Source organism: Quercus suber, unplaced genomic scaffold (genome assembly GCF_002906115.3).
Source record: "Quercus suber isolate HL8 unplaced genomic scaffold, Cork oak 2.0 scaffold_18, whole genome shotgun sequence".
NCBI lineage: Eukaryota > Viridiplantae > Streptophyta > Magnoliopsida > Fagales > Fagaceae > Quercus > Quercus suber.
In genome coordinates this window covers 1,315,203-1,387,291 of record NW_027069483.1, presented here as the reverse complement: position 1 = coordinate 1,387,291, position 72,089 = coordinate 1,315,203, and the positions used below count along the sequence as shown (strand labels likewise).

At 34.2% G+C, this 72,089-nt stretch overlaps 4 protein-coding genes and 1 long non-coding RNA gene across 10 annotated transcripts in view; 2 read left to right on the top strand and 3 right to left on the bottom strand.

Annotated features, from left to right (window-relative positions):
• The window catches only part of LOC112017308 (CEN-like protein 2), a 1,647-nt gene extending 1,218 nt beyond the window's left edge, over positions 1–429 (top strand). The window contains exon 4 of the mRNA XM_024049778.2: positions 51–429. Coding sequence (XP_023905546.1) covers positions 51–268 — 218 coding nt within the window. The 3' untranslated portion in view covers positions 269–429. The remainder of the gene's footprint in view (positions 1–50) is intronic.
• Positions 430–29,885: 29,456 nt separating this feature from the next.
• LOC112001791 (uncharacterized) lies at positions 29,886–37,692 on the bottom strand. 4 transcript variants are annotated; one of them, XR_010623917.1, is made up of 3 exons: positions 36,881–37,691; positions 31,889–31,987; positions 31,332–31,736 (listed from the first exon to the last, which is right to left on the bottom strand). XR_010623917.1 is itself a non-coding variant. In XM_065760717.1 (2 exons), exons 1-2 carry the CDS (start codon positions 37,591–37,593, stop codon positions 30,037–30,039), a joined length of 780 nt encoding a protein of 259 aa, XP_065616789.1. In that variant the 5' UTR covers positions 37,594–37,692; the 3' UTR covers positions 29,886–30,036. The 4 variants fall into 4 exon arrangements, 3 of the variants coding, with proteins under 3 accessions (XP_065616789.1, XP_065616800.1, XP_023889740.1); XM_065760717.1 differs by lacking the exons at positions 31,332–31,736; positions 31,889–31,987 and adding an exon at positions 29,886–30,103 and having other exon boundaries at positions 36,881–37,692; XM_065760728.1 differs by lacking the exon at positions 31,889–31,987 and having other exon boundaries at positions 36,881–37,692.
• Positions 37,693–42,128: 4,436 nt separating this feature from the next.
• On the top strand, positions 42,129–48,358 carry LOC112001793 (CAAX prenyl protease 2). Its single transcript, XM_024033975.2, has 8 exons — positions 42,129–42,661; positions 42,857–42,916; positions 43,081–43,293; positions 43,851–43,962; positions 44,420–44,491; positions 44,591–44,653; positions 45,703–45,780; positions 48,015–48,358. The coding sequence occupies exons 1-8, from the start codon at positions 42,458–42,460 to the stop codon at positions 48,146–48,148; spliced, it is 936 nt and encodes a 311-aa protein (XP_023889743.1). The 5' UTR covers positions 42,129–42,457; the 3' UTR covers positions 48,149–48,358.
• A 6,203-nt stretch (positions 48,359–54,561) lies between these two features.
• LOC112001777 (protein LITTLE ZIPPER 4) lies at positions 54,562–56,580 on the bottom strand. 3 transcript variants are annotated; one of them, XM_024033959.2, is made up of 2 exons: positions 56,261–56,580; positions 54,562–55,111 (listed from the first exon to the last, which is right to left on the bottom strand). In XM_024033959.2, the coding sequence occupies exon 2, from the start codon at positions 55,064–55,066 to the stop codon at positions 54,833–54,835; it is 234 nt and encodes a 77-aa protein (XP_023889727.1). In that variant the 5' UTR covers positions 55,067–55,111; positions 56,261–56,580; the 3' UTR covers positions 54,562–54,832. The 3 variants fall into 3 exon arrangements, with proteins under 3 accessions (XP_023889727.1, XP_065616772.1, XP_023889726.1); XM_065760700.1 differs by having other exon boundaries at positions 56,305–56,579; XM_024033958.2 differs by lacking the exon at positions 56,261–56,580 and adding an exon at positions 55,366–56,210.
• Positions 56,581–65,019: 8,439 nt separating this feature from the next.
• Positions 65,020–71,008, bottom strand: LOC136062074 (uncharacterized). Its single transcript, XR_010623907.1, has 2 exons — positions 70,786–71,008; positions 65,020–65,392 (listed from the first exon to the last, which is right to left on the bottom strand). It is a non-coding gene; the product is annotated as an uncharacterized LOC136062074 (long non-coding RNA).
• Between the last annotated feature and the right edge of the window lie 1,081 nt (positions 71,009–72,089).

Below are 72,089 nucleotides of genomic sequence, written 5' to 3'. Positions count from 1 at the left end.
TTTTTTCCTTTTTCTTTTTTTTTTTTCTTTTTTTTTCTTGTATATTACAGGAAGGGAGGTTGTGAGCTATGAGATTCCAAGGCCTAATATTGGGATCCACAGGTTTGTGTTTGTTCTGTTCAAACAGAAACGCAGACAGTCAGTAACCCCACCTTCTTCAAGGGATCACTTCAACACTCGAAGTTTTGCAGCTGAAAACGATCTTGGCTTACCAGTTGCTGCTGTTTATTTCAATGCACAGAGAGAAACAGCCGCAAGAAGACGCTAAGTTAAGCCCCCCCAGCAAAAAATAAAAAATAAAAATGTTAGTGCAAATGTATTAGAATAAAGTGCTCTACTAAGGCTTTTTAAGAGTTACATCTCTACTCTCTATTATGCACATGTAATTATATAAAATTAAAATAAACTTGCACAAAATCAATCACTCCCTCTTTTTGTGCTCGCTTTCATTATTTGCTTTCCATTAAAAGCTAATGAATTTGTTACTCTTTAGCTGGTCTAAACTTAGTGCATAACAACCTTACCATATGCTAATGCCTGCGAAAAATCAAGAGGAGGGGCGTTCTTATTTTCAATAAGAGAATCATACTTAGGAGACGTGGCACACAACCCAATGTTCAATTATCTCTCCAACTTTTTTCACTTGGTCCAGTTTAGGGTTTTGGCTTCACTGTCTTATAGTTCAAGTTCAAAGAAAAGCATGGGATTGGTATCACATCAGTCTATCATTTCCCATCTTCCTTTCTTACCAATTATATGTCAGGTGCAATATCAAAGCCCTCTGAGTATGAGTAGGAAGTGGGGTTCATCTTAATACTACGATCCCAACATTTTCATAATAATTTTATAACAAATTATAGGTGGTAAATTGTTATTAATAAGTAAAATGTGATATTAGTGGTAGATCTACATCTAGAATTTGTTGTAAAATTATTATAAAAATATTATGAATGCAATACTACTTCTTTTTTTCCCCTAAATGAATAGTTAATTTTCATCTACAGCACAACAAAAACTTCGCTATAACAGTACTTAGTGGAAGTATTTGACTGGATAATTTTCATTCAGAAACCTAATCCATGACCAGCATTCCATGCCAGTTCCGTGTTATAAAAAATCAGCAAATTGATGGGTATTGATCATGTCTGATACAAACTTGCCACCCAAAATATTGAAGTCCAAAGTGCTCAAAACAAAAAGAGATAAAGGGACGTGTGTGCTTAACGTATCAGTAGACATAATTATATTGGGTGGTGTTTGTCGAAGTCCTCAATGGTTAGCCATTAACATAATTGTTGAAAAATATGAATCCAATCATTTTTTTTAAATCAATTTTTTAATTAAAGATATTTTTTGAATAATTTTAATGGAAGATACAATTAAAGGAGTCGTTTTTTTCTTTTCCTTTCTTTTCGGTTTTAGATATGAATCCAATAAGATTCAAACTAATGTATTATGAGTCATTTCTATGATAATTATTTTTTATCATTATGTTAAAGTATCAATAAATTTTTTTGTAGATAATATTTGACAACAAACGATTTTAACGTTTAAACTAATTATGATCCACTTAAAGGAGCTAATTGAGAGGATGGCAATAGTAGGTGTTCAAAATATTGATTTTTATTTTCTTTGTTCGATTGTTATGTATTTATATTAATAATGGAGCAAGAGAACTAGGAAATACACATGTACACTTTGCATAAGTGTGCCACTGATGAGCACTATCTATAAATGTGAGTTGACCACTGAGTAAAGATTGACCATCACTTTTATATTGATAAAATTAAATTAAATTACTGAAAAATTTAAGCCATATAAATGACATAAATAAATTATAAGGGCATTTGCAAATCTCACATTTATATTTTTATGTATGGTTCATTTCAGTCTTTGTACTTTCAATTTTAGAAATTAAGTTTTAAAATATATCGAGTCATCCCACATCGGTAAGGTGTGATATTGAGAAAGGGTTTATCACTTGTTCCATGACACTAACTACCGCATGCAGTTTTGGTGTTGGCATGTGAGTGTATTCCCTTATCTCATCACCCTTCCCCCATATATGTGTGTGTGTGTTTATGTGTTTCTCAAATAAATTTTTTTTTAGAATATATATATATATATATATTTTGGGTTAAATCTAAATGCAGTTAAGCATAATATATGCACACGATTTAGTCACCACACCTGTATTTTTGAGTTAAAGATATCATACACACACATATATATAGAGAAAGAGACCCACAATATCAAATTTATTAAAGACATATTTAGTACATTGTATTGATAATTATATGGGAATATGAATCAATATAATAATGCTAGGATTTAAAGTTTTGATTTATTATAATGTTGAATACATTTTGTAGTATATTTAGAAATTTTCTCTTATTATGGTTGATAGATTACATAAAAATTATTGTCTATTCAAACACGGACACGGGTACGACATGGTGACACAAGCAATATCAAAATAATTATAACATAAAATGGTTGGTACAACACTCAAAATGAAGTGTCTATGCTTCCTGGTCCATCAATGATTCCTCTTCTTCTTCATCATCATCCTCTCTCCATCCCAATAACTCATCTCTCACTCAACCTTATTGGAAAACCCAACTTATTCCTTTTTTCCGTGGCCAAGACCACCTTGATTTTATTGATGGTTCAAACCCTTGTCCACCAGTCACAGTAACACCCAATAATGAACAAGTTTCCAATCCGGCCTTTGTTTCATGGACTCACCAAGATTAGCTTCTAATGAGTCTCATCATTTCTTCCTTATCAAATGAAGTCCTACCTACCCATAAAAAAATAAAAAAATGAAGTCCTGCTCTTGTTGTTGACATTTCCTTTCGTGATATTTGGATTAGACTAGAGTCGATTATCTTGCTTAAGCCCCCACCACTAGATGCTCAAATTTACCTTGTGTATCTTGCTTAAGCCCCCACCACTAGATACTCAAATTTAAGTACATGTTTCCTAAAAGTTTAATCCAACCATGTTTTAAATAGAGAAATTCATAAGGTTTCAAGATTGTTATGCTTTTGGTATGGTAGAACTACACCAGATTTTATTAAAACAAATATCAATTAACCTAGATTTTAAATAAATAATGAGCTTTTCAGAGACAAATAACATGAGAGAGGGAGAGACAGAGAGAATATATTATGAATTAAAGAGATACGAATAAGAAAACAAACAAAATCAGGGCGCATCTATAATTGGTGGAAGTAAACTTGTGAAAACCATGGACCAATGGGGGCAACAGGACTATTAAGAATGGATCCAAAATACCTTTTCCCTTTTTCTTTTACTAGTTGAATTAGTTCTGCAGGTTTCTTTTCAAGTGCAATATAAAATGAAGAATATATTCTACTGCAATCGGTTGATGCAAATCATCTGCATTCGTTTGCTTTCAGAGTGTTCTAAATTCTTATCATGAAATGAGTCATAGTCGTACTAGTACTTCGGAGGCAATAGCAGACCCCAAAAAGAGATTTTGTTTTGAAGCTAAATCATCATGATATTTATAAACAGGTCAAGATGGACTCAACAATTTAGATTAATAACTTATTGAAAAAACATAGATGGATTGTTCACTTCCTCCCTCATCCTAAGAAGATCTCAAAAATTGTAGGCGAATAAATTTTTTTTAACCCAATTAAAATCTTACGTTGTTTCACTAAAAAAATTTGTTCTGAGTGTCAAATCATCATGGATGATTAATTTCTTATAATGACTTGATACTTCAATGTTTGCAAGTAATTCTCCTGCATGATAAATTGTCAAACTGTAGCCACTAAATCACTTATACAACCACACACCAATCAATTTCTTTATCTCAACATCAAAATCAAAATAGAAAATTAGATTTTTAGCTTTTCTTCACTATACATTGCCATACTCAAGGAAAATTATAGTTTATATTTTCATCTCTTTTTTTTTTGTTACATTTTATACCTAAACCATAATATTAGGGTTTTTATATAGAATTAATTTTGATTTAGTTAGTATTAATTCACTGAGTTATGTCTTAAATTTGTCTTTATTTGGACAAGTTAAGGCTGTTGGGTTATTTCATTATTAAGTGATAAATTAGGTTCTATTATTTTATTCTTTAAATTTTACTTTGTTATTGCCATATTATATTTTATATTGTAGATAATTTTTTTAAAAAATATTTTTTTAATTATAAATGGTTTTTAGCCAATATCATAATGGATATAAAAGCTTAAGAAAAAAAAAGGTGTAGATAATTTTTTTAAAAAATATTTTTTTAATTATAAATGGTTTTTAGCCAATATCATAATGGATATAAAAGCTTAAGAAAAAAAAAGGAAAAAAAAAAAAAAAAGAGGAATAGAAAAATTAATTGAATCTCTAATAGAAAATTTATATTGAATCTCACTATCGTTTTTGCAAAAAGAATTTTTTTTTTTCAAAATTTAAATTGATAAAATCCTACTTAAAACCAACTATATCATAAAGACATTAAGCACATTAGTTCTATTATAAGTTGAAAATGAGATGTTCGCAAAATCTAAGTACAATAACTTAATTAGTAATTGAGCATCTCAAAAAAATAAGAGGCATGAATTTTAAATATGTAAAAAATGGGCACCCTTTACAATTATCGTTTTAGATCTCAATCTATATTGAGCTAGCTTTGATCAAATTTTAAAAGAACTTGACGTTAATTTAAACTCTTATAATTATGCAAAAATTATCTAATTTTTCTAAACATGCAACAATAATATTTTTAAAAAATTTATAATTTAGTGATTCTTTGTTATATAAATCAAAACATTACAAAAGGAATAGTTAAAAGAAAAAAAAAAATCAATGGTTCAATAGACCAGTGTTTTTCTTTTCTTCTCTTTAGTAGGCTTATTGGATTTGATCAAGTTTTCTTCTCTTTAGTAGGCTTATTGGATTTGATCAAGTTTTTGAAGGGTGGGAGAGTAAACTTTTGAAAACCCAAATTAAAAAAAATAAATAAATAAATAAATTGTATAAAAAAATGAAATTAAAATTTTTGAAGGCCAGGCCCCCCTTCCTCCCTAATAATTAGCTGACACGTGGCTCCCTAACAGGTAGAATGGGCTCCCAAAAGAAGCGAATGCTAGAGCTCTGTAAAAAATTAAGGAGCACCCAGAAAAGTGGTCTGGCATCAACAAGAAGAAGAAAAAGTATGTACTGTATGTCTGTATCTGTTGTACTGTGCATACATACAAGAGCACTTTGAGCGTATACGATTAATTTCCATTTATGCACCAGGCACATTATTGTCAGTACTTAGTAGTAGTACAAGAAGCACTCACTAAAACAGAGGTAAAGTGTGAAAGTAAGTACTAAATACTTTTGTTTACCAAAAAAAAAAAAAAAAGTACTAAATACTATCACGTTCTAAACTAGAAAAATATTTAGAACTATATGGTTTTGTGATATGGCAAACTGCAAGTAACGAGTTTATGTAAAAGTGCAACCAAACCCAATTGTAACGCAACTTTGGGCTTAAGGTATTATATATGCAGAATATACATGTAACTTAATGCCGTTGCTCAATGATATTTGTTGAGCTATTTAAGGCCCGTTTGATAATGTTGTTCTAGTAACGTTATTTGTATTTTTTTAAAATATGTATGAGTAAAAAAATGTATGAAAATATATGTAATGTTGTTTAAAAACTGAAAACTGTTGCTTAAAATGTCATACAAAACGGCCCTTAAGTTTGTGTTTGGTAACGTTGTTCTAGTAACGTTATTTGTATTTTTGAAAAAATATGTAAAAATACATATAATGTTGTTTAAAAACTAAAAACTATCGATTAAAATACCATACCAAACAGCCCTTAAGTTTGTGTTCTGAATTAAAAGATTTTTTTTTTTTTTCTGACAAGAAAGGACAGAAAGGAAAGAGCTGGTCTCCCTAAAGTTAGGCCCTCCAAACCCAGCTGCAACGCAACCTTGAGGTATTATGTAGAGCTAGGGTTTTAAGAATAGGAATTTTTTTAATACATTTCAACTTAATCATCTAGTGAAAATTGAAATGTAATTGCAAAAATCTCCTATGATTCTATACCATTTAAATTTCATTGTAATTTCTTTTGACTCTAAAGCCAAAGGCTATCCTAAACTCTTGTATATAAACAACATTATGTTGTAATATCCGCACCTAATTCCATACTCAACTTAAAAAACAAAAATATTTGAGAATAAAAAATGGGAAAAATACAAAAGACTGCCTGAACTTTGGTAAAATCAAACTGACTTTTTGTTCTTTAATTTGAAATAATAACTTGTACTTTGAGAAATTTTATAAATTGATTTTTTTGTTATTATTTTGTTAACAAATTCAAATAAATTTTAATACATATAAACAAGAACTTTCACTAATCAAAGAAAAGAGCCAACATCAATACAGTCAACCATACAAGCATCCAAAATACTTTCATGGGCATGCTTTATTAAAACAGAAATGGCTTTTGAGCCTAACAGTAAGTTTTGCATTGAGATTGTCAACACAAGTTGTTGCATCACCTTCTACGATATCCTGTATCCAGTTCTCTCTGGTAGCAACATGTATGGCCCAGAGGAAGGTTGTCGTCTCGTCTTGCAAAAGAGAGCACATCTCATGAAGCTTAATTGGCCTAGACCTTGAGCACTTCACTAGAACTGTCTCTAGCCACCACTACCAGGGCAATTAGGTTATCATTGACAGTTGCATCCACATTTAGTTTGACCATGCTTATAAGTGGGGGTTGTCATGCTTCAAGTTCAACAGCTCTATTAAAAATCTTAGTATCTTCACTGGGTAAAACCAAGGCATATTCCTTAACCCTATTCTCTATGATGTTAGTGGTGGCAAAAGGGTGGGTTGGGTCATAAATGGTTTGGGTGTGTAATTACCCATTTATCCATTTATGACTCATTTATATATAAATTAGTTATCCATTACCAACCCAACCCATTTAATTAGTAATCCACTCATTTAACCCAATATAACCCAAATATCTCTAAAACTACTTGAATACCCTTGGACATCCAAAATTATCCCAAAATCTCTAAAATGAGCAAAATATCACCAAAATCTCTAAAATGAGCAAAATACCCATGTAATCTCTAAAATAACCAAATATCCCCAATATCTCTAAAATTACCAAATATGCTCAAAAACCACTAAAATGACCAGAATCCCTAAAATGAGCAAAATACTTATGAAACCTCTAAAATGACCAAAATACCCCCGATATCTCTAAAATCACCAAATATGTTAAAAAACCACTAAAATGACCAAAATACCTTCAAAATCTCTAAAATGAGCAAAATACCTCCCAAAAACTCTAAAATGTCCAAAATATCCCCAAAATCTAAAAGATTACCCCCAAAACCTAAAAATGACCAAAATACCCCCTAAACCTAAAAAATTACCAAAGTACCCCCTAAACCTGAAAAATGACCGAAATACCCCCAAAACCTTAAAATTACCAAAAATACCCTTAAAACCTAAAAGATGACCAAAATACATTTGAAACTTAGAAAATGACTAAAATACCACCGAAACTTGAAAAAATTACCAAATTACCCTATAACCTAGAAAGTGACCGAAATACCCCTCAAAACCTATAAAATTACCAAAATACCCCCCAAACTTAAGAAAATGACCGAAATACCCTGAAACCTAAAAAATGACTAAAATACCCCTAAAACCTATAAAATGACCAAAATACCCTCCCAAAACCTAAAAAATTACCAAAATACCCCCGAAACCTAAAAATTACCAAAGTACACCCTAACCGAAAAAATTACCAAAATACCCCCAAAACCTAAAAAATGATTGAAATACCTCCGAAACCTAAAAAATGACTAAAATACCCTCGAAACCTAGAAAATTACCAAAATACCCTAAGACCTAAAAATGATCAAAATAACCTCAAAACCTAAAAGAAAATTACCAAAATACCCCCAAAACCTAAAAAAATAACCGAAATACCCCCAAAACCTAAAAATTACCAAAATACACCCTAAACCTAAAAAATTAACAAAATACCCCCTAAAAGTAAGAAATGATTAAAATACCTCTAAAACCTAAAAAATGACCGAAATACCTCCTAAACCTAAAAAATGATTGAAATATCCCCAAAACCTAAAAAAATTACCAAAATACCCTGAAACCTAAAAAATGATCAAAATAACCAAAAACCTAAAAAAAATGACCAAAATAACCCCAAAACCTTTAAAAAAATGATTGATAAAAACCCCTGAAACCTAAATTATAACCAAAATACACCTGAAACATCTAAAATTACCAAAATAGAGGTTTTGGGTATTTTGGATGTTTCGAGGATATTTTCGACAAATTAAAGGTTCTAAGAGTATTTCAATCATTTTATAGGTTTAAAGGGAATTTCGATAATTTTTTAGGTTTCGAGGTTATTTTGATCATTTTTAAGATTCTAAAGGTATTTCAATCATTTTTTAGGTTACAAGGGCAATTCTGTCATCTTTTAGGTTTTACGGGTATTTCAATAATTTTTAGATTTTTTGGTTATTTCGGTAAATTTCTAGGTTTCAGAAGTATTTTGGTAATTTTTAGGTTTTGTGGTATATCGATAATTTTTTAGGTTTCGAGGGTATTTTAATCATTTTGTGGGTTTTTGGGGTATTTTGGTCATTTTTTAAGTTTTGGGACTATTTGGGTAGTTTTTAGGTTTCATGGGTATTTTGATCATTTTTTGGGTTTTAGGGGTATTTTGGTCATTTTTTTAGTTTTTGGGGGTATTTTGGTCTTTTTTTGGGTTTTGGGGGCATTGGTCAATTTTTGGATTTCAAGGGTATTTTGGTCATTTTTTGGGTTTCGGAGGTATTTTGGTCATTTTTTGAGTTTTGGGGGTATTTTGGTCATTTTTTAGGATTCGAGGGTATTTTGGTCATTTTCTAGAAATTTAGATTTTATGTTTATTTAAATTTTTAATGGGTTTTAGTGTGTATTAGTGGGTTTATCCATTAAGACTCATATAATTAAATAACCTAATAGGTCTTTACCCATTTAACCCAAATATTCAAATGGGTTAGGTTAAGACTTAACTAAATTAGGTGAGTAATGGTTGGGTTCATGGACATGGATAAAAATTGCCACCCCTAGTGATGGCCATAACATCCCCCACCATTATGCACACATTTGTTCCTCAAACTCCAAATTGAGTCCAAAGTGAAGGTCATATGCAAATAGCACATGGAAGCCTCCTCCCTATGTAGATGAGTACCTGAAAAGTGATTAAAAGGATCTTTATTAATGTCTTCATTTGAATTAATTGGGCATAAATCAAATCTCATCCCCACTTGCCAACAAACAAGATGACTCTTGTACCAGGGCATTTAAAGAACAAATGGGCAAAAGACTCTATTGTTACGCCACAAAGAGCACAACTTGGATCATCATTGCCAATTCTTTATAGAAGGTTTTCTTAAGTAGACAATGGGTTGGAGCCAATCTTTCAAAGTAGCATTTTGATTCTTTCATGACCTTTGAGCTTCCATAGTATTTGCCAAGGTGCATTAGTATTAGATGAGACAGTTAGATACTCTTCAGAGATTCTATAAGAATATTTGACAAAGAAGGCACACTTAGGATTCTTTATCCAACATAAATTGTTAAGTTTAAGCCTAGCGAGGATAGGGATTCTAAGAATAGCTTGTATAAATATAGGGTCAAAAAACTCATGTAACAATTTGACAACCCAACAGTGTAGTTCAAGAAGCCTGCTAACCATGGTATCCAATGGTCCAACCAAATGTTAATGGAAGCTCTATCACCTACCAGATAACAAGCTCCTTTAGTGATCAAGGTTTTCTTTTTCTTTATGGCTCTCCAAATTGGGGATGCATTCGTTAAAAGTTCTCTTCTAAGCCAATCTTACCTCACCTTGTATTTACTCTGAAATAGCCTTATATACAAACTATCTCTCTTGGATGCTACCACCGATGCAAGCTTAGCAATGAGAGATTTGTTGATATCCTTTGCCTTTTTGAATCCAAGACCTCTAGCATGTTAGTGATCATGGTGTTTCTACTTTAGAGAAGTTAAAACAAATTGCAAATGGTTGATTTGCACTCAATCCTAGTTTGATTGCACAATAGGGGCAAGGTTGAAGATGACTAAATTTGGGGATGACCGTTGGTTTTGAATATAGGTGCAACGCACCATTTCACTAAAGAAAGAACGCACCGTTTTATGTATTTGGTATTAAGCTTCAGAAGGTAGAACGACGTCGTCTAGAGTTTAACTGAATTTAGATGTATCGGCGCGAAGCTTTTGTCAGTTAGGGAGTTAGTTATCTTTCCTAATTTCACGGAATTGATCTGTATAGTTTGGATTAATTCTGTTATTCAATCTCTCAAGCAGGTTGCATTATATATATGATTTTATTCACAATTTATTCATTAAGTAAGAAAATTCAGTTTCTCTCTCTCTCTCTCTCTCTCTCTCTCTCTGTTACTCTTTTCTTTTCTCTCAAATTTTCTCTTCACACAAACAGATCTTGATCTCAGTTCAATCACATTTGAACACTGAGATTGTATTTTCAATCCTTTAAGAAAATCTTCATGGTATTAGAGTCTGAGATTCCTGTACAAAATTCAACAATGGCAGCCACAAACTTAACAGCTGCATCATCTTCTTCCGCAGGTGCAAGCTCATCAACATTTGCTAATTCTTTAATGAATGTGATGAATTAACCACTTCTTTTTCTTTCAAACATGTCAAACATGATGACAGTCAAGTTGGATAATACCAACTATATCGTGTGGAAACATCAAATTACAATGATTCTAGAAACTTATTCTCTGTATGAATTGCTAGAAGAACCACAAATGGTTCCAGAGAAATTTCTTAAGGATCTTAGTGGAGTTTACACTGCAATTGTGAATCTAGAATATACACTCTGGAGGTCTAAGGAAAAGGCCTTACTAACCTTCATCAGCTCCACTATCTAGCCATCAATTTTGTCTCTCACTATTGGATGTACTACTGCATTGGAAGTTTGGAAGGTTCTAGAGAACAGGTTCTCCTCGATCTCTAGGCCTCATGTGATGAACCTAAAAGGAGAGCTTCAGAATCTTAAGAAGGGTGCAGATTCTGTTGATGCTTATCTGAGGAAAATCAAAGTTGTGAAGGATAAGTTACTAGCAGTTGGAATAATTTTAGATGATGAGGAGTTGCTCCATATAACACTCAAGGGTTTGCCAAAGGACTACAATGCTTTCAAGTCAACAATAAGGACCAGAAGCACACCATTAAGCTTTGATGAGTTGTCAATTATGCTTAATGGTGAAAGGAATCCTTAAATAAAGGGTTAGATGCTAAAGATTCAATCTTTGCAATGGCAGCTACTGCTACTCCAAGGCTAGGTGGTAATTTCAATTGGTCAGGTGGTAATTTCAATCAGAATAATAAAGAGAGAGGCAGAGGAAGTTATAATAATAGAGGTAGAAGAGGAGGAAGAGGTGCAAGTAATCACTCACCTCTTTATAATCAGTTCACTCCCTTCCAATCACATCAGTCAAGTTCAAGCTCATCTGCTCCAAGATCAAACAGGCCTATGTGCCAAATTTGTAACAAGCTTAGTCATACAGCTATAGACTGTTATCATAGGATGGACTATGCCTATTAAGGCAAGCATCCACCAACCAAACTTCTGCCATGGCCACAGCATTCAATGCTTGCCTTGCATAAGAGCAGCCTTGGCTTGCAGACAGTACAGCCACTGATCATGTGACTTCTAAACTCAATCAACTCAGCTTTGCTCAACCATATGGAGGTCAGGATCACCTCACAGTGGGAAATGGACAGAACTTACCAATTACACACATAGGTAATTCTCTCATTCCTTCATCTTCTTCCACTCTTCAATTACATAATGTCCTTAGAGTTCCATCCATTTCCTCCAATCTTGCTTCTGTCCATAAAATCTGTTAAGATAACAATTGTTGGTGTTATTTTGACAAAAACATTATGTCCATTCAGGCATTGGCCACGAGGAAGGTCCTATACCAAGGCAAGAGTGAAGATGAAGTTTATCTCATTTATCCTCATAAAGCTTCACAACTTCACTTGTCTTCCAAAGTTTGTAATCATGTTTCTAAAGTTTGTAACAATGTATCTAGGATTGTTGGTTTTAATAAGACACTGTGGCACATGAGACTTGGTCATCCACATGATCAAGTTCTCAAATATGTGTTTTCTAATGATAGCTTTGTCATGGATAAGCATACAAATCTGGTTCAAACTTGCACTCATTGTTTGTATGGCAAAATGCACAATTTACCTTTTCCTAAATCTCAATTTGTTGCATCATCTCCTTTTGAACTTATGCACTCTGATGTATAGGGTCCTGCTCTTGTCACATCTATCAATGATTTTCGTTATTATGTTATCTTTGTTGATCATTTTACAAGGTTTACTTGGTTATACCCTCTTAAATACAAATCTAAAGTGTTTTCCATGTTTATCTTGTTCAAGGCCTTGGTTGAAACTCAATTCTCTACCAAAATAAAAACCTTCAGATCTAATGGAGGTGGGGAGTATACTTCTACTGCCTTTAGGTCATTTTGGTCCCAACATGGCATTATCCATCAAATCTCTTGTCCATATACACGCCAACAAAATGGCCTTGTTGAAACGAAACACAGGCACCTCATTGAAACGACAATCACCCTTCTGTCTCAAGCTTTTATGTCCACTTCTTTTTGGTCCTATGCTCTTTTTACTGCAACTTTCTTAATCAACTTGCTTCCCACTTTAGTTCTTAATTTTGTTTCTCCCTAGTCTAAGTTGTATTCTGCTTCCCCAGACCTATCCCAACTCAAGGTCTTTGGTTGTGCCTGCTACTCTCATCTTAAACCTTATTCTAGTCATAAGCTTGATCACAGAACCAAGGAGTGTATTTTCTTAGGTTACTCCACTAGTTCTAAAGGGTATTTGTGTCTTCATCCTTCTTCTCACCACATATATACCTCTAAGCATGTTCTGTTTAATGAAGCCAAGTTTCCTTCATCTACTCCCCTGTTTTTTGTCAGTCAGTCTTCTTCACCGGCTTCTAATCTTTCAAATGCTCTCTGGTTATCCAATCTCCTCTATCTTCATGCTTCTAATCAACCTTCACTATTAGGACCATATAATTTTCATACCACTCCCTCACCACATGCTAATATTAGTTCTAATGCAACCGATGTTCTCCTTTCCCAATCTTTTGCTCCTATAGTCACACCACAATCTGAACCTACCTTGCCTAATACTTTCACCTTCACTCCTTCCTCCACTGATCCAAATGTCTCTATACCTATATCATCTACCTCTCCTATTCCATCTACTATCTTACCTTTACCTACTGCTCCCACTATTCTTGTCCAACATCCAACGCAGACAAGATCCAAAAGTGGCATTGTTAAACCCAATCCTAAGCTATGTTATAAGGCTATGTTGGATTACACACACACTGAAGCACCTTCTTAGAAAATTGCTTCCAAGTATCCAGTGTAGTGTGAAGCTATGGATGCAGAATTTCAAGCCTTACAGAGATAACAAACCTGGTCCTTGGTTCCTACTCCTCCTCATGCTAATCTAATTGGTTGTAAATTGGTGTTTAAGATCAAACTTCACAGTGATGGTGTTATTGCTCATTATAAGGCCAAGCTTGTTGCAAAAGGATTTCACCAACAAGCTGGTATTGATTACTCAGAATCCTTCAGTCCAGTTGTCAAGTCAGCAACTGTCAGACTAGTACTTGCCATTGCTATCAGTTGTAATTGGCCATTAAAACAGCTAGATGTGTCAAATGTTTTTCTTCATGGCCATCTCAAGGAGGAAGTCTACATGCAACAACCTCCAGGCTATGTTGATGCAGCTCACCCTAACTATGTTTGCAAGTTGCACAAATCCCTTTATCTCAAACAAGCACCAAGGGCTTGATTTGAGAGGTCACTTTTCACTTGATTCATCTGGGATTTCAAGCTTGCTTTGCTGACAGTTCCTTGTTCATCTTTCAATCCAAGGGTACTATCATCTATCTACTTCTTTATGTAGATGACATTATTCTCACAGGGAACAATTCCAAGCATGTTTCTTCTCTTGTTGCTGCTCTCAATTCTGTGTTCAGGATCTTGGGGATCTCAACTATTTCTTGGTTGTCCAGATTTCTAGAACTCCATTTGGCCTTACTCTTACACAATCTAAGTAAGCTTCAGATGTACTCCATCGTTTTCACATGGAGAATTCTAAACCAACCAAGACTCCTTGCTTCCCTTCTACACGTTTGCTTCCTTATGAAGGTGTTGCTCTTTCTGACCCCACTGAGTATAGAAGCATGGTTAGGGCTCTCCAATATTTGACTTTCACACGCCCAGACCTTGCTTTTAGCGTGCATCAATTGTGTCAATTCATGAGAAATCCTACAACTATTCATCTTGAAGCTACTAAGAGAGTTCTCAAATATCTTCGTGGCACCCTTTATCATGGCATCTCCTTCTCCCCTGTTCCTTTGACTCTCACAGCCTTCTCAAACGCAGATTAGGCTGGAGATCCTTTTGACCGTCATTCTACCACAGGTCTTTTGGTATTTCTTGGTCCTTCTCCCATTTCTTGGTCTTCCAAGAAACAGGCCACTGTTGCTCATTCTTCCACGGAGGCAGAGTATCGTGCCTTGGCCACTACTGCTGCAAAGGTGTTTTGGCTACGTATTCTTTTCAAGGAATTGAGGATTTTTCTCTATCATGTCCCTGTCCTTTGGTGTGACAATGCTTCCGCTATTGCTCTCTCTGCCAACCCTGTGTTCCATTCTCGCACAAAACACGTAGAAGTAGATTACCACTATGTTCGTGAGAAGGTGTTGCGTCATGATTTGTGTGTGCGCATTTTGTTTTTGGCAAGGACAAGCTTGCTAATGTTTTCACCAAACCATTGCCTTCTCCCTCGTTTCTTCTTCAATGACGTAAACTTCTGTTGGATACCTCCCCCAAAAGTTTGAAGAGGGATGTTAGTGATCATGGTGTTTCTACTTCAGAGAAGTTAAAACAAATTGCAAATGGTTGATTAGCACTCAGTCCTAGTTTGATTGCACAATAGGCGCAAGGTTGAAGATGACTGAATTTAGGGATGGCCGTTAGTTTTGAACATAGGTGCAATGCACCATTTCACTAAAGCAAGAACGCACCATGTTATGTATTTGGTATTTAAGTTTCAGAAGGTAGAACGACGTCGTCTAGAGTTAAGTTGAATTCAGATGTATTAGCGCGAAGCTTCTGTCAGTTAGGGAGTTAGTTATCTTTCCTAATTTCACGGAATTGATCCATATAGTTTGGATTAATTCTGTTATTCAATCTCTTAGGTAGGTTGCATTATATATATGATTGTACTCTCAATTTATTCATTAAGTAAGAAAATTCAGTTTCTCTCACTCTCTCTTCCTTCTCTCTCTCTCTCTCTCTCTGTTACTCTTTTCTTTCCTCTCAAATTTTCTCTTCACACAAATAGATCTTGATCTCAATTCAATCACATTTGAACACTGAGATTGTATTTTCAATCCTTTAAGAAAATCTTCACAGCACTCCTATGAATGCACAATTTTTCCTAGGCCTCCTAAGCTAGGTATCTACCATTTGAATTTTTGGGATTCCACCAAAATTTCCTAAATAAGGTATCCTAGTTGTCACAAATTTTAGTAGGAATGTCAAAAGTTGCCAGAGTACAAGTAGGGAGGGCTTGTGCCATAGCTTTAATCATGGTACATCTAGCCGCCTATTATAGGCCCTTGCTTCTTCAACCCTTCAATCTCGTCTCCGATATGTCTGAAGGAATTTAAAGCCCTTCGAAGGTGCTTTGGTAAGGGACAAAGGAGCACCTAAGTAAATGGAGTCTTTTTTTAGGGCTTTCATATTAAGGGCTTGCTTGATAATTCAGCATGACTGATTAGGGGGGGGGGGGTGCCTAGAGAAGAAGATGCTAGATTTATTCCTATTGATGAGCTAACCAGACCAATTACAATACTTGTCAAGGCAATCATTGATAGAAATAGCATCTCTCCTTCAAGTTTTGGAAAACTAAACAATGTCATCAACATACATGACTGACGTAACGTAAGTAATAACAAGACTCTCGATTCGATGTTGGCTTTCACCCCACTAATTTTTAATAAATTTTACTTTTAGATGAATATATTATTAAATTGAATCACTTGTATATTACCTAATGTATTTTCCATCCAATATTGTTAACAAAATGGCAATCAAATGATTAATTTAGACATTTCACTCAAAATTCAATATAGTAACATTTTGGAAATTTCAATTCAATAACAGGACTCTCGATACTAGCTTTCACCCCACTAATTTTTAATAAATTTTGCTTTTAGATGAATATATTATTAAATTGAATCACTTGCATATCACCTAATGTATTTTCCATCCAATATTGTTAACAAAATGGCAATCAAATGATTAATTTAGACATTTCACTCAAAATTCAATATAGTAACCTTTTGGAAATTTCAACTTCAAATTTAAACTTTGTTATGTTCTTTTTTTTTTTTAACCCCCCTCCCCCACACCCACACACACATGTACCTGATGATGCCATTGCTCGGTCCCTGGTAGTATGCACATGTACGTGAGGATGCCATTGCTCAAAAGATGAGAATCTCGAAATATTTATCCTTGTTTGGATAAGAAATTTTCTTCTTTAAGAAAAAAAAGGACAGAAATGAAAGATCCAGGCGGGTCATTCAAAAGCATCAATTGGTTTTTTTTTTATAATCCAAAAGCATCAATTGGTAGACAGACATTAAGAAGATAAGGAGTATCCAACTTATCTGCGGATATATGAATGCACTTTAATTTGGACGTTGCACGATTATTATTTTTTTTCGTTTCTGCTGCCGGCAGGGATTTAATGGTAGTCGTCTGGCAGTACAAGCACTAAAAGAAGGTGTGCACTTTCACATTTTTACTTTACATGCTCATCACTCATGACCTGCTATTAACCCTCCGTGCTTGGATGTGATAGAAAAGCCAGTATCTGCCAATAGCTATTTTGCAAGTCCTTGGGCTTTGATGGTAGGTATAGGGAGCTGATGAGCACAGAAGGGAAATGAGGACATAGGCATGTAATTAAACCATTGAAACAAATTGTTAGTTCCGTACCTCTTTTTTTTTTGTGAGATGACATCCCAGCAGAGATTTGATTCACCACAACAAAACCATTCTTTTTTTGATGAATACAACAAAACCAATCTATGCCGACAATAAAATTTATAAATTATAACCCAAACACAGACACATATACGTGCACTTGCGCAAAACTTATGCAGGCCGGTACATATACATTGCAGAAGAAAACAGAGCATTATTTAAAATTTTGGAAAACTCATAAAAGGATATATATTATTATTATGTTAAGTTGTTGGGCTTTTTTCTATATGAATAATCATCATGTGAGTAAGTTTATAGTCAAAATAACATGATGTAATCAGTAATGCTTTAAAGAAAATAAATGGGGTTGGCAGGAAAGTCACTCGAGATATGATAGATGGACTAAAACCCGTGAGATAGGACAAGATTCTTGACAAAAACCGAATGTCCAACTCAACTTTGGTACTTACTAATTACTGTCCATATATGCAGGGATAAGGGATCGGAGAGTGGTCAACTCATTTTTTTTGGATGAACTCCTCACTTGGTCAGTCAAGGTATTCCCATAGTCACGGGGGGTCAATCTTCTGGTCAGGAACGAAGGAGTTGCAGAATTGGTTCGATGCCATTTGAAGTCTATATATGCGCATATTCGAATCATGTAAAAAATTATATTTATTTTAGTATAGGAATTTACCTTTTTTATTTTATTTATTTTTCAAAACAGTCAAATTATCTTTTTCTTTTTCTTGCTACATTTCAATAAAATAATATTTTCTTATCAATTTTTTATTATTATCTCAATTCAATTCATCCCTTCCTTCCTCTTTTAATAGTCAAACAAAACTAGGAAAATATTATTAAAATATTCATTTTCAAAGCTACAAAGACGGTATAAATTTACACAATTACTACATTACAAATATATTTTTCCACAACAATACATATAGACTAATGTGGGAAGTTTTAAGTGTTGGTTGGGCAAAATGTGGGGCTTATTCTATTTTACAAAGACTAATGTGAATGCTCTAAGGCAATATTAGTGGACAAGTTTTTTTTTTTTTTTTTTTTTAACAAGATAGAATTCTACTCTAACTTAATCTAAGTGTATATGTGTATGAAACTCCCTCTTGGAGACTTGAACCCCGGCTCTTGCCCCCCAATTAATATTGAAAAAAAAATATATATATATATATATATTTTTTTTTTTTTGCATAAACAATCATGACAAGTTTTTTTCAGTTAAATTCTATAAGAGTTATATGCATTTGAAATGAAAATAATCTTTTATATAATTGAAAATTTGACAAAAATTTTTTGCATAAACAATTGTAACAAGTTTTGTCAGTTAAATTCTATAAGAGATAGATACATTTGAAATGAAATTATGCTTTTATATAATTGAGAGTTATTATATTACATGTTTGATCAAGGGATCTTATTTGATATTCAATTAATTTTTTATTCTTCTTTCATTTTTTTCCTTAAGTTTTTCATATCCAAATTGTTATTTTTAGTGAGCATTTAATATTTGAAAAATATTTAGAAATGAAATAAATGCAATATAATTATTTTTATTTTTCTTAGAATTTTTTTTTTTTTTTTTGAGATAAAAGATAGAACTTTATTAATATAGAAGTATACAAACACAATAGAAAACAGTATCGTGACACAAATCCAGGGAAAATTCAATTACAAAGACAAGGAAAGAGAGACCATAAATAGACGTGCTGAAAACAAACTAAAAGAAAACATCATTAGTAGCATAATTATGCAGAAAGCATTAGTAGTATATACATGCAGCTCCCATGAACAGCATGTCTGTGCAGTAGGCATCTTTTGTGCAGCAGCCTGCCTCTGATACTCCTCCAATAGACCAAGTAGCTCCATCATTTAGAGACTTGGGATGTACCTGTAACCTCTTTTTATTTGAACAGGAAGGATCACATTTATTTTATTTTGTGCCATAGTTTAAAAGACACGTTAGGATTATGTTTAAAAAGAGAGTGGGCCGAACAGTAATGTAGAGAAAGCATGATTAGTCTAAGGCCCATTTGTATCATGTCCAAAATTAGTTAAAAGTTAGAAAACTCTTTAAATGAGAGAAGAGAGCCAATTTTAAAACAATTTAAGCACCATGTTGGTCTAACGAGCCCATAGTCCTTCTTTTTTTTTTTTTTTTTTTTACAAGATAGAAATTTTACTCTATTCTAAGCTAAATGTATACGTGTGTGAAAACTTCCTCCTAGATATTTGAATCCCAGCACTTATCCCCCACACCTCACAAACACTTATTCTTATGGAGTGACTATCGCACTAAGGATGTGCGGTGGTACAAGCCCATAGTCTTGAACATTCTGCAAGACACCTTACACCTCCACTTAACCAAAATTATTCACCTACTAATTAAACACCATCGGACAAAGTTTGGCTCCACACCAATTTGAAGCTATCTTCCCTAACATGCTACATGTTGATTTATAAAATGTCCATGTGTATTATTTAAATAAAGGAAAAAGTTTAGTTCCAAACCGATTTAGAGCTATCTTCTTCAAATCCTCAAATTTACTATGTGGCAATTGAAGAGATCAAATATATGTAATTTTAGTTATACAGCTTTTTTAATAAGTCATGTAACTTATTCAAATAATACACATAAATAGTCTTATAATTCACCACATAATGAGTTAGAAAAAGTAGCTTTAAATCATTTTGGAGTTAAACTTTTTCTTTAAACCTTGTTGTACCCTAGACCTGTTTGATCATACTACATTGAGTATTCTCTAATCCCACGTAAGTCTAACCAACTTAAAGCCATGCTCAACCCTTAACACACAATCTTGTACTTACATTTATGTTCAAACTCCCAAATTTGACACGAATCTCATGTGAGTAAGCAAAAAATAAGGATATGGTACCAAATCCTCTTCCTTTTGCTTTCATGCTACTCAACTTTAATTCGCTTGACTACTTTCCTAGCATACCCTTTGGGCCAAATTATTCATTCTCATCGATTTTCTATCTTGTGACATAGGCAAAGGTCACATGACATATAATAAGAGAGTGATAGGATTTACACAGCAAGTAAAAATGGACCCATTCTATTACCTCACTGAGCAATGGTTGTGACAAGCATATGTAGTCTGATTACATGTTACTTTTTTTTTAAAAGTCTATGTCCTTGTTTGTTAGTGAATCTTTCCGATCATCAAAAAAAAGTTAGTGAATCTTTCCATCGTACAATCTTAGACTAGTCTTTTCGCAACAATCTAACCCAAGTTCTTTGTTTGCTTGCTACCCCTAATACCTAATCAAGATCTCACATCTGCCATTTCCAGGTTGCAAGATCACTGGAAAGAAATCATGCACGGTCTGTTTACTAGTGTAGGTCTTATCTTAGTCGAACTAAGTTGATATTATCAATTTGGTGTTTATCTTTGGTGCTCTTTAAGTGCATGTTGTCTTTACACCCTTTCCAACGTACACTAATAATCCGTTTCAATTGAGGGGGAGAGATGAGCAATAGAATAGAGTAGATTAAATTTGATCTAAAATTAGTCTATTTTCAGCCAACTTTACTCTACTCCCCTCTACTCTCTATCTTTCTTCCCTTAATCCAAACAGGCCCTAAAGAACACAATGCCTCATCTTTGTGTGCTACCCAAGAGTCGAAAGCTATCACATTTTTATTTACAAAAACTCAAGTATACACACTATGTAGTATGTACAAAAGTTTTTTTTTCCATGTGTGTATTACTAAGGTGTCCACCAACACCAAAACATGTCACCATGAGTCCATGACATATCCAATATCATGTGCGTGAACAAGGGCAACTACAAAACAGCTACAGCTTAACAAATTCAAATGAGTACTCGGAGAGATTCAACACAAATGTAACTTCTCAATTAAAGGTGTGAATTTTCTCTTTGGTATTGGGATTCCTATTACAAGCAAAAGTGGACATAAAATTTTTTAACCTCATAATGTAGTTCTAGCAACTTGTTGCAACCTATATATGTACTTCAAGAATCCATTTCCTCACTCCTTTACCAAAGCAACAACACTTACAAGGCCATCATATCCCCATTGAAGACATGGTGAAGCTTCTCAACAGGTTTTTATTTTGCAACTACTTATGGTGGCGGTTTAAAAGAGTAGTAATAGGTTTGTCAAAAAAATAATAATGATTTTGACTATTGGACCTATTGCAGCGCTTTTGAATTGCCGTAATAGATTTTTAATGGGAACTACCTATTGCGGCAGTTAAACAGCTGTAATAGGCCTTGTATGAAAAGAAAGTGAACATAAAAATTAAAGCACTGCTATAAACCCATCAAGTGCCGATATAAATTCTTTCTCAAAAAAAAAAGTGCCGATATAAATTATGTCTGTTGTGACGCTTTGAAAACGGCACTATAGGTGTAAGATTTCTAGCAACGTTTACAAAAACCACTGCAATAGGTTACTTATAACGGCGTTTGCAAGAAAAATACGCCAAGATAGTCCCTTTTTTTTAGTGCCATCCAACTAGTTACTATAATTTAGGTTTCAGGTAAACCCAAATTACTATTCCAGATTTTCCCCATAATATTTCTGAGCAAATATACTTCCCCCACTCAATACATAGTGATGCCCACGCAAAGGTACTAGAAAAAAGACGGGCAGAATAGAAAAATGTGAGTCAAATCCAGTTGAGTGTACGAAGAGTTTAAACTATAAAAAAGAGGTGGAAGGGCTCACACTCAACAATAGAAGCAAAAGGCGGTGGTTGCTTCAAATACTCACACAGCTTTCTTTGCACTGGGGCCTAGGGCTGCTTTCTATTTATCAGTCAAAACACCCAGTACATTGTGGTTACGTGGTATTATTGGTTGATAATTGTTGGATTAAAACGTTTTACGTGGTTATTTGTACAGGATCACGTACAAGTAGAAGAAATACTGGTCGTATTTCCCAGTACAATACAACAATGATATAACTTTTGTTGATTGGCCAAAGATCCATTCGGATTTCCCAGTACAATACAGCAATGCTATTAAAAGTATAACTTTCGTTGATTGGCCAAAGAGCCATTGACGAGAAAATGAGCTTGAGTTGATAAGACACATTGTACTCTTACTTAAAAAATAATAAAAATAAAAATCTACAATCAGTACAATCACGTGGAAATATTTGGGCCTGTTTGGCAGCCCTTCTCAAACACCAAACTACATATTTTAAACAACATTATACACTTTTTCACCTACACATATATCAAAAACACTCAAACAACATTACTTAAACTAACCCACCAAACAGGACTGTTGTTGGCTGGGAGGGACCAACGACACAGTTGATAGTAAAGATTTCTGCTGCCCAAACACGTTTGAAGTCTAAATTTCATTAACTTATTAATTTATCTTAAAAATAAATAAATAAAAAAAGGTAGCAAAGGCAACAAAATAAAACAACTCGGATTTCCCAGTATAATACAGCAATGATATTAAGTATAACTTTCGTTGATTATTCACGAGAAAATGAGCTTGAGTTGATAAGACACATTTATAAAAAAAAAATAATCTACAATCAGTACAATCACGTGGAAATATTTGTTATTACTGTTGTTGGTTGGGAGGGACCAACAACACAGTTGATAGTAAAGATTTCTGCTGCCCAAACACGTTTGAAGTCTAAATTTTATTAACTTAATTTACTTTAAAGAAAAAAAAAAAAAGGTAGCAAAGGCAACAAAATAAATCAAGCCAAATTCAAATTTTTCGTTTATAGTATTGTGTAACAGCAACAGGCTAATCCTACTTCCTGCCCAAAAAATGTACCACCCCTGTATTGTAATTGGTCTATCATATACATTATGCTTTCATTTGCCTCTGCGTCCGAGATACCCCAAAACCACCTAAGAAACGTAGCCTAAGAAGCTCACCAAGGGCATCGGCTCTGCAATCACAACAAAATTAGCTTTTCCCGCCAACGAAAACGGCTCGCTTGATTTGGATACCATAGGGACAGCGCTAGAAACATCTTTGGATACAATCGGAACAGCACCGGAAACGTCGGATATGGGCAGGAGACAATTCGCTAGCAGCACATTTCCAGTCGCCGTGAAATAGTTATCCCAGTAATGTGGTGGAGGGATACTATTTACGGCTTCCAAATTAATCTCAAAAAGATCTTCGTCCTCCATGTCTGCTAAACCTACACTGGACATATCATGTTCTACAGGATCTTCAACTACAGAACCCATGATGGCTGGCTTGTGTGGTTTTCATTAGATCTATGAAGTCATATATATATATATATATACGAATATACCTTGAAATTTTTTGGTGGTGGTAAGTTAAACAGCCTCCAACAAATGTGGTTGGTTTCAAAAGAGTATCTGTAGCAGCTCCTCTAAATTCGATCTACCATAATGCTGACACAGACCTATCCGTGTTCTCTTTCATTTTCAAATGTACTTTTTCAACACTAATAGAAACAATATAGTCATAAGGTATTTTGAAGTATACACAATACATAGACTACAGAATTTAAAATTTAAGTCAAACTACTCAATTTCCTAACTTGGTAGTTAAATATGTCTCCAATATCCACGGATGTCGGTGAAAACAGCTTAGAAAACAGTACAATACAACTACCAGTCGAGAACAGAACAGTGAGAAGCCATCTTAAAATAAAGAAAGCTCATAATTTAGTCGTAATTGAGGCTTCTCATTCACATCTACCCAAACCATCAAATAAAGTCAAATGAAGTAGACCTAACTACCTCAACAAAACCTGACTATTTTGTACATTTTCGTATATATATGTATATATATAATCAAGCAACAGCAGCTTAAGTCACAACCAACCATGCCAAAAGCAGGACGACACTCCAATTAGAAAGGTAGATCACAATATTTCTTTCAGTTGCAATTCCAATAACCGACAGCCCTGACCAATAACATCCTGATTCAAGGATTGTTTTCCCCTAAACAAAAGTTTTCAACTCACATCAAAGCTAAATTCTACTAAAATTTGTTCAAGGAGAAAGAAATAAGTCAAGAAGAGAGCCAACACATGAAAGAGTTGCGCTATTTCCACAACAACAACAAAAAGTTCACATTGTACTCAATTACGTACTTGATTTCCAAATGCAGAAGGGTTAATGGGACCTTGTGAAAATGACTCTATTACACAAAAAAACAAACTAGGGAGAAATGTGCTCCTGGGACACAGCCCTGCCTGCTACACCTAAATACTAGGAAAAACTGGACACCACATTATCTATGGTTCGTCAAGAGAATCTCGTCTGCAGTGCTGATGTTTTAATAATTGAACCAATCAAGAGTTTTTTTCTTTTGATAAGTAATAAGTTTTATTAAATGTATGGAAATGCATCAAGCACGCTGAACCAGTCAAGAGCTGCTAGAACATTGAGACTGAAAGGCAAGATTCAAAAATCTGTCCTGAAATCTCAGTGCCCTTGGAAATAACCAAGCACAATCTACGTGAACAAATTAGAAGTCTCCTACATAGAAAAACTCCCAAACAGCTGACTTTCACTAATATACAAAATAGAGAAAAAAGANGACTTGAACCCCGGCTCTTGCCCCCCGACCCCCACGCCCCACAAGCGCTTATATCTGTAGAGTGACCATCGCACCAAGAGTGTGCGGGTTTTTTTAACTATATTTTTAATGTATATTTAAAATATATTATAAATTTTTTGTTTGAAATCCATATATTTTTTAAAATTATGAGATGAAAAATTACTAAGGTCATGTTTGGTACACTATAATAAATCATGTAATCAAATGCTTATTCATGTGGAATAACTATTAATCATTTGGTTAGATTTTTATTTCGGACATTGAATGGTTATTCATCAGGAATAATCATTCCTCATTAAAAGTAATGTAATAACTATTTCTTAATACATATAATAACTTTAGAAATTATTATATTTCCAAAATTACAAATTATCTTTATGTGCATTATAATTATAATAATTTTCAAATCATTGTGTTTCCAAAAAATGTTTAATAATTTGTGGCTTTGTTCCTATTTCAAAAGTAGGATTTTATCAGATTTAATATTGAAAAAAAAATATATATATATATATATATTTTTTTTTTTTTTGCATAAACAATCATGACAAGTTTTTTTCAGTTAAATTCTATAAGAGTTATATGCATTTGAAATGAAAATAATCTTTTATATAATTGAAAATTTGACAAAAATTTTTTGCATAAACAATTGTAACAAGTTTTGTCAGTTAATTCTATAAGAGATAGATACATTTGAAATGAAATTATGCTTTTATATAATTGAGAGTTATTATATTACATGTTTGATCAAGGGATCTTATTTGATATTCAATTAATTTTTTATTCTTCTTTCATTTTTTTCCTTAAGTTTTTCATATCCAAATTGTTATTTTTAGTGAGCATTTAATATTTGAAAAATATTTAGAAATGAAATAAATGCAATATAATTATTTTTATTTTTCTTAGAATTTTTTTTTTTTTTTTTGAGATAAAAGATAGAACTTTATTAATATAGAAGTATACAAACACAATAGAAAACAGTATCGTGACACAAATCCAGGGAAAATTCAATTACAAAGACAAGGAAAGAGAGACCATAAATAGACGTGCTGAAAACAAACTAAAAGAAAACATCATTAGTAGCATAATTATGCAGAAAGCATTAGTAGTATATACATGCAGCTCCCATGAACAGCATGTCTGTGCAGTAGGCATCTTTTGTGCAGCAGCCTGCCTCTGATACTCCTCCAATAGACCAAGTAGCTCCATCATTTAGAGACTTGGGATGTACCTGTAACCTCTTTTTATTTGAACAGGAAGGATCACATTTATTTTATTTTGTGCCATAGTTTAAAAGACACGTTAGGATTATGTTTAAAAAGAGAGTGGGCCGAACAGTAATGTAGAGAAAGCATGATTAGTCTAAGGCCCATTTGTATCATGTCCAAAATTAGTTAAAAGTTAGAAAACTCTTTAAATGAGAGAAGAGAGCCAATTTTAAAACAATTTAAGCACCATGTTGGTCTAACGAGCCCATAGTCCTTCTTTTTTTTTTTTTTTTTTTTACAAGATAGAAATTTTACTCTATTCTAAGCTAAATGTATACGTGTGTGAAAACTTCCTCCTAGATATTTGAATCCCAGCACTTATCCCCCACACCTCACAAACACTTATTCTTATGGAGTGACTATCGCACTAAGGATGTGCGTCACACCATATCTTGAATATCACAGGCACTAAAGAGGGAAGGCTGATCAAACCTCTTCAAAAAAGGAGAGATGCGGAGTTGATAGTTGCTCAAGTCTACGTTGATGATATCATCTTTGGGTCGACTAAGGATGAACTGGCTCATGGCTTCTCAAAACTCATGCAAGCAGAGTGCGTTTTGTCAAAGGGATTAGCCAATATACATAACTAAGTGACATATGTTCTTAAACAAGTTAAAACATATATGTCCTAACAATCTCCCCTTTGGCAATCCGTGACAAAACCACAACAAACAAATGAGCATATGAGAGAAGTCATAAATCACTCAACTCATATTCACTTGTTGAATACAATAAAATCTATCCTAACACAAACTCTTAAAACTTTGCAAGAAGAGAGCTTATGATAAGTAGACTTTGACAACCTGTATTTCTGAAACACTTTAAACAAAACTCATCAAGGTATCTTAGTGTGAAACAGAAATAATAGACTGCATACAAATATAAAGAACATGTGTATAAAGATAGAAAGAAACAACACATGAAGAGAGAGGTGAAAGAAACATACATCAACATATATAAGATAATGAGATAAGAACAATGTATGTAAAAAATGGTCAAAGGACCTCATATACAAGACCAATGTATATCTAAGAGATAAGAATGTGTAGGACATATATGTTTTAACTTATTTAAGAACATATGTCACTTAGTTATGTATATTGGCTAATCCTTTGACAAAACGCACTCTGCTTGTAATTGGGTAGTTCTAGGTGTTTTTAATACTTCAAGAAACAATGTTTCAAGCTCAAGTGTTGAAGTCATCAAGTCTGTCCAAGAAAAAGCAAGTTGAGTGCAGGATTTTAAATCTCGACACCTCTCGATAGCTACCTCGACACCTGCTATCTGTCGAGAATTAAAAAATCAGAATTCCAATCTAATTTTCTTGGGATCCGTGAATATGTTTTTGGGCTTTCTTTTCTTCTAACCCTAACACATATAAAAGGATTATTTTAAGAGCCGTTTTGGAAGACACAAGTTGTATTATCATTGAGCAATCTCTGTTTATGCAAATTGTGCTCAACAGACAAGGTTCTTGCCCTAGTTCATCTTCCATAAAGAAGTTGCTGTGTATTTGCACCATAGGGTTTTGTGACCAAGCATCTTCCTGCTATTCATCCGGGATGAACTGAAGAACTTTGCAGCCAACCTTTCTTCCTCAAGTTGGTGTTCTGAAGTCGCGTACTTGGATCCGCGCATTGGTTAGTCACGTACTTGGGAGCCGTGCATCAAAGGTGGAGACTGTCACTACAGATCAAGTCCAATTGGGTATTGGGGTAAGGGTTCAACTGTAGGTTGGTAAGGTACTTGGGATTCCTTTCTTGTAACCGCTTGATTTGATAATAGTGGAGTTTCGGGAGTGGTGACCTGAAAATCACCCGGTGGGTTTTTTGCCGTTAGGGTTTTCCCCCATTCGTAAACAAATCACCGTGTCATTTATTTTCCGCTGCATAATTAGTATTTGGTGATTTGTTTGTGCTTCCACGTATTTGCATGTTAAATTGATTAATTAATAACTTGGCTAATTAATTAATTAATTAGAGTTAATCACAAGGGGTCATTCAGATTGTGACCAAACAATGTGGATCGAACTAGTGTGTGGGTTCATTAATAGGTTGTGTAAACAAGCGTGTTTTCTAAGGAGAGTGAAATTTGAAAAATAAAAACAGCTCAAGACCTATTTTCAGTTTCCTTCACAATATGGAAATTGGAAATAGTTTTTGTTTTTGCCTAAAATAAGTTAGCAAACAAGTTTTTTGCCTTAGGAAACAGAATTTTTTTTTGAAAACAGAAAATTGAAAGAAAAAAAATGGTTACCAAACATAGCCTTAAATATTAAGGTTTTTAAAAAGTAACAATTAACAAATTTAGATAAGTTAAAGAAAAGTGAATTTGGTGGCTGGTATGATAGCTTCTTATATATTAATTATTCATTGTTATTATTTTATGGTGGTCGTATTTGGGTCCACCACTTACATCATTTTTTTATTTACCAACAACGACTCATTATATTAGCAATTTGTAAAAAGTTTGTAGCTCTAGCATTTTTTCTCATTTTAAAGGCCATAAAAAAATTTATTGATCTAAAATGTAAAACAAAATATACAAGCCCAAAAAAATTAGCATAATAACAAAAATTACCAATAGTAAGTTAAAAATAATTAAGCCTAATTAATCAATTTTACTCAAAAACAATCAACCAACCTTTTAAAAAGTTTAAACAAAAAAAAAAAGTGTTTTTACCTAGTAGAAGACGCATGCAAAAAAAAAAAAAAAAACCCTTTTTAGCTAAGAAGCAGCAGAGCCAACAGTCATAACTACCCCCTAACTTCAAGTCCCGACTCCGTCCCTGAAGGATACTTTCTCAAAAAGTTTAATAGGGTAGTTTTTGTTTTGTAGATTATGACGGCTGAATATTCCTTGAACTTTATACAGAAAGTGAGATAAAGTTTAAGTTTTTTATTTTTTATTTTGGATAGGTTAAAGTTAAGTATTAAAATATCAATAAGTTTTGTTTCGTTAATTAGACATGGGACAAAGTTTGACAACAAAATTTGACAACAAACTTGGTTGTATTATAAGACTACAACTTCACTTAATATCTATTTATTTGGTATGAATTTTGATAAATCCACTATTAGATTACATTTGCTTCTTATATCCTCTAAGCTTACAAAATTTCCAAAATACAAAATTAATAGATATATTATCAAACAAATGTTTAAAATTCAAGTTTTTGTAGTCTAAAATTAGCATAAAAAATAAGTTTACATATCAGATAGTAATAAGTAATCATCTAATTGGTACATATTTGACATGTGTGTTAGAAACATAAAAATATATAATCAACGGTTAGATTTTCAAAATATGTGGTCATATTAACTTTTTAGTAAGAGTTCTCACCTTAAACAACAAGCAAGTTCATTCTCAAAAAAAAAAAAAAAAAAAAAAAAAAAAAAAAAAATACAAGCAAGTTAATAGCCAAACTTTGCCCTCAATCATATTTATTTTCTCATTTTATATGATTTATTGAATGAATACTTGGTGTTTCTAATAAGGACAAAGTTTGGCTACAAATTGATTGTAGCACAAGGTTATAACTTCACTCAATATATTTTTATTGGAAGTGGATTTTGAAAAATCCACCATTAAATTACTTTTTTTTCTTATATTCTCTATGCTTGCTAAATTTCTAGAAGATTAAAATCAATAGCTATGTTATCAATCAGCCATTTAAATTGCAAGTCTTTGTTAGTCTAAAATTATGCATTATAGTAAATACATCTAATTGACACAAAATATGACTATGTGTTAAGAGTATAAAGATCACGCATTTTAATAGTTAGTTTTCAAATTATGTAGCACAATTGTCAATTTTTTATGAGTGAAGTTGGGGGGGGGGGGGGCCATAAACGGAGAGATAATAAGAAGGATTCTCACAAACCCATTGGGGCTAGACTTCCATACCATAGCTAGCTTATAATTAATTTTATCCACAGGCCTTCTTGGCAACCAAGTAGATCACGATATCCTAATATCCATCAATGTTGAGAAATTCACAATACACCAAAAAAGTACCACAGCAGCATTGCAAGTTGCATTGATGAATTCCCAATAGGCATCCTTTGCAATCAAAGAGACAATAATATCCATCATCAGCAATGAATTCCCAATATACTTTTAAGTTTTAACGGAATACAGCCATAGATTTAGAAAAGGATGCTAAACAATTTTCATGTCCCTTAAGTTATACTTCATATTGAAAATAACTTTGTACAGAAACATGCTTTAAATTATGAATAAGCTTGTTAATTAGAAACGAATACATTCCCCAACAATAACTAATAATAAAATATTCAGTTTTGCATTTCCAAATCTGGATAAAGCATGAACAGGTTGGAGGGGTTGGAATAACAAACAACTTACTTCATAAACTTTTGCCATTTTTGTTGACTGCAACAACATCAAAGTCTCAGCTCTTAGGTCTAAAACTTTGAGATTGGCTATGACTCCTCTTGTTGACTACAAGATCCACAAAATACATTTTTATTCAGTAATTGCATGCAATTGATAAGTCTTGAACCCATGACCATACTCTCCTCCCTGTTCTCACAGGGGGAGGAAGCGACCCCATGAACCCAATCCAACACCATGGATTGGTTTTTTCTTTTTTTCCTTTTTTTGGATAATTGACACCATGGATTGGTTTTTAATGGGTTGATAGGTTGAGTTCCATTTGAAACTCAGGTTAGATTGGGTTTAGATTCACAAAATTTCAACTGGATTAATCTGAACTAGTTAACACTGTTAATAATTTAAAATTTATTTTTATTTAAAAATATAAGTTTACTTTATTTTGAATTTTAATACTTAGCCAAAATTTGTTAGTTAATTTATTTTGGTATTTTACCTTATAAACAAAAATATTTTGGAATTTTAAGATTTTTTGTAAAAATAATTCGATAGTTGGGGAGTGAGGATTTGAAACCTATATGTCTCCATTGGAAACACCTAAGTGTCAACTAAGCCACAAAACTCTTCATAGAATTTAAGACTTAGTTTGATGAAGTTGGAATGTAAGGTTCAATTGTGTAAATTGCAATCATTTATAAAATAAAAGACTTAAATAGTTGAATTAAAGCCATTTTTATTAGGTTTGACAAAAGTGCCCAAACCTAGGAACCCAACCCAACCCAACCCAACCCAAGTTGGGTTAGGTTGGTTTTAAGGACTAGCATGGGTGGTCAAGGATTTCTCAACTCAGAGTAGGTGATGCAATGTAGAGAACACGGATAAGGTGTAGAAGAGTAAGAAATTCAAGCAACAAATAAATTTTTTTAGGCTCAAAGAGTTCAAGAAATATTCAATTGTGAAATTTCATAAAGTAGATGAGTAAAGACTGCCTACAATGACTCAAAATAGGCTATTTATATTAGCTTTTAGAACCCTAGAATCATAGCCCTTCATCTTACATATAACTATAAGTATATAACAAATAAGTCTTAGCCATCCAACTACATTAAAAGCTACATGCTAGTCACATTACCTTTTAAAATACTACATAATACTAAATAAAACATGACATCTAGAAATAAAAGACAAAATACTAAAGCACGTCTTTTTTTTCTTGGGCTTAAAATTTTAAATTATTCTACACTAGTTCTCTCCGGGTTGGAGAAGATTCATCCTCAAGTTCAATCCATCCCCACCTCAATCTCTCGGATGTCCAACCAATCCTTTCCGTCCTTGTATTCTCCTTTGCAAAAAAAAAAAGAATCAATTCACTACATATAAATCTTTTCTTGGTCATAATAAATCTTGATGAATGAATTTTTATTCTTGTCCTCTTTTTCCATGGTGGAATATGTGAAGCAAATACTAAATAGGAAATGAGGAGTCCATGCATACATTGGTAAACATCAAATTGCTTCCTCCACAAAGTTTAACCAACATCACTCTTGCACGCCTCTTGTTCATCTTTCCTAATTCTTGTTCAATAAATTCTTCCTGAAAAGTATCAATAATGGTCTCCATTCATTTTTCAAAAGCAAGGTTAACTTATCACCAGGGAAAATTTAAGAGAAACTCATAAACTCTAGTAAAACCATAATGTTGAATGTGTTCAAGCTCTGGGAGATTGAAACTCCATTCAACAAAAGAAAACCTTTCTATTACTAAACAAGCTCATTAAAACATTGAATGATTGCCTTCTATAAAATCAATGGCCCTTTGTACTTGAACAGCAAAAGCCAATGTTGTAAATTATGGATCACATTGTATGCATATGACTTTATTTTCATCAAACCCAATCTTGTATCCGTGACTACTTTTACATAGACACCATATTCTGTAACTTGCTGTCAACAGACTTAGTTCAATAGCTTCACTTGAAATACTTTCCAACAACCATGAAGTATCTAAAAATGGTTTTATAGACGCATACAATACAAAACAGTTTTTTGGGCTCCATTTCTTCTCCTGCACCTTGGTAGACCTAATACAATTACTGCCTACTTCTTAGAAGACAATAAGTTGTGGCTAAGGCACTTCCATGGACTAGTTGTTCAGGTCTTGGGTGCTGCTTATATTTTTGTTCAAGCCTGGACGAGTGCTAAACTTAATTTTCTAGCAATCCCAATGTTCATTGCTGGGACTATCAAGGATGGAGAGAAGACTAGGGCTCTCAGGTCTACAAGCATGGAGCATTTTTGAGACTATGATTCCTCATCCCAACCCTGGCCCCAAATATATCAGATTCATGGTTTCTTCCTGTTCACATCTAATCACACAACCATTGATTCAACCCCCCCCCCCCCCTTTTTCCCCCAAATACTTGTATATTCCTACACTATTAGAAAATAATCACCGAGCCTAGGTCATCATCTTTTCTCGTTCTTTGGACAAGCATGTAAAGGTGTCATTAGACATAATAAGAACAGTAAAATTACAATTTTCGGCCAAGAAAGTTGAAGGAATTACCAAAAAAATAAATAAAAAATAGAATCTTATATTTGAACTCATCACAACAAAACCAAATAGCAGAATGGCATTCAATTAATGAAGGACTGTGACCACATATTTCATTTAATAATATCAAGTAAAAACTAAATCCAAATTTTCTTTTATTCTCCTATACTTTCTCAGCAACATAAGTTTCAAATTTCAGCAGCAAACAAGAATTTCTCTAATGAATTAACTGAAATAAAATATGGCATTACTCTATCCAAGTTAACAATAAGCTAAACACAAACCTCTTACTGCCCCACGGACCAAGGATTGAGGTTTAGGAGGGATATTTTGTGGAGTTTACATCTGGTATGGCTAAAGATGCAGGTGCAGAAAAAGGCAGTTTAGACCCCAGAAGAGGTGGGGATGGGGAAGGCAGTGATGGAGGAGGGGGATAGGGGTATGTGAAACTCCCAAACAGAGGAGGGAAGCATGGGGGAGGAGGAAAAAGGAAGGGCAACAAAAAAGGAAAAAAGATGGTGATGGATGAGTCTGGGGGGGGTTGGGGTGTGAAGGTGTGGTGGAGGAGGGTGGATAGGAGGAGGGATGGGTAGGGAGGGGGGGTGGGGCTGAGTTATCATAGGTGGGAGGGGGGGGGGGGGGTCCTTAGCCTATGCTATGCAAGACATTATCCCTACCAATGATATGCAGGTAAGTTCTCTCTGCTCTCTCTATTCCACCGTTGTTAACCCAGTAATCTAATTGATACGACCATGTGAATTGGGAGGCCTTGTTTTATCTATTGGGGATGATGGGTTTTGGATTGAAATGGAAGGGGTGGATTAAGGCTTGTGTCACTTCTGCCCGATTTTCAGTCCTAGTAAACGGTTCCCCTTAAGGTTTTTTTGGAACCTCTCGTAGGTTGAGACAAGGTGACCCATTATCCCCACTTTTGTTTCTCTTGATTATGGAGATTATGGAGGTCTTAAGCAAACTTCTGAGGAAGACAGAGGAGAGCAATCTTATTCGGGGTTTTCACGTGGGAGCAGTGAATTTTGTCGATGTGCGTATCTCCCATTTGTTATTTGTTGAGGACACTATTTTATTTTGTGATGCTTCTAGGGAACAGATGATGTCCATAAGGCTGGCATTTTCTTGTTTTCAAGCTTTTACAGGTTTGAAGGTCAATGTTGGGAAAAGCGAGATCGTTCCTGTTGGGGAGGTGAATAATCTAGATGCACTGGCTAATATTCTTCAATATAGAGTGGGCAATTTGCCTATAAAATATTTGGGGATGCCGTTGGGAACTTCTTTTAAGTCTACTTCAATTTGGAATCCCAGTTTGGAGAAGATGGAGAAGAAATTATCAAGGTGGAAGCGTCTCTATTTATCAAAGGGTGGTAGGCTCACATTACTAAAGAGTACTCTCTCAAGTCTTCCAACGTATTTTTTTATCTCTTTTTACTATTCCTAAAGTTGTGGCTGCTAGATTGGAAAGTATTCAAAGGAATTTTCTTTGGGGGTCTTCCGAGGGGATTTTCAAATACCCTTTGGTGGCTTGGGAAAAGATGTGTCTACCCATGGGTTTGGGCGGTTTCGGGATAAGAAGTGTGGTGTCGTTTAACCAAGCTTTATTAGGGAAATGGCTGTGGAGGTATGGTCATGAAATTACCTATCTTTGGCGGAGAGTAATCTCCACAAAATATGGTGAGGGCCAAAGGGGATGGATTTCTAAAGTTTGTAGGAGGGCTCATGGATGTGGTATTTGGAGAAGCATTCATGAAGGGTGGGAGAGTTTCTCTAAGCATTTGTCTTTTGTAGTGGGTGATGGCACTCATATCCGCTTCTGGCATGATAGGTGGATTGGTGATAATACCCTAAAAAACCTCTACCCGGAGATATACATGTGTTCAGCAGCCAAGGATGCTTGTATTTTTGAGGTTTTGTGGACTCCAGAGGGGGGTACTGTAAGAGTGTGGGATTTACGGTTTTATAGAGCTTTTGAAGACTGGGAGCTAGCTGCATCTTATTCTCTCATTCAGTTCATCCAATCTCGTATTCCTCAAGTTGATATGAGCAATAGTCTTTGTTGGCGTCTAAAATGTGATGGTAAGTTTGACCCCCGATCTTACTATCATGCGATTTGGGGTTCGCCGGATTCTTCGTTTCCTTGGAAGGGTGCTTGGAAACCAAAGGTTCCTAAGTGAGTGGCTTTCTTCTTGTGGATAGCTGCTCATGATCGGATTCTTACTTTGGATAATCTCATGCTTAGAGGTCACTCTTTGGCAAATCGGTGTTGTATGTGTTGTTGTGATGGGGAATCAGTGGACCACCTTCTTCTTCATTGTCTTGTTACACATACCTTATGGACTTTTATACTTCAGGCTTTTGGTATAAATTGAGTTATGCCAAGATGAGTGGCAGAATTGTTATTTTGCTGACATCAGTGGCTTGGGAAGCACAAATCGAGCGTCTGGAATTTGATTCCAAGCTGCTTAATGTGGATTATTTGGTTGGAACGAAATCGTCGTTCCTTTGAAGACACTGAGAAGATGGTGGATGAGTTAAAAGTTTTATGCCAACGTAGTCTTTTTGAGTGGTCTCGATGTTGGGGATTTACTGATTATTCTTCTCTCTCTGAGTTTATGTTGTCCCTTAGATTAGTTTCTTGATTTCCTTCCCTTTTGCTGTTTGTTTTATCTTTTTGTTGTTGTTCATTATCATGAACAAATTGTACTATTTCCTATTTTTTCATTAATAATAGTTTTCTGATTACCTATCAAAAAAAAATTTCATAATTGTTGATGGGACCTATTACAATTGGTGCAGAATATAAGTAGCATAATTGGTGTATTAATAAATATATTATGTTTTTCCAATCACAGCTTATAAACTTAACAAGAAAATAGTGGGAATTGGGACCAAGTGAAAATCCTTTTTCTTTTTTTTAAATTGAAGAGTTATTTATAGAATGACACAATTACCACAAACAGGTAAAAGTGTAATTGGGAAGTAGAGGCATTTTGCGACAAATCAATTTATCACTTATAGTTTAAACTTTAAATATTATATATCCCCTCCTCTATGCAGCTTCATTTCTTAAATCACCCATTAGCTAGATTTCAACTAAACGCTCACTCAATAAGGAAATTCCTTATCTCATTCCACTACATTAGTAGGGAAGCCATCAAGTACATTTCCCAAACTGCCTTCATCGCCAAATGGAGTCACTTGAGCTCTGTTTAAACCATTGACGTGAAAGCAATATTGAATTTTACAACAAAAATTACAGGAAATGACATAAAATGTTATGCTATTTGTTAGTGTAAGACAAATGGTAAACATCTAAAGAGCAACTGTGGTCTGAAAGAAAATATCCTAATGAACAGGCCAATCTTAGGCAAATTATCACAATAATCTTATCTAAGCTGTTTCGAGAAGAGAAGATAACAATTTATGACACAAAATAGCAGATTCTCTCCAAACAGGGTCAAATAATAAACCAGCACATGGGTACAGATTTCTCGATCTAGTTCAGCCTCACTTTCTCTTGTTTTGGTGCTCAATGTTATAACTCAAATACATTATAACAAGTAGTCACATTACACATGAAACTCCAACGCCAAAATAAAAATCTATCGGCTTCGAAAGTTCAACAATAAACACACCAATGTAGCAAAGCATTCACCTAAAAACTCAGACAATTCATTTACAAATAACATATCCATTTCCTCCATATCAAACGCCCATTATAGCACATTATAGCACAAAATTATAGCATTACGATCAATATCAATTATAAGCCAAAAATTACATCTAACAAAAGGTTTTTTTTTTTTTTTTTCTCTCTCTATTAAACAGAAATTTCAATACCAAACAGCGAATTGCAAAACCAAATCCCACTAGAATATAACAAGCAACGAGAACAGAGTGTAAATCAAGAAACACGCATACGCTATTAAGCTGCGATGCTCGTCGCCGCCATCAGCCAGCGCAACCATGAGTGCCGTGGAAACCCTAGTCGCCCAGAACACGAAGATCCCGGCGATCGAGAACCTGACCCCACCGATTTGAGGCAGGAAGAGCGACACGGCCGAAAAGATCACCACCGGCAAGAGACAGTAGCCAATCACGCTCGTACACGTGTGCAGATCCAGGTTACCGTTCCTTCCGGCGAGCATGTTGTACACCACGTAGAGGAAGATAGAGGAGACGACGATCCAGCCGAGTATAACGCCGAATTGGAGCTTACCGGCGAGTAATTGGAAGAGGCAGAGTGACATGTAGAGGAGGATCGGGCCGGATAGATCCGAGTCCTTGTGTACGACCGGGTTGACCCGGAACGGGTTGAGAATCGACTTGGTTTTATTCCAGATTTGCTCCGGGTGGATCCCGAGCTCGTCGAGCAAGGGTTCCTCGTCCTCGAAGCTACCACTTCCAGGCATAGAGCCACCTCCTCCGCCGATAGGACCGCCGTAGATCGAGGCTGAGGAAGTGGAGGCCGCTGCGGATCCGATATCGAATGACATGAAGGGGATGCTGGAGCTCGAGGGTCTCTGTGGCTGAAACGGTGCCGTTGGGACTCTCCTTTGCTGAACGCTGGTTCCGGCCACCGGATTGGCGCCGGACGGGAAAACCACCGGCGGTACTGCGAACTCCCTCGTCATTTTTTTTAGGGTAACGGAGAGAATTCAATTTGCTACAACAGTTCAGTTTGTTGTTTTTATTTTTGTGCATGAGGGCGATTTTGACATTTTGTGCTGAAAGTTTATCAATTCAGGTGGGTTTTAACTTTTAACGGCACGATGTTTGAGAGGTGACGTTTCTTGGGATACGGTATTACCTTCTTGCCCCTCGAAAGGAAAAACGAAATACTTTGCCTTTCATGAGAAGAAACGCGTCTCTTGATACGTCGAGTGGGAAGCACGTGGTGTCCAAATGTAAATTATGGTGAATAAATGTAAATTACATTTAAATTTTGCACCAAAATATTATTTTGGTCCTAAATTAAAAGTTTCTTTTTCATCTATAAATTTTACTGTTTTCATTATTGAATTTGTAAAGTTTTTTTTTTTTTTTTTTTAAGTTTAGAGAAAAAAATAAGGATGACAAAATAATTTTAGGATAAAAAAATATTTTAAAGTTTATAAATGAAAGTAAAACATTTTTAATGGTTTAGGAAAAAAAAAAAAAACTTACTTTTATATAATTTAGGGACAAAAAAAGAACTTGCTAAAGTTTATAAACAAAAAATAAACTTTTGGTAAAGTTTAAGCATTAAAAATAATATATTACCCTAAATTTTACTAGTATAGATTTCACACTTAAATTTTGAAATTGTATTCATCTTGATTTTTACACTTTAAACATTTTTATGACGATATTTTATGTTTGATTTTATTTTTACATTGACCTTATGTCTATTTAGTTAGTAATATCACTCCAGTGATATTTAATATTCAAATTACCAATAAAAATAAACAAAATAATGAATATAAAAATGAAATTAAACATGATGCTACACAGAATCAATAGGCTAAACACTTCGGCTTTGATGGGCTAATAGTTGTAGCGAAGGCCTGCAAGGATGAACACGTTATCAAAGAAAACCGGGATGGACCGGCCAAACACCCTCTGATGGCTAAGTTAGTTTCTCATAAGAATGAAGTTCCAACTTTTTAGGAGTAAGAATATCAAAATGCACTTATCTTTGTTTGATTCAAACTGGTCCTTATATAGAGAACCTTGTAGCGGTTGTTGCTTTAGTAACTTCTCCAAGATTCGTGAAAATCAAGGATTTCGGACATAACTTCCTTAACGGCTATAGAAGTTGCAACCGCTAGTGGAAGTTAAGTACTAAGGAGAAATTGGTGGCGATAAACATAGGTTGATTAACTGCTCCAAGACTTTGTGATTTGAATCCTCCACACACGTGAGGTAATTTATACTTGAAGATTTCCCAAGTGTTATGTGGTCGTTCGTGTGCTTTGCCCATGGACGACTCTTTGTTCATAGATTGATGTTGTGTGGTTGTCCATATGCTTTACACATGGACGACTCTTTTGTCCAGATAATCTGTGGTCATTTGGCTAACTGATGTTCATGGACGATTCATCTAGACGAATCAGAGATGGTAATTTTTGCTATTTCATCAAAACATAAAGGTCAAAATTTTATAATAAATATTTAAAATGTAAATAATCCCAAATTTTGAGAACTAAATTTATACTTTCATATATAAATTTTATAATTTATTTTTGGTAGATAACTCTTTTATTTATATATATATATATATATATTGTTTCAAGTGATGGTTATGATTCAAAATGAAAACAATTTCAATTTTTTCATAAAAAAAACTAATTAGTTTTATTGAGAATTATAAGGACCAAAAAATTTGTAGCCCAAGCCCACTTAGAGTAATGGGTTGTACCCTTCAAACTTGGCCCAAATCAATAAAATTTGTAATAGGAGGTAAAGAACAACAACAATGGGTTTTGCCCGAGGATAGCTACAAGGAAGAATCAAGTTTGTATTAAAAAACAAATAAGTATTAGACTCTACACAAGGGCCCTTAAGGAGATTGAATTTATATAAAAAGTGGTACTGTTTACTCCTTCTCCAATGTTCTTCATTCTGTTTCTTTTTCTCTTTTTTCTAATCTCCTTTTCCAGTGCTCTTTCCTTTTCTTATATACCTCTACCTCGATCACATCTTCACCATCCATTTATACCTAACCTCTCTCCTTTTTTGACACTTGTAACCTTTCACATCTAAAAAAGATGGTGGAGGGAATCTACCTAGCTGTGGCTTACACTGTTCAGGTCACTTCCTCATCAATACGACTGATAAAATTGTTGCCTATCATTTAATGTGGATGTAACAGGCTACACCAAGCTAGAAGCTTCCCTACTACCCACTGACTTCCACTTAGAATACCACAAAGTACCATGACTTATTTCGTCTCCTCCTCGGGCGGCTTCTCCCCTTGGGCCCGTGGCTTGCAGCATTACCACATCAATGTTGCGACCTCTCAACTTCATTCTTGGTCCTCAGGCCAAATGTTGTGACCTTTCAACTTCATCCCTGGTCCTCAAACACCCATAAGAATAATCAAACATATACCTCAAGTATAATTTTTTTTAAATGTATAGTTTAATTTAAAGCAAGCATAAATTATTTTCCTAAAGTACTTAAATAAATAATAGCTATACTTGGAACTTTGGCAACCAATTTTTAATAATTTTATAGAATAAAGATTAATGAAATTATCATGCTTCTCCCCTAATATATTTCTTTTTTATAGTAGGTAGACTTTTGTTAAGTATTGAATGTTCAACTTTTTCTTGATAATAAAAGTAAAATGTTTAAGTTTAGCTTAAGCTAAAACCAAACCTACAACCAATATTTGAGCTCAAGCTCATAAAAAAATCCCAAAACTAGAGCTTAACTTGATTTATTTGTTAAGTCGAGCTCGACCTCAATATCCAATTAAAGTACATTATCAAGCTTGATATTCATTAGCAAGATATGAGTTTATTTTTAAAGCATATATCAAACTTATTACTAAGTCCATAGTTGAGCCTAGGCTCAGGATTTAAAAAAAAAAAAAAATTATAAATCAAGTCTTATTGCTTATAGGTTTGTTCACAAACAATTTGTTTTTCATCGGCTCGACTCGTGTGTTAAACAAGCCTTAAACTAAGACTAAGTTTGGCTTATTTATAGACGAACAAACATGAACGAGTTTATTATCAAGCCAAATCTAAATTGTTTATGAACGGCCCACTTTTTATTAAGCAAATACTATTGTGTTTTTTATTTTTATTTTTGTAAATCAGCAAATACTAATTGTTAAGTCACATCATTTAAAAAATGCCACCGAAAATTTCCATTAGATACCTACACAAAAAAAAAAAAAAAAAAAAAAAAAAAACTAATAGAAGTCAATGGAGAGACCAATAGATCTCATCTTTAAAACCTTAGGGATTAATAGTGTTCATTTCAAACTTCAAGAACCAAAAACACTAAGTAGGTAAATTTTAGGAAGCAACTGTGTGGTTTCGCCTATAATATTCATCTAAAAGATGTTATATTTTAAAAAAATAATAATTATATATAAGTACAAATATAGTTTTCTTTAAAAAAAAAGTTATTGTGGGGCCTGAGAATTTGGCAACCCCGGCCCACTTTATACCCGGCCCAAAACCTATGCCGAGGAGGAAGAAGTGCTTGAGGACGAAGTGTAAGGGTATAGGTTGTCCAAGAGCCTTGCCGAGGACGACCTTGTCCTCGGCCAACGAAGACCATGGGAGGAAGAAGTGACGAACCACAAAAAGTAGCCTTCCCAAGCATCTAAAGAGAAGGAACAAGCATAACGTGTCAGCCATGGAAGCATGGTTTGACAAAAGTGCGCCCACCTAAGCCCACCTAAACATAACGTGTCAACCAAGCCCAGGATGAATTGTCACCTCCACATTAAGTGCACCCACCTAAGCCCCTGGCCGCATTAATGGAGACACGACCCCTGGAGAGTACTACCTCGGTTGCTGTAACCCACAGGGGGATTGATAAGATGGTTGATGGGACGGGTTGTCAGGGAGAGTCATGGATGATAAACAAGGGGAGGAAATGGATCGTTGGAGGGGGACTATATAAGGGAAATAAACAAATCAGAAAGGAGGACGATTCCCATGGGAGAAGGACCATTATCAAGCTCCTTGGACAGGGCCGAGGACAGATTTTGGAGGATAATTTCGATCCATCTGCGTTCGATGGTGGCGAACACTGCATTAGGCGTTGTCTGCTTGCTAGGGCCTAGTTCTTGGGCTAGCTAGGCTTGAGTCCACTCACTCAACAATAGAAGTGCTCAAACACAGTCCCTACAGTTATAATGAAAAAAAGAAATGTCAAAACCACATAAAATTGCACAGCTCGCCACTTATGCAAGTTGTGAATAATATAGATATGGTGATAAGTCTATGTGAGGACATATCATATCTTTACTATATAAGAATACATGGCAAGTTGCGGCAAAATTTGCACTATTTCATTTGTTCCAAAGCATTACCTTGCTTGATAGTTGAATCCTTCCCCTTTTTTCGAGTTATTTTTACTTTTACTTTTAGCTATTGAATAATATAGGTATGATAATGAGTCTATGTAAGGACGTATCTTTACCGTATAAAAACACGGGGCGAGTTCCGGCAAAATGGTTACAATTTCATTTGTTCCTTACCTTGTTTGACAGTTTGAAACCTTCCCCTTTTTTCGAGTTATTTTTACTTTTATTTTTGGCTCTTGGACAGGCCTAGTGGTCAAGAAAAGAAATAGTAGTGAGTACTGAGTAGCAGCAGAAATGGTAGAGAGAGATTCCAAACTGTTACACTGAGCACAAGAAAAGTATAACAAACCTCCAATCCGACCTTCCAAGTAAACCACAAAAACCAGCCTTAACTAAATTTCTCTCTCTCTCTCTCTCTCTCTCTCTGTGTTTTAGGGTTTGTGAAACAAAAGGTAAAGCTCATAGCAATGGAGGAAGAAGCCATTTCGAAATCGGCGGCGGTGGCGGCCTGCACCGCCATGGCTTTATTGTACGTTGCGATTCTTCACGCTCCCACTTTGATCCTCCGCCTCCCACCTCCTCCCTCCTTCAACAGCTTCATGATCCGACGCTTCATTGGCGCCGCCATTTCCTCCGTTCTCTCGCTCCTCATCTGTACTCTCATCCTCCCTGTAAGCACTCTCTACTTTCACCAGTAGTGATAATGAAGTGGTCGCCTCGGCTTTTTTGCCGAGAGCGACCATTATGAATGAGTCACCTGACACCAAAATTAAGAAAATTGAAAAGACACTTGGCACAAATTTGGAAACTAATTTGAATTTTGATTGTGCTTCGCTTTTAATATATTATCTATGATATAATTTCAGATAAGAAGTAAGGAGGTGCCAATTCTATTCGATGTTTACGGAATCCGAGTTGATCATATAGTGAGTTGTTCGTCTCGTTTATTTGATTGAATGTTTGCTAAAATTATGTTGCGAATGGTAACTTTTCGATTTGCATTTTTTTTTTTACGGTATGCAGATTGGAAAAAGAGTTGAATGGTTGCTAAATTTGCACGCTGAAAATTGCGATTTTGTGTATGAAACAGTGGCAAGCTGTGGTGTTTCCTGTTTCCTTGACTTGTTTAATGTACGCGGGATCTTTGGTCCTCAAGGCTCTGCTATTGGTGGATAAGTGGAGAGAGCGTGTGAGTCGAGGTGAAGAACTTTCGTATGAGTACATCCAAGGTTCATTACAAGGGTTTATTGATTTGATAATTTCGGTTGCTTCCAATGTTTCGGCTTGGCGTAATTTTTTTGTGGTGAGTATCTTTACTGTTTGGTGTGCCCTTTGAATTTAATTTTAAGAATTTATGCCGGATGGTGTTGATTTGTTTCATGATTAACCGTTGTAATGATGTGTGCTATCTTTTTTATTAGAATATCCCTTTATTGCAATTTGTTTCTTGTAGGTGTATTGGAAAATGATAGATACATAATAATTTAGCATAATCTGGACGATTACTTTGAAAACTGCTAGTTTGTATAACATTGGAATGTTTGTGCGCGCGTGTGTGCGAGAGAGAGATACTCATACTCATAAGACTTTAACCATTGATGATATTAGGCCTAATTTAAAATGCGTAATGAATCTTACACCCGTTTTCCCCCAACTATTGAATTATCAAAAAAAGAGTTTCCTCATCATTGCTTTGTTTGCTTATATTGTGAAATTTATCACGATGAAGGATTAGTTGATTTGCGATTTCCTCTTTCGTTATGGAATCTTTACTGATTACTTGTAATTCGGTTGATTGAAAGATGGAACCCTAAGTATTTTCAATTATACCTCGATTTCTAACGTTGCTTTACTGAACAGGCACCGCTTACTGAGGAGCTGGTCTTCAGGGCATGTATGATACCGCTACTTCTCTGTGGAGGATTTAAACCGTACACTGCCATACGTCTCTGCCCTATTTTCTTTAGTTTAGGTAATTTGATAAAAAGTCATTTTCAGCATTTGTTAAATCTATGATTTAGATAATTATGAATCATCTTTTGTGATGTACATAGAGCATGGCGTGATGGTGGTGACTTATGTATACCATCATTGATGTGTTTTAGGAATTAGATGGTCTTTAGGAGTTAGGTTGTTATGCAATCAATTTCTATGAAACTGACACTCAGGTTTAATGTGAAAATGGATTTGCACATAATCTATCCATCATTGCTTTGGAGTTAATTATAAAAATGATGATTAATTCACCCTCTTGTTAAAATATGACAAAAGTGAGTTGCTATTGTGGAAAAGAAGGAGGATCCTCTCACACTTTGGAGTCATTAAATAAAAAAGCCTTAGAATCCTCATCCTGAGTTTACCTGAGCATTTAAAATATTCATCCTGATCATTGTTTATTCCCAGTCTCACTGTTTTTTACATTTTGGCAGCACACCTTAACCATTTAATGGAGTTCTACAGCAAGCAAAACTTTAGCTTGATAAAAACTTTCATGGTTGCAGGTAAGCCCATGACTTACTGTTTCCATGGGATACATGCAATTTCTAAAAACTTTTCTATCCATCAGATGTCAATTCCCTTGTTATATGTGTGGTTTTCAGGTCTCCAGCTTGGCTACACTGTTATATTTGGTTCATATGCATCTTTCCTCTACATTCGAACTGGTAAGTGATTTTTGACACGTTGGCATCTTATAACCAATGCAAGGCCAGAAGTATTTTTTAAAATAAAAAATAAATACTCCATCTGCTGGCTTCCAAGAGAATCTAAGATTGTACTATATGTAGTTTACTATATTTTTTAGAGCCGTGCTGCCAGTTGGTCAATAAGATAAACTACTGTGGGCCTAATTGAATTTTCTTGATAATAATTAGAGTGGACATAGACATGCATATAATGGTGCTCACCTCTATTTTATCTATAAGTAGCCCATAGCAATTTGCAATTAGGATTGTGCTGGGCTAGATAGCATACTGTATCATGTTTTCATTGCATTGGAAATTCTCAAAGTTTTGTTGTTTTAGGCAATAAGGTAGTAGTTGTTACTCAAGTTTTAGAATTAATTATACCTTTTCAAAATGAAAATGGAAGGGTCTCAGGCTTATGATTATAATCACAGTAGACTGTAGAGTTTAAACTCTATAGTTTATTGTGATTACTGAAGAACAAATGGCATGCAGTTGTTTTAAGTATTTTTGTCATCTTCTTTTGAGTTATCTAAATTCATCATTTACCAGAAAAAGATGAATGTTTTATTATTTATTTAATCTTGATAAGTGATGTGTTATTTTATTTAGAAAAGATGCCTAAGCACAGATATTATTCTGTTCAAATATCAATGACCCATGCTTGAATAACATAGTTGTTGTTGGTATTTGGGTTTTGCTCTTGATCCTTATATATGGTCATCCAAACAACTCAATTAAGATAATTCTAGATGCTTTTAAATTTTCCCTCTTTTTTTCCCCTTTAATATTTAGTTATTTTACATGGATTATTTAGCAGTTCATTCTTAGGTATTGGGAGGCTCCTTTGGTCTCTTTATTCATTTTATAATATTCTACCTCACTTGCTAAGAACCTTGTAGTTTAGTGGCATTACATGGTCTCCCTCATAAGGAGAACTACGGTTCAAATCCTCCTCACCCACTTGTCTTAACAATTATAAAAAAATAATATTCTACCTCATTATTGTGTACTTTTACTCATTTCAGGACATCTTCTTGCTCCATTAGTTGCTCATATCTTCTGCAATTTTATGGGATTGCCTAAGCTGTATTCACAGAGGAACGGTATGCCATTAGTTGCTTCTATGATATTGGGAAAAAAAAATCTTGGATTTATTTGACACTACAAGTAGTTCTGACCTTTTCTTGATGCTGCTCTTTAAATCTGTTGATAAAATATCCAACTAAGTTGCAAGCCTCTTGGCAATGCTTTGACTGTCTTCAAAAGAANCGTGTGTGCGAGAGAGAGATACTCATAAGACTTTAACCATTGATGATATTAGGCCTAATTTAAAATGCGTAATGAATCTTACACCCGTTTTCCCCCAACTATTGAATTATCAAAAAAAGAGTTTCCTCATCATTGCTTTGTTTGCTTATATTGTGAAATTTATCACGATGAAGGATTAGTTGATTTGCGATTTCCTCTTTCGTTATGGAATCTTTACTGATTACTTGTAATTCGGTTGATTGAAAGATGGAACCCTAAGTATTTTCAATTATACCTCGATTTCTAACGTTGCTTTACTGAACAGGCACCGCTTACTGAGGAGCTGGTCTTCAGGGCATGTATGATACCGCTACTTCTCTGTGGAGGATTTAAACCGTACACTGCCATACGTCTCTGCCCTATTTTCTTTAGTTTAGGTAATTTGATAAAAAGTCATTTTCAGCATTTGTTAAATCTATGATTTAGATAATTATGAATCATCTTTTGTGATGTACATAGAGCATGGCGTGATGGTGGTGACTTATGTATACCATCATTGATGTGTTTTAGGAATTAGATGGTCTTTAGGAGTTAGGTTGTTATGCAATCAATTTCTATGAAACTGACACTCAGGTTTAATGTGAAAATGGATTTGCACATAATCTATCCATCATTGCTTTGGAGTTAATTATAAAAATGATGATTAATTCACCCTCTTGTTAAAATATGACAAAAGTGAGTTGCTATTGTGGAAAAGAAGGAGGATCCTCTCACACTTTGGAGTCATTAAATAAAAAAGCCTTAGAATCCTCATCCTGAGTTTACCTGAGCATTTAAAATATTCATCCTGATCATTGTTTATTCCCAGTCTCACTGTTTTTTACATTTTGGCAGCACACCTTAACCATTTAATGGAGTTCTACAGCAAGCAAAACTTTAGCTTGATAAAAACTTTCATGGTTGCAGGTAAGCCCATGACTTACTGTTTCCATGGGATACATGCAATTTCTAAAAACTTTTCTATCCATCAGATGTCAATTCCCTTGTTATAAGGGGGGGGGGGGGGGGGGGGGGGGACACCTTAATGTTCTGTCCAAATGTATGGTACTAAAGGTTGGGCTGTTAAGAAGCGACATGTACATAAAATGAGTATAGTTGAAATGAGAATGTTAAGATGAATAAATGGAAATACAAGAAAAGATAAAATTTGACACAAATAAATTCATTTAAAGATAGGGGTGGCCCCTATTGATGAAAAGATGAGGGAGAGTTGCTTGAGATGATTTGGTTTCAGAGATGAGCAATTAATGAATATGTTAATTAAATTTAGGGGAATGAAAAAAGTTACAGGAAGACAATAAAATTCATAGAAGTAGTACTGTAGTAAAAAGGTACATATTAATTTAGGAAGTAACATAGAGTATGCTTTCAGATAGAATGATCAGACAGAATAAAATGATGTAAAAGAATACATATGGTAGACTATGACTAGTTTTTTGAGGATTCATAGCTGACCGCAACATTTTGGGACTAGGGCTTGGTTGTTGGTTGGCTCTCTCCAAATCTATGTGGGGAAACTTTAAAACTTAAGTTTTTCAATGTTGGCCAAGCTTCATCATCTTAGAAATTTCACCACTCTGTTTCAGATAGAATAATCAGACAGAATAAAATGATGTAAAAGAATACATATGGTAGACTATGACTAGTTTTTTGAGGATCCATAGCTGACCGCAACATTTTGGGACTAGGGCTTGGTTGTTGGTTGGCTCTCTCCAAATCTATGTGGGGAAACTTTAAAACTTAAGTTTTTCAATGTTGGCCAAGCTTCATCATCTTAGAAATTTCACCACTCTGTTCTGTTTTTGACTATAATCTAAACTGCTGGGGATTCTAATTTCAGTGCTTTGGATCTACTAAATATTAAACATGCATTTGCTCAATATAATAATATATTACAGATTTACATGCGAACATAGTCAAATCCTTTGAACTTCAATTTTTAAGTCCTTGATATCACATTTTATTATTTTCTTGAACCTTCTTTTATCAAAGCTTACCTTTGTTTTTTTCTATTTAACTATTGTTTCAGGGATGGTAAGTGTAGCATTTGTTGCGGGAATGGTGGGCTTCCTCTGGCTTCTTTTTCCAATGACACACCCAGATTTGTATAATGATAGATCAGATAGTTGCAAATGTTGGCATGGATATTGTTCTTGGAGCTAATTATGTGAAATTTTAGAGAATAGATAGTTTTATAAAAAATAAAACTTGAAGTTGAAAATAGGGGAAAATAGAAAGAAAGCAAAGGAAACTGGAAAAACAAGTTTATGCAACCTCTTCGGTATATTACTTGTTATGTCATTCATTTCAGCTACTCTTGGCTATTGTTGGGCCATAATCTCTTCCCAAATAGTAAGAAACCTTTACCTACCATGAGATGTTGTCTCTGGGCTACACCACATGCATTTAACCATTGTCCCATTGGCATTTCAGCAAACCAGCACGCCAAGGGTGGCTTGTGTTATGTGAGTTTGGTTTTGTTCATCTCAGTTTGTACATGCTAAACTGTTGTCTTACTCCGTGTGTTGCACAATGTCCTATATGCTATGTGCGAACATGGCAATGGGTTGTGCTAGGTGGTTGATTGATTGAGACCAGGTTTGGGCACATTCTCATCTCCACTACACGTTAGCCATAGTTTTCAATTTTGTACTCCTTTATCTTCCTATGCTGTGGGCTTATAGTACAAGCAAAAAACATTTGTGAAACTTTTAATAATGTGTAAAATGGGCCTATCCTGGGTATTAATACAAAGACATATAAAGATTATAAATTTTGAATATGCTCATTCAATGACTTCGGTGGAGTTATGGTAGAAAATGTTGTGCACGCAGAGCCACCAAGATTCAGATTCCACTTTTGGAGATCAGCATTCACTGCTCACGACACAGCATTCCATTGTTCCATGCACAGGTACCATCTTATTTGCTTCTTGAAGGGTATCATTATATCTGGTTTGGATAAGAATTTTGGTCCGTTGGGGTGGGTGTATGAAAGCGTAGACACTAGACGGAGAATACTGCAAGGGTGCTACTGTTTTTGGGAAAATATGTTTTTACTGGTCTTAATTTTTTTTCCCTTCCTTTCTTCAAACAGTACAAACAGAGATAGAATAAGACCGATTCCCTAAATGCCTCTTTGCCTCTTTGGATATTCTTCAATATCCCGGCTATCCACGGAATGCTTCCAGAAGTAGCTCAATAACACCCTGGCTTGCTCTATCGTGGTGGTTGAATGATGGAGATGAGAGAGAGGCAGAGAGCTGGATGGGGTAGAGAGAGGAGAGACAAGGTCAATGGACCAGGTCATAGAAATGGATTCAGAATTAGGCATAATCCTTGAAGGATTAGGGGTAAAAAAAATAAGAGGATGGTGTGTAAGATTTTCACACTTGATATCTGCCCAAATACCCGAAGTTTCGTCCATCCTAGATTTGTTACTTGATTGCCCAAGTGACTGAGTTTGCCCATGATCTTTTGGGTCGAACCCAATTTGTTGGGTGGGTCGGTTTTCTAGGTTTTCTAGGTTCTGATGTAATGTTTTCTTCTTCTTAATAAAACTGTCGTAGTTCACATAATAATAATAATAATAATAATAATAATAATAATAATAATAATACAATCGGTTAGGAACCATGTCTCATGAGTGGAGGTTATTATTTAAATCTTCTCTTCCCATTTCTTAGGGCTAAAACTTACTTTTAAAAAAAATATAATAAATCTTATAAAAAAAAATAATAATAATAATAAAAAAAGTCTTACTGATACAATACCTAGAGAAGTAGTTCTTGAAACTTCTTGTCTATTTTTGAAACTTCTTCTCTAGTGAGCGGTAATACTCTTCATTTTGGAATGAAGCACGAATACTTCAAATTAGTAGTTGTAACTGTATCGGTCATATTTGATTCTCCAACGCTACAAAATAATTCTTCTTTCTTATTTTTCTTGGACTCACTCGCTAGCTTTCAATTTGATAAACTAATTTCTTTTACAATTTTGTTATATTTTTTTTCTAGGAAAATAGAGTTTTGTTATTTAAATATATATTTTATGCCATTTAGCATTTGTAGATTATCTTTGAAATTCAAAAAAAAAAAAAAAAGGAAAAAGAAAAGAATAGTATGTCCTTATAATTAAAATAATATATATATATATATATATTACATACCAAAGGGATTGGAAATCAATATTCATGAATGGTATAGGTCTCTATATCATCATCTTCTTCTTCTTCTTCTCCTTTTTTCTTTTTTCTTTTTAAAGTCAAATTTGCGACCTCAGGCCAACTCAAGGTGAATGCCAATTAGGCCATGCTGCATTGGCTTATATCCAATCATGATGATGCACAAAATCGTCAGTAAGTTGATCGTCCACACGCGCTTCAATTAGGGTACTTGAAGAATAAGAGAACGAAAGACCCATAGAGAGCATCGGTAGGGTGCTAGCCAAAGACCCATTCGAAGGTTAAGTCAGTGATAGGAAAATCTCCAAGAAGTCAATAGTGTAAAAGTTAGGAATTTTCACGTACCTTAAGGAAGAAGAGTTTTGGTGCTTATACAGTGGTGTAGAGCTAATCAAGATCTCTTGAATGTTGGAGCTTTCTTTGTAGAGAATATTTTAGAGTTAAGGCTCCAAGATCTTAGGGCTTCTCTTCCCATTCAGGGAAGATATGAATGTGTAATAGGTTCTTTGGGTGTAGTGTGCAAATAATTTCCATTTAGGGACACATGCGTGGAGAACATGTAAAAGCTTGTGGGACCTCATGTACTCAATTGTCTGTATGATCATCCATTCATCAGCATTATCATCCATCTGTCAGCATGCAGATGATGAGGTGCGAATCGTCCGAGCATATATGCGGGCTACCCGACGGGTCTTCAAGGAGAGTGGAGTGCCGAATTGTTGGGCTATAAAGGGATCGAATGGTGACTTTATCCTGACGGGTCCTTGGTTGGTAGGTCCCATTGGATGAGACATGTATCCTAATGGATCAAACACAAGATATTTCACCCTGATGGGTTGCCCAAAAGACTTTCTTAGACAAAAATACCCCTAGCTAATAATATTAATCATAACTAAAATGAAAGGACACATTTGCCTTTGTAAATATTAAATACTAACCCACTGGACCATCACAAGAAGAACCAAGAGATGAACATTTTGGAAATTGGGAGGGGGGCCTTTAAGGTTTGGGTGTATTCTGATTTCTGAGTTTCTGACTGTTCTCATTTTACCCTCTGAACGCTTCAAGGTTTTAGATATTGTTATGATGGCCCAGAATCTGCAGGGTATCTTAGTGAAACAAGGGAAAACTTGGCAAATATTGTAGCCACACAAAAGCCATTTTACCCTTTTCAAAATATTATATATACACACAAAAAGGTCATATTATTTAAAATGTTTTTGGATCGTTTTAAAAATCCAAATGTCACCTGTTGTCATGTCATGTGTTCATGACATTCATTCCGGCTTTGAGCAATAGTCAATAGTAGGATAGTTATTATAGGACCTAAGTTTTACTATAACCCTTTTTTTGTTTTTACAATTATTGTACGTGTAGTTGCTTGTCATTTTTGTGTGGATCCATCATTAACGAGTTGTGACAAAGTTGTGGCATAAAAGATTTTAGTCCTAAATTTTCTCATGTTAAGAAGCATTTCTTATAATTTTTTTCATAATTATTGATATGATTTTGTAATTAGGATTTTATTAACGTATGCCCTTAGGGCATAAGTTAATAAACCATTTTAGAGATTTTTTTTTATAGAAAAGTGAAAAAGTGACTTACTTTTTAAATAGTTTTTTAAATTTTTTATAAAATTTTTTTTAAAATAAATGATTAATGTATGTCTTAAAGTCATATATTAACTGGACCATTGTATAAAAAGTAGCATTATTTTTGTTATGCACCAAACAAATCAAGTCATCTGAATAGTTGTGAAAACATATTATGAAAGATATTGCTTAATTTTTTATTTTAATAATTCAATGATAGAAATGAAAATTTTGAATTTTGAATGTTTTTATTAGAAATACTTGACCTACAGTTGCTCTTGACAAATTATTTAACATTTTAGTATATATTTTTAGAAATTGGGACCGAGTCTACCTGTTAGCTGACCCCATTCCTTCCGGGTAATTCTAAAAGCCTAGATTCAGTCATCATAGCTTGGCCCTTAATTGAGCTTCCCAAATTGACTTGCTGAGTTGGTGACATGGTGTTGTGACTGGAGTCCAGAGGTCTATAATGTGCAGGGAGGGCCATGGAGGTTGAGGCCTGGCTTTGTTAGATGCACTTGAGTTTTGATTAGACATTCTTCATATTATTGTGATGGGTTTGTTTTGTTTGTTTGATGGTCAACCTGGCAAATGCCATGGGGCTATGTCTTGTCCAAGAGTTTCATATTTGTGGCATTGTGGTGTGGGTTACCACTTTATCAAACTTAATAAACCTTCATTGACTTTTTTTTCTGCTGAATCTTTTATGACGTTCTCTTTGATTAGATCCTCCCATCAACTCTATTCTGAGACAGAATCTGAATGAAAAGCCCCTTTTCTAATCTTACAATTTTTTGGGTGAAAACTTTTTTCCTCTTAAAAAAAGACACACTACAAAGCTTGACTTCGTATCTTATGTAGTGATACGGTCAGAGTGTACAAAGTTATGGCACTTGGCAATCTTGCCAAACCGGCACTTGTTTCAGAGTGTACAATTTAAGGTCAAGAATAAACTGAGGGAGTAAAGAAAATTTTGCTTGCAAGGACTTTTAGAAGCTCTGCCAACATCCTCATTAGGATTCAGTTTTTCACAGAATTTCCTGGTGGATTAGGGATAGACAATGATGATCACGGTAGATTTGCGTGATAATTGGATTCTGAACAGCTAACAAGTATGACAGCAAACTTATTTGTTGGTTACTCTGCCTTTTCTAGTATTTGGTTGATGTAGAACTAACATTTCAAACTTTCATTGATTATAAAAGTATCAAACTGTAAGAAGTTTGAAAAGTAAAATGCACAAGCTAGTAGAAATCATCATGGCCAGTGATAGAATTGTACAAAATTTGGGCAAGGAGTTTGCAGCAAATCCTCAAAATAGTGATGTATCAACAATACCTCTCCAGGGCAAGTAAAGTGTTGAATTTTGCAGGATAGTTGTTGTTCTAGAATTACACATCAATATTTTGTAGGATTTGCTGCAAACTTACTTTGCAGCAAATCTTTGCCCAAAATTTGGTAATTTAAAGGAAATCATCGTGAGAATCAAAACTTACCGTTTTATGACCATTACATATGCCACTTTTTAATTAAATTCTTTTATTTAGGTTAGATCTATTCAAATTTGATATTTATGATAATTTTTTCATTTTGTTATAATTTTCAATTAAGAATTTTTTTGAGGAAACACTTTTTTTTTCCCAATTAATAGTTAGAATAAGGCCTTGTCAATTTTAGGGTGTTTCCTAGAGTTTGTAATATTATTTTATGTAATGTTCTCAAATTTTCCTATTTTTATCCTAATTTTTGACCTAGCATTAATTAAGAACTTAGAGCTGCCCTAAAATTTATCTACTATATATTAGTGGTTGTAACTCATGGACATTCAGACTATTGAATAATTAAGATATAGAATGTTTCTCATATACACACTCATATATATATATATATATATTTATTTATTTATTTATGGATTCCAAAGAGTTTTTCCTTATGCAATCAAGGAGACTCTTAAGGATTTAAGGGATTATTCTTGAAATAAAAGTGTTTTATTTCTTGTGGCTACCCTTTTGCAAGCTTACACAAGTTTACGTGAAAAATATTTGGTCCAACATATTCTATATTCTATTCGATACGAGTAGGAGAAGAATCCAACTTGGTATTCTTAGAAAAAGAAAAAGAAAAAAGAGAAATTAAAAAACATAGTAAGGTAAGGTATGCCTTTTTTATATTTTACTAGGCGACATCTAGATTTGAATTGGTGAAACACGTTTTACAGTCTCCCGCCTCACCGATCGATCCGTGATCATCCTTATTTTGTCTGATATTAGCCATGTGTTTAGACTTTGGACACAAACACAATGTAGATTATCTTAAAAAAAATAATAATAATAATAAAAAATGCTCCATAGGCAGGACCTATACATTTGTCTGCATACGATACGATGTGGTAGCCGTTTGGCATCATTTGAAATTGTCACCATCCTTTGAAAAAAAAAAGATGAAAAACATTATAAATAAATTATCATACATAACAAGCTAGAAAAAAAGTACGCATTTTAATAAAATGCATATTTATAAAATGAACTAGTTTAAAGGGTCATCTTATCCTTTATGCTGAATATTGGGAAATATATGGATGCCACTTGATGTGGTTAAAACCAAGAGTCATCTACAGAGAACAGGCCAGGGTGACAGTGCATTCTATTATCTTTCTTCTTTTCTATTTTTTTAGTTATTTATTTTCTGCTGAATGGCTGCATTCTGATATGATGAACAATGAAAACAGCAACTGGCTCATTACAGCTAGCTAATAAAGCAGATATTAATTTGATCTTAAATGTAAGAAAGAGAGAGAAAGAGAGCTAAAATTATGATAAATATTATATTCCTGTCTAGCAGATAAGTCTGATACATCCTTGTAGTTCAGAAATCTATATCTTAACCCCCCCCAAAAAGAAAAGAAGATATGATAAAAGATGGAAATAGAAGCAAAAGTGACCCTGGTAGAAAGATACTACAACTGTCCTATATAACTGAAACTGGAACTAACACTGGCTGACTATGGTTTTACACAAAAAGAGGAAAGGGCATCTAAGTGGGGTCAATGATACACATAAATCCTGCTAGATCAGTTGCTGGAACTGGAAGGATTTGCATTTGAGCTGGAGTTGAGATTGAGGTCAGGAATGTTACTGTTTGGAGCATTGTTTTTTGGGTTTGATCCCTTGGTCAGCTTCTGTTTGAGCTCCGTGAGCAGTGCTTGATTCTCTTGGTTAAGAAGCTGTGCTTTCTTCCTTAGCTTCTCATTCTCTTTCATTATGTAACAGTTCTGCAAGTACAGCTTTGAGTTCAGCCTATCCATTGTTATGATAAATGTGTTCCTAACTGCTTGTAAATTGTAATGCCCCTGAAACCAAAAAAAGAGAGAGAATCAGAACCATGAGAAAGAGTATCTTCGGATAATGTTTCTTAATACAACACATGAGACAATCCTATTATACTATATTTTATTATAACAAAATATCTAATATTTATACAGAAAGTGTACAAATATATATATTGATAGCCATATAAAATGATAAAGGAAAATTGTTAAGTGCACCTAGTTTTGTCATGGACTAGTGGCGTATGAACCTATATACGTATTTAAAGAAAAGTTACCCAAATAATTCAAATAAGGTGGAAGTGGAGCCAGTGCGATCTCACACTAAAGGTCCAAAGACAAATCAAAATCTGTAGCAATTAGCCTTGCTTGGAAATTTCTTGCTGTACCCTATGCTTTGCTAGTTATAATTAAATTTAAAAAAAAAAAATGAGAGCAAGAATGGCAATTATATCACAGAAAAGCAGAGCAGGTGGAGGCCGTGAGCAACTCAATATTTGGACCACCCTGACAAATATATAGAGCAAATTGGTTGGCTTAGAACAAAAAGAGGTTATATTGATGGAATATGAGTTGTCTGAATCTGCACTCATTAGATTTCTTTCGGTTGTCCATACAAGAAAGAAAAGGATAAAGCTCATATAACATTCCAAAATGAAGATTTAAACTTGTTTTGTGTTTATATTTGTGTCTATAAGTTTAATTCTAAACATGCATACATACACCAAAGAAGATTGCATCTTTTAAACAATAAAGCAGTGGCCGAAAGTTAAATTATACATACAAATACAAATAAAAATTAAAAAAGAAAAGAAAAGAAGAAGACGGCCACAGCTAGATAAAGACAAGAAGACCATTAGAAAAAGTAGGGAGAGAAACAAATGTTGAGAATCCAAGGTGGAAAACATTCAAAAGACAAGAACATTCTCTCCCACAAAATAAGGTTTTTTAAGATAAACAAAGAAAACACAACAATGTGAACCCCCTCTTGCAACTATCATACAAAATAGAAGAAGGAAAAAGTGAGACAGAGAGTATAGCATATAGCATATAGACATAGAACTAGTTGAACTAGTTGAGAATTGCCACTAAAACTAGTACCCCTCTAGTGAAAGAATAGAAGATAAAAGAAGTTTGATAGAGAGAAAGAGAGATAGAGTGAGAGGTGGGGACCTCTTTCTTGGTTTCTCTCTCTTTATGTTTTCAAAAAAGATCACCTTTTAGTGGTTGGTTAGAGAGAGAGAGCCTTGGCCGAGGAAGTAGAAGTAGCAGCGGTAAAAAAACGAAGAGTTGTAGTAGTGAGTGACAAAGTGAAGAAACAAGGGTGTCAATTTATAGAGCAAAAAAATAACACTTAAAAGAGAGAAATTGGTGATGGGGGGGTGAGTTTGAGCGAGTAAGTGAGAGAGGGTGTGGAGACATGCCTCTCCTCTTTCTGACACAACAATCATGCATGTGTAAGCATGGAAGGCGGCGAGTTAGGCTAAGAACCTAAAAGATTTTAATGTTTTTTTTTTTTAAAAAATTTTGGTTTCTCTATGAATATGAATATGATGATGGAAATTGGCGTCATGGGAATTATGATGGGTTTTTTGGGTTTGTGCAGAGAGTAAAAGGACATTTTGGGGCATAAATTGGTAGCATTATGGGTATGAGAGGGACAATTATGTGACTTCTGGCTAGGGCTTCTAAAATGATGGTGGGCTAGGCCGTCCCAAGATTCGCAATGATGGTTTGGATTGGCTTCGAACCATCATCACTATCCACCACACCCCTTCCTTCATCATCAATTACTCTTTTGTTTTATTTATCTATGTCTTCCTCTTCTTCTATTTTTAGTCTATTTTTTCTCTCCCATTTTTTTTTTTAATAAAAATTTACTGGTGTTGGGAACTGTTGGTAATAATCATTTTGTGTTTAAGACACATTTGCGTATGTCATTGTTGTCTAATAATTATTCTCAACTATAGAGTCATACCAAAAGGATTACATCTATTTGTAGGGGGGTAATTATATAAATAAATAAATAATTGGGAAAATCTTATTATTGTCTTGGGGACAATATGTTGTTTCAAGAATTATTCATGATAGGTTTTAGTTTATGTGCCTAGGGGAGTGTATTGTGTAACCCAAATGCGAAATTTTAGAAAAGGGTTTTCCACAAATGAAGGAAAAAAGAAGGATTACATGATGGCAATGTTGTTTTAGTACGAGGACCTTGTGAAAGGTTTTCCTAGGGGATGTTGTTGCATGCCAACTAAAACACCATTTTTACCTCCTGTAATTTGCACTCTTTGCACCATTGATGGTGTTTTGTTTTACGTTATTATTCCCATAATTATATTTGCAAAACTAGTATCATAAGTAAAGCACAATTTTTTGCCAAATATAGGGGTTTATAGGCTTGAAATAATGGATTGGAGGGTTTGGGTGAGAGTTGGGGCCAGCCCTCATGGGTTATGAGTAGCTTAACGTGAAACATCATGGTTGACAGGTGGTGTTTTGGATGGGTCTTTCTTGAATGGGTGAAATTGTCAACAAGTTTTTGGTGCCCCCTCGTGGGGCTCGTTTATATCATATATGTCACTCTTCATTTTGGGGGCTATATACTTACATCAATGTAATTATGGGGGGTTCTCAATCCATGGGCTGGCACTGCCTTAACTTACCTTATTAACCTTAACGGTTCTTTTCTTCAATTTTTATTTATTGAAGAACAAAATTCAATTAATAGTGCTACATAGATACAAGAAATTTAAAAACTTACCCAAAAAAACCAAGAGGAATTAGAGATAAAAAGGCCATTTGCTGCATATATACTTCACAGTGTCAGTTTGTTTCTTTTAAAGCATTTTCCCTTACTTTTAAGGTAGGAGAAATTTAAAAGTTGATTACCGAACATTTTTTTTTTTTTATATTAATTGTATAATAATAATGGAATGAAAGTTATAAATTTAAATACTATTGTATCTATAATAGCTAATACAAAATACAGAAAGATACTTCGTTAGATTTTTAAGATAGTTGCTTTGGATTATTATAATAGATAAACATGATATTTACAATAGTATTTATTTTTTTCAAATGATGAGCTGGAGGTTACATGGTAAAATGACTCCCAACTTATTGGTGTGATTGGCCGATTTTCGTGTCCACCTAAAAGATAAATTAGTAAACAAATAAAAAGGAAAGCAGGAGAGGTTGTCCTTGTGTTGTCTACCACTACCATTTGATGGAAAATGTCTTAAAACTATATATATTAAAATAAAAAGGAACTTCCAATCAAATCATATGTTGTGATGTTTGCAAATAATTGGAACTTCACTCAAAAAAAAAAAAAAAAAAAAGAGGAAAGAAGAAATGGAAAATCCACTCCTATGATTGAGGGAACCCATTTGAAATTCTTGATAATTTATGAAAAAAAAATTCTAAAATTATTACTAATTGTAGGAGTCAAAAACAAGCACTGTATGGGGTTCCAGTGATTGAGTAGATGATTTGCACAATTAATTTATACAAACTATAGGGTAAAACTTCCACAATGGGAGATTAAAACAACTAATTAAAAGGTGATAAGAAACAAGAAGACAATTTATAGATACGTAGATTGTTTTCTCGAGGTATAAAGGGTTGGGCTGAAAACTCAAAGTTCTTAAATCTACTCAACTATTACAAGTTTCACTCCCTTGTTCTTCCTTAAACTTTTTTTCTTCAATATTTTCGAACTCCCTCTCTGTCGCACCCTCTCCCCCTTTTATAGAGATTTTTCTTTCCCTTATCTCCCCAACTGGCTTGCTTTCAACTAGATTTTCTAGATACTTGTCACATCACTCCTCTGTTCTGCCTCCCTTTCATAATGAAATAGGACTTTTGGGAGTGACTACATTGTTCAGGCTAATCTATATGCATTTAATGTATAACAGATTAGGTAGAGAATCTCTCATTAATTCGAAGGTGACTGTCTCTGTGATTCTTATCCTTTCAAGGCGTTTTCCGAAGCAAATCTGATAATAGTGGCATTTCAGATCAAAAAGGGAATCGGTTGCCCGTGGTCCCCTACGTATCCGTCAAAGGTCAAGCCCTGCTTGTTTCCTCAGATAAGAGTTTCGATAATGGTAGCTAACTCGGATCTCCATAGGACCTGTTCTGGGGAATTGCCCTTTATTCCTCAGGTGTTCTTGCTCCCATTTTAGGCCTTTGGGCCTTGGCCTAGAATCAAGTTCATCCCCCCACACTAATTTTTATGGATTTTTATTTTTTAATAATTCAATGGTCGGGGGTTTAGGAGAGATATGACTCATTGATGTCTCTATTGGAAATATCACAAAAATAGGAAGTGTCAAATAATTGAGATACAAAACTCTTGACATAATAAACTATTTATAAGTTGACATGATAATGGATATGATTACCGTTATCTCAATAATATAATAAATTAAAACAATGTGATATTTTTTATTTATATGGTTTATTTAGGAATTATTTCTTAATTTATAATATAAAAAAAAAAAAAAAAAAAAACTCCAAACAACTTATCTCCTTTTCCCCTTGCCCATTATGTAACCAATAGCCATTCTCTTCATAGATAATTAATCATATTCAAGAGGGGGAAAAACTTAATTGTAATTTTATTATAAATTATTTGGGAGTTTAATTGCAATTTTTTTAAAAATGTTTACAGATTAATATGAAATTGAATATTTATTAATAAGTCACAATAGGTGTTTCATCTTACTCCTTACTAACATACATTTGAAAATCCATATTTACTTTTGTCAATAGCTTGCCGGCCATTTTATGAAAGTTTTAATAATACCACTTTCATAGGAAATATAAAAAACTATAAAACAAAATATAGTTATTTTTTTTCTTTCTCATAAAAGGTTGCTAAAAATAGTTCCTAAGGCAAGAAAGAGTGGTGGTTGTTTCTTCTCCTCCTTCTCTTTTTTATTTTATTAAAGGGCAAATTACAACTAACCCACTTGTGGTTTGGCTGAAATTTAAGTTGCTTACTTGTGGTTTAAAATTTGACACTTTACCCATCTGAGGTTTGACCGAAATTTAAGTTATTAACCTGGGGTTTGAAATCCCATAATGCAAGTGTTTCGCTGGATTCTTTTTTATCTTATTTGATACTGTACTTTTATGTTTTTTGTGTTTTTGGAGGAGAGAGACATAAAAATGGAGCAAAATTATATATTTAATTGTGTTTTTAACAGAGATGAGTTACAGAAATCTAACTAAGCTAACCTCAGGAAGGTAAAATGTCAAATTTCAAACCACAAGTAGGCAGTTTAAATTTTGGCCAAACCACAGGTGGGTAAATTGTAATTTGCCCTTTATTTTATTATTATTTATGAACTCTAATGGCTTGTGGGTAAGAAACATTTAAATTCAAATTAGGAAAAATAACCTAAACAAGAGTAATAAGTTATGGAACGCGGGTTTTGTTTTTCTAGTTTGTCATTTAATTATTTGTTACAATACTTTTTTTCACCTTAATTTGTATTTTTGAGAAAATAAAACTAAACTAAACAATAAGGATATTTTTTAAAATAATGAAAATTGGACACCAAGAGTTATATTCCAATCATGGTTTTAAAAACTAGTACGATCTAAGAACCAGATTTGGATCCGTTTCCCGATTTTTGACTGGTTTTGGCCAGTTGTAGGGCTTTTTACAAGACTAGATTAGTGCTCGATTCCCAATTGAACCGGTCGGTTCGATTCGATTTTTAAAACTGTGATTCCAATTATATATATAAGTTTCAATATTACCATAATACCATCAACAAATAACAACATTACTTTTTATAAAAGAAATGATATAAGAAGAAATATTATTAAAAAAAAAAAATTATGAATCTTATTCTTTTTCATGTTAGTGGTACCTCAAATAAGGTTACTTTTTTTTTTCCTTCTTTTTTTATTTTTTTATTATTAGTTTATTTTAAAACATATAAAATAAAATAGTTTAGTTCCATTCAATTCAAAACCTTTGGGAAGTCAAATATAATAATTACAAGTAGGACTATCCAGACCAACTGACCACCTGATGGAACTATCTAACTTGGCGCCACCCAAAATAAAACTGACTCAATCTAAGCAAAGAGGCGGTCAACAACGGGTCTCTAGCTTCAACAACCAATGTGAGTGGATTGAGTGGCGGGTTAAGGGTTTGAAACTCGACAGAAATCGAATCGATTGACCCAATAAAGATCATCGAAAATCACAATTCTCCCTCAACTGTCGTCCACTCTCTCTCTCTTAGTCTTAGATCCAACGAGATCTTGACTAAATCCCATGACTTGCCTCATTACCGCTCCTCCATCGATTTTGAATGAATCCAACCATTGTCCACCCAAACTGGAAATGACTTGACCTGTACTTAGTGGCTTTTGGCTTCTTCTACCACCTGATGTGAGCAGTTTAGGTCTGGATTGAGCGCATAGGACAACATGAATAATGAGTTAATAAATTAAAGATCACGTTAACAAGTGGCAATGGTTAATAAACTATTTAAAGAAATTTTTTATATCACTTTTATAGAAAATTGAAAAAGCTTTCAAAATATTAATTGTTTTTTATTTCTATTTTTATCAAAACTTTCTTAAAATAATTCATTAACAAATATTCTTAGGGGAGTCTATAACTTTTTCCATACACTAATTTGTAATAGAACAAAACCATACGGAATGAATTTTGATTTCCAAAAGGATTGTTAGTTACATTTAAAAGGGGTCATTCTACTTTACTTGCTATGGTTGTGTGACTTTTGTGTTTTGTCACATTACCACACTGTCGAAGTTGACAAGAATTTCTTTATTAAATTGTATTATCTACAAATATCGTTGTCCAAGTACATCTTGATTTAAAGTTTTAAACAACTATTATGAGTACTTGCATTGCATTTAAAGTCTAAACCACATTTCATTATTTCTGGCTCATGGAAGGCTCTACGCCACAACCTATGCTCTTAGCTTGATCATCTCATTCAGTTCTGTCAAACATCAATTAGCAACATTTTACCAGGTCAGCCCATCCGTCATTCAAACTACGATATAGTCAAAGTATAGGGGGGCAAAAGGGGTCTGTCAAAACGTGCAACAGGGAAGTAAATAAATTTTTGGCTCAAAACTGTTAATGAATATCCAGGGTTATAAATCTTCTCTGAACACAACCAATGATGGCACCCAAATAATAATGGTTCCTTCCTCTTGTAGCCCTTGAAACCCCTCTTAAATAAAAAGCACTTCTCTTTTTTGTGCAGCAATTTTAAGCCGTCCTTTAATTTCAAAAAGTTATTAAAAAACAAAAAGAAAAAAAATGAAATGAAATGATTTTGGGGTTATGATTTAATGGGGGGTAAAGGGGTTGTTTATTTTCATAAATGTGTTTGGCAGTGCTCAAAAGATTTTGCATGGCCACAGATAGCAGAGGCATTCATGAATATTTATCATCGTCATCATCATCTTCCACATTGCCTATAATTACAATTTTACAATTATGCAGTGTGGTAATGACCCTTCAATTTTTTACCCAAAGAAAATGTGTGTGAGAGAGAGGAGAGAGAGAGAGAGAGAGAGATGATTACCTCACCCGTGGGGGGAGCTAAGTGGTTGACCCGTGTATTATGATTGGACAACATGATGCAACATACACGTGAAGTTTTAAAGATTTTTATTCTCTATAAAATCGAGCAAAAGCAAAGAAAAAAAATTCCTAACTTTTTAGGTTCTATGATTTTATCCATTTCATGTAGTGATTTGATTGGCAGGGTTTGTAGTTTACGTGACCCACAGGTAATGAGTTAGGTTATGTTTTTAAAACCAGGCCATGGGCATGAGGTCATCAATATTATTGTGAGAGCCTTTAAGTCTCTACCGCTTTTTTTTTTTTTTTTTTTTTTTTTTCGTTCTGAAGTCATTTTAATGATTTCACATAATACCAATCCCTGCATGGCTAATGATGAATTTTTTTTACAATTATTATGGGTTAGCAAGTGCATTGAATATTTGAATCCTACACGTGAACTAAGAGGGGGTTTTTGATCTTAGGCCTTTGATCACTCATCAGTTACCATTAGTAATGTTGACTTTAAGGGACCACAAGTTGGAAAAAAAAGAGAAAGTACTCATGGAACCCAACTTGAACGCATTGTCTTTGTGTTCATACGGCTTATTGAGTTATAACTTCTTGAGATTTTCTTTAGGATCAATGCTTTGCTTGGGAGGGTCATGGAGGAATGATCACAACTAGATATTAATGGTTTTTTCTTTTTGCATCCTCGTTTAATTACATTTTAAAGAGTGTTTTCTTATTATGTCTTTGTATTAACAACGTAGTTAGATTCAATTATTGACAAACCGATATGGTACCTACGAGTTTGTCCTATACGGAAAAAAAAAAAAAAGGTGGGGAGAGGATAATTACAGTTTATCACCTTAAATTATATCTCTGATTACATTTTGCACCATAAAGTATAATTTTTATTACATTTTGCACCTCGATATTAAGTTTGTTGTTAACTTAAATGGAAAAATATGACACCACATGAAAGACCTAATTGTACATCTTCTCAATCTCTAAAAAACAAAGGAGTAATTACATTTTTCCATTCTAAACCATAATCTTGATTACACTTTGGATCCTAAATATCGAATTTCCTTCCAAATTAATAGTAAACTTAACGTTGGGATGCAAAGTGTAATAAGGGTTATAGTTTAGGGTACAAATGTGCATTCGAAAAGTTTAGGGTGCAAAGTGTAATATCAGGTATAGTTTTTTTTTTAGTGTAGTAAAGTGTAATTTCTTAATTAAAAAAAAAAAAAAAACCTAAATAATTTTACTAAGTTTTGTCCAGAGCTTTGATTTTGTTCTTTCATTTTTCAAAGATCCAGATGGAATACTTATCTCAAGTCTCAACTGCTCCCATCCTATAATCTGAGCTGGGCCCCAAGGATGTTTCTCAAAAGTGAGATTTGGTGTTGAAGTATTACCGCTAATGCTAAAAGGTTACCTAAAATAAAAGAGAAATCAGATTTTAATGTCTACAGAAGTTGACTATTTGAATGAAATTAATGACATAGTTGCGGCCATGGTCACCTTAATACGAGTGTTGAGTGGCTTTACTTTGTGCACGGGTAAGACATAGAGATCATAATCATCAATGCCATTGTTGAACTGATACATCCTTAGTGCTTCCAAATTCCAAATTTCCAATCATCTATTTTGCACTGTGGATCTACTATGGAGTGGAGTCATATCCTTGTGAGCTTTACCCACGGAAAAGTTGTTATTCCATCATGCTTGTTGAAAATCTTTGGTTAACAGCCAAAAACTTAATCCATTCTTTATCGGGTAAGCTTGATATATCTAAAGTGAAAAACAATAATTTGCTATCTCAAAATTGTATTCCAGTGTGTTTGTAATCCAACTTGGTTAATCTTTTTCACAAGCACTTCATTTGAAGAGACATACCCGTGTCGTACTGTTGTACTCGTATAGTAACAGTGTCCTATTTGTTATATCATGTTATAATTTTTCAAAAATTATTTGTGTCACCGTATCGTATTTGTACTGTGCATCCTAACTCTATAGTCTAACCTCTACAGTAACAATCTAGTCTGTGGCAGCAAGATATTCTTCGGCACAACAGTTTCCACATAAGGCCATACTTTCATTTCATTGTGATAACGAAATATCATTAAGTTTAAATTAGGGAAAAAATACAAAATAAAATGATGCTTTATCTCCTTTTTATTCCAAGGCTAAAACTTTCAATATACCTCTAACTTCTAACTTCTAAGACAATCCACAAGGGACCACCCCACCGCTGTGTACCTCATCCACACGTTCCATAAAGATTAAAGAAACCAAGATTTCTTCACTACACTCATTTGAGGGACTCCAGTCCACATCAACAACTACAGTTTCATAAAACAAGAAGATCACCATATTTGACTTTTAAGAACATCATTATGATTACAAAGCATAAGGCTCGGGATTTAGGAGGCATAAATTGTGGCAAAGATGTCTTTAATGGCCCGAGGATAATTATTACAAACTATCAATGTACGCCACATTGATAGGCAAGAACATAACGATGTTTGTCTACAAAATTTCACTTTGCAAAAAAGAGAATCTCATTTTTGGCCTGTGGATGGGTTGCAAGGAATGTCAAGGAGATGATCTGTGGTTGAAATCTTGTTGACTCATTTTTGGGGGACATCAAATCCAACTTCTTCCACAGCTATCATATTTTTCACATTGTCCAGTATATCCAGTTGCAAATCATCCTTGAGACTATATGGATAAAACCAGATATAGTAATGGAATCAGTAAAATATGAAAGGGGGAATTCTGAAATTATTGAGATTACAAAGATCCTAATGTCCCAACCAAAGACAAAGAGGAAGGAGAAAAGTCCTAATACAGCTGAACAAAACAGATAATGCTGCACAAATTACGCTAAATTGTGAAATCGATTAGCTTTCATTTACATTTAAATATCTCATGGCACCATTCTTTTGGCTGATAATGCTGCAGCAGAAAAGTATTTGCTATGGGCAACACTTGTCTTGCAAGAGCAATCCAAACTCAAATTACATTAAAGTCTTGGGGAATCATGACCAAAAAGAACTTCAGGGGAATCAACGGAAAAAAAATGGGTGTGAAAGCACAATGAATCTTGCTTTTCACAAGATATTATGCCAAAGTAACCAAGCTTTAAGAAATGGTTAGAAAGTTTATATTATATTGTAATCTAGGTTGCACCCTGCAGCACTCGAACTCCACCCCCAAGCATTAAGACTTGGTGAGGTACCAATCCAACTCAAACTCGGTTGGTTAAAAATAATCTTTTTCAATTTGATAATTTGATAGTTATAATGAAATAAGGGGGATTTGAATGCTAGATGTCTCCATTGGAAACGTTAGAAGGTGTCAGTTGAGCCATAAAAGCTCTTGGCATCTCATTCAACTTTCACACTGAATTTTCGATATTTCTTCCCTTTGTTTCTTGGAATTTCTAGACTGTATGAATTTTAGAAGTTAGGTTCTTTGTATTTTTCCTTTTTGACTATGTCTTTGTATACTTCCTGTGTATTTTTCCGCATTTCAATGAAATTTGCTCACATATTAAAAAACCATCACACAAGGAGTGAATTTATTTCCCATTTGCTTCTGTTAAGTGTCCAGCTTATATGTATTGAATGGATTTTATTTTACCGAAGTAGACTCTGGTTTCTTTTCCTGATAGGCTTACTCAATCATGATGAGATTTTGGAGGCGAGCATTTTGCACATACATAGGTAAATACACTTGAAGATTACTCCTATCATCATGCTGAAAGCAACTTTGGAGGGCTATATTTGTGTTTGTGGGTCCAATGGGGAATGTCCCTGTGGGAGTATGAGTTTCAGTCTTCATGCTGCAAAATGGGTGGAGATCATATATTTTTTTTGTCAAAACTCCACTCTTTTGAACTTAGTAGATAGTATTCCAAAATAGCCACCTTGTGTACTTCTATACGGAATAAAAGAGCAACAGAAATTGTCAATTTGGCAGAATGGGGAAGACAAGGGTTCATGATAAGTTGTTTTAGGTGTATTGATTCCAAGTAAGCAGGAGCTTTTGAAGGGTATCCTGAAGAGACTACAAGTGTTCCCTTGTTTTAGGGAAACACCAGTAACTTCACCAAACCTTCTCGGTCATCGTTTGACAGCAAAACTTGGTAGTCTCATAGGATTTTTCTTTTCTATCTGTTTATTACGTTGAGGCATTAGATAGGTCTAGTGAACTATTGATTAAGGGAGATCATGGTAGGCTTGCAGCTTTTCACATTGAATCCAAACTGTTTGAGGTTGTGATGGATGAAAGGGTAATGTTTTCACATTAAGGATCTATGAGGGGGAAATACTATCTATGTTCTACATTCATGGGACGTGATAGTGCAAGGTAGCTCTTGGCCATGTTGGTTGAGCTCTTCATGCAAATTGGTCCGAGGACTACATAAGGACTAACAGAGAGGCAGACAAAGTCTTCAGGGCCCAAAGATGCACCAATACCTTTGGAAAATAATTGAATTTAACTGAGTGCAGAGGTGGTGGTTGAAAAAGGACGGTCATCATCCTGGAAGGCGATATAGGGAGTTGAAGAATTTAATCTACTCAATGAATTATGAGGAAAACCAAGGTTTGAACCCCCCCCCCCCCTCCCCTATATTTGTGACCATCAAATTTAAAAATAAATAAATAAAATTGTCCGAATGATACATTGAAACAGGAAAGGGTAAGAATTCTAATGAGTTGGAAGGTGGATGTTGTCTGTTTGCAAGGAACTAACAGAGAAACTGTCCTAAGTATCAGGGGAAATCAGTTTGTTGATTGGCTCCATTGGGGCTTCAGGAGGCATATGGATGTCGTGGGACACAAGGATAGTTGTTAGGATTGATGAATTCGTTGGTGAGTATTCTATCTCTTGTTGATTCAAAAATGTAGTAAATGGCTTTTCTTGGGTATTCTTTGAAATTGAGTCAATGGCCCAAATGTAGACAAAGACAATCTGATTGTGCAGGAATTAGTTGGGGGGCCCGTGGTATATAGGAGGTGATTTCAACGTTACCAGATTCCAAAGTGCAAGAGATACCTCAACTATGTGGGAGTTCTCAAATTTTATTTTTAGCTTGGTCTGGTGGGTTTTCCACTAAAAGGGGGGCATTCACTTAGTTAAGCAATCAAGCTATCGACTTCATGGAGGAGGAGGGATTTTTATTGTTTGAAGAGAGAAATAATAAAGTAGCATTGGAAAAGATCATACTTATGTAAGAAACCAGTTAGAGGCAAAAGTCTTGGACAATTTGGCTACAAGATAATTGTCTACAAGAAGGGGATCGCAAGACGAGTTTCTATCACCAAATGGCTAACTCATACAAAGGAATTATCATATTGGAGAGCTGAAATTTGAAGAAAAATATGAAGTAGACTATAATAGCCGCCTTCCCTACTTTTTAGAATATGAGAGATTCTCACTAAGAAGGATAGCCCTCACTAAGGATATGGAATCCTTCTTTGAGCTTTATTTTAATTTTATTAATATAATGTACTATTTCCTTGGATTAATTATGGGATGCATATATCGAAAATTCAGTGTNGGGGGGGGGTTACTTATGCCTGATAAAACTTTTTACTTTTGATGTCTAAGGTTTCAATTTCAAGAATAAAAAATTATAGGATGAAAAGTATCCTTTTTTTCCTGTGCAACCAAAGGGCTTAAAATTTTTTAATTTATTTTTTCCAGAGTGTCATAATCTCAAACATATTACAATTTTTTTCAAAATACAGGTTAAACATTAGCATTTCACAAGGAGGTGCATGGAGGAGTATTTGGAAAGTAAGACGGTAAGAGCTCCACCTAGAGTTTCTTTTTTCACATGAACTATAGCATAGGAAAAGTTTTGACAGCTGATAATTTGAGAAACAAGGTATAGTAATTGCGGATTGGTGCGGCGTGTTCTGATCTAATGGGATTTAGTTTTCTTATTATTTGGGGTGTTGGGTAATGCCAAAATCAATGATTGCTCTTGGAAAGGTAGTTTTAGCAAATGTAATTCTGGAGAGATTTGGATGGTAGCTCCATTGTCCATAAGTTGTGCATTTGGGAAAAGGAACTTATGCACTTTTGATGGGAGGGAGGGAGTTACTGAAGGCCGACATAAGTTGAGTTCCTATTTCTAAAGACCTTATATGACTGGACCTTGACTACTACTCAATTTTCTTCCCTTTGTTTCTTGGAATTTCTAGACTGTATGAATTTTAGAAGTTAGGTTCTTTGTATTTTTCCTTTTTGACTATGTCTTTGTATACTTCCTGTGTATTTTTCCGCATTTCAATGAAATTTGCTCACATATTAAAAAACCATCACACAAGGAGTGAATTTATTTCCCATTTGCTTCTGTCCCCCCCCCCCCCTCTCTCTCTCTCTCTTAGATCACAAAAAGCAAAGATTTAAACTTATACATTTTTGTTTTGACTAGAAATGCAAATAAATATGTAATATTTTCCCATATATTTAAAAAAAAAAGAAAAAGAAAAAAAAGAACCTAAGATTATCAACAGAATCATATAAACAAAAGCAAATTGAAATGCCTTTAAATAAAAAGAAAACAGAGCCTCTATCGATTAAAAAGAAGAAGATGAAACTCAAAAAAGATTACAAGATTTTTAGAAATACAACTGAGGTTCAACATTAGCAATACACCAAAGAGGTGCATTGCTTTCTTCACTTGAACTATAGCATGGGAAAAGTTTTGACAGCTGATAATTTGAGAAGACGAGGTATAGTAATTGCAGATTGGTGCTGCATGTTCTAATCTAATAGGGACTCAGAATTGGATGGTAGCTCCAATGTACCTAAGTAGTGCATTTAAAAAAAAAAAAAAGGAACTCACACACTTTTGAGGTGAGGGAGTTACTGATGGCCTACTCAAGTTCCTATACCTTCTATGAGTGGACTGAACCTTGACTGCTACTCAATTTTCTTCCCTCTATTTCTTGGATTTTCTGGATGGTATGAGTTTTAGAAGTTAATTTCCTTGTATTTTTCCTTTTCGGCTCTTCATTTGTATACTTCCATGTACTACAGTTGTGCCTCTATTTCCACATTTCAAAGAAATTCACTTACTTATTAAGAGACCCTCACACATGGAGGTCAGGCAGTGAATATATTTCCCATATGCTTCTGTTAAGCATCCATTTTATTCGTATTGAACGTATTAAAAAGAAACATAGGCAAATGAACTCGAGAAGAATAATAAGGAGAAGACCTAGCTTGACAACAATTTCCCAAATCTTCCTCTCTCTCTCTCTCTCTCTCTTTTTGTTTTATATAAGAAAGTGGTGTCCCAGCCTTTGGCCAAACTGTTATACTCTCTGCTCATGAGACAACCTGGAAACCCCATAATGTGGTGGATTGTTGAATATGGGACCTCCAAGTTTACATCACGCCCCAGACCAATGAGCTCAGTGCTCACCAGCCGGATACACTCGTGGGGGGTTTCGTTTCTCTCAATTCTCAATTTGCAGAACTAAGCAAAAGTAACCGACATTAGAGATAGTGTAAGTGTGTAACTCTGGTCATGATTTGAGTTGGGCTAACTTTAAAAATAATCATATATCCTCACCTTGATTGAAATAGTCCCTCTCCGTTTCAAAAATCAAACAGAGAGGATTCTACACTAAATGCTAGGAGTCACAGTGTTATACACACTATTATTTATTGACTTATTGGGACTAAATTTGATTTTTACGTTATAAGGCAAAATGCTTAATACAATTGTAATCTTCGAGAAAATCAACTTCTTTATGCGTAATAATTTGCATTAGATTTCAAGTCCTAGTAAAGTAATTTTCTCTCTGAACAAACAAAACCAAACAGAGAGGATTCCAACACTAAATGCTAGGAATCACAGTGTTATACACACTTTTATTTATTGACTTGTTGGGACTAAAAATTTGATTTCTACGTTATAAGGCAAAATGCTTAATGCAATTGTAATCTTCGAGAAATTCAACTTCTTTATGTGTAATAATTTGCATTAGAATTCAAGTCTTAATAAAGTAATTTTCTCTCTGAACAAACAAAACCAAATCAGAAAAAAGAAACAAACAAAATAGCAGAGTGCAGAGAGAGAGAAGTACACGAGGAGTACGAAAGTTGAAGGCCAATGTTACTCTGCTGATTGGAAGAAAACCCTAGCTCCGGTAATCAAACACCGGCTGCGGCGGAGGCCGATGGTGACGTGGCATATACGGTGGTGATGATCTGGGAGAGTGAGCTTGGATTCCAGCTCCAACTCTCTCTCTCCCTCTCTCTCACCAACTCTCTCTTTTTTCTTTTTTCAAATGATTTTTTTATATATAAAAAAATTTATGGGAGAAGTAAATGAGTTGATTTACCATATCTTTTCTATAAATTAATTTTACATGTAACATAAATTTATTGATTAAATAATGAATAATACCTTATTAACACAAAATTTAAATAAAAAAACAAATTTAATATATTAATGATAACTTATATTAATATAATAATTTTTTTTAGTTTAAAAATTTATAAATAACATAAATTTATTGAATAGATAATGAATAATATCTAATTAACATGGAATTTAATATGTTAATGGGAACTTATGGTCCAGTAGTTAAAATTTTTAAATATTAATACAATAAAAATTGATGAGTGGAGTATCATAAATAAAAGTATAATTTAAGTCTTAATACCCAAATATTTTGTTATAATTATTGGTTTACTCCTCTTTAATAAACTAGGGTTAGTACACTCCTCTCATTTGAGACTCGGACTCCTCTCATTTGACATTTTGGAAAATGACACTCCACTCCAAACTTGAAGGAAAATTTTTTTTTCTCCCTTTACATCAGTTTGATCAAATTCTTTTAAATTGATATTAAAAATGTTGTGTACTAATCTATTCTTTGATTAAGGGTAGGTTATCCCCCTTTCAAAATCAAAATCAAAATCAATAGATTTAAAATTTTAATGAAAGAATATTTAAAAATATTTAGTATGACTTTTTCTTATTTTTTTTTAGTTTTTCAACGGGTTGTGGAGAGATTTGTCATTGCAAATATTTTGGTGCTTGATAAACTTTGCATTATTATTTTAAAATTTTTAGTTATGCTTTTACTAATCATGGTTAAACTTTGGTAAAGGGAATTATATAAAAAAAAATTTTGAATATTCTGATTCTAATATAAACAGAATTGAGGGGAAGTGTTATTTTTTTTTCAAATCTCAAGGGAGGAGAGTGTTTTTTCCCTCATAAGGTTTGGGGTGGAAAATTATTCCTCCAAACCTCAAGGAAGGGGAGTGTAATCCCCATTTAAAAAAAAATAATAAAAAAAATAAATAAATAAAAACTCACTCTAGTTTAATATAGAAGAATGAGAAATTTATTGTTTATTGCACTTTTAACACTAAATAA

Bases quoted from the DNA above. Each gene is read 5' to 3' on its own strand.
- LOC112001791 (XM_065760717.1), bottom strand. From the start codon at position 37,593: ATGACGAGGGAGTTCGCAGTACCGCCGGTGGTTTTCCCGTCCGGCGCC. The intron at 30,104-36,880 runs GTATGCGTGTTT...TTGATTGCAAAG, and splicing joins GAGCATCGCAGCTTAATAGC to GATGCCTATTGGGAATTCAT.
- LOC112001793 (XM_024033975.2), top strand. From the start codon at position 42,458: ATGGAGGAAGAAGCCATTTCGAAATCGGCGGCGGTGGCGGCCTGCACC. The intron at 43,294-43,850 runs GTGAGTATCTTT...TTTACTGAACAG, and splicing joins CTTGGCGTAATTTTTTTGTG to GCACCGCTTACTGAGGAGCT. The intron at 44,492-44,590 runs GTAAGCCCATGA...TGTGGTTTTCAG, and splicing joins AAAAACTTTCATGGTTGCAG to GTCTCCAGCTTGGCTACACT.
- LOC112001777 (XM_024033959.2), bottom strand. From the start codon at position 55,066: ATGGATAGGCTGAACTCAAAGCTGTACTTGCAGAACTGTTACATAATG.